The following is a 72089-nucleotide window of genomic DNA, read 5'->3' on the forward strand; positions in this document are numbered from 1 at the left end:
AATTTTCAGAAGAGAAGTCAAATACCTCAATTTCCTGAGTTTCTTCTGCTTCTCTTGCCATGAAGCAAGCAACCTCGTCTTCATCACTGTCGCTGGATGAAGAGTAAGAATCATTATAGTTCTATTTATTCTTCCCATCCCTTACCACAAGAGCCTTCAGCTCCTTTTCTTCATCCTTCTTCTTCTCATCACTCTTCGGCTTCCGACATTCTTATTGGTAATGACCTAGAATGCCACAGTTAAACACTTAACATTAGCTTTGGATTTCTTATTATCATTTGAATTTGAAGAGCTTGAGTTAGAGTTGCTCTTCTTCATGAAGTCTCTAAACTTCTTCACGAAGACAGATATATCATCGTTTTTGAGCCGCTGGGCAGCTGTCTTCACATTAAGAGCAGCCGGTGACTTTTCAGCAGTCACCAAAGCTTTGGAAATGATGATGGATGAGGGTTGATCTTCTTCAATCCTTGAGTTCAACTCGAAATCATAGGCCTTGAGATCAGAAAACAGATCGAAGAGCGAGATCTTGTTGAGGTATTTGGATTCACTCATAGCCATCATCTTTATGTCCCATTCCCTTGGCAAAACACGCATGACCATTATAGCAATCTCCTTGTTGCTATAGATCTTGCCAAGAATAGATAGAGTGGAGATAATTTTGCTGAACCTTATGTAAAACTCATTAATTGTTTCTCCAGGATGCATTTTGTAACTGTCAAACTATTGAGTAACAACCATGATTTTATTCTCCTTTGTTTGCTCATTGCCCTCACACAACTGGGTAAGTCTGTCACAGATTTCCTTGGCAGTATCACACTAGATGATGTAGTTGAACATACTATCATCAAGAGATTTGTACATAACGTCTAATGCCATGTTGTTGAGGTTGTTTCTCTTCTTGTATTCACTGGTCCATTCGAATTTCTGCTTTTCAATCTTGATGGGACCATCTGTGATAACACTCCACATGTCGTCATGAAGAGAACAAAGATGAGCACGAACTCTCTTCTTCCATACAGTATAGTTTTCTCTTGAGAATGTGGGGATTGCGGTAGCACTAACATCTTTGGTTATGGTATACATTCTTAGAGATAACTTGAGAATAGAAACAGGGATCTGATACCAATTGAAAGGATCGGTGACACCAATAGAGAAACGGGTCTAACTATTGATGACAACTTCTGGAAAACGGATTGATAGAAATCTTATTAAGGATTAATATCACTTTCTATTCTTCACAAACCTTTGCAAACTCTTGAAGCGATTCAAGTGTGGAAACGTATGCTTGGGTTTGAAGCTAAGAACGAATGAAAGAAGGAAGGACATAATGTAAAATACACGGAAAGTTGTTTATGGATGTTCGGAGCAAAACTCTCCTACGTCACCCTTCTTCCAACCATCAGAATGATTCACTATATTTTTCTTTGAATCAAATACAGTTTCAGTGCTAGCTAACTGTTGAACAGAACAAACGTTGTTCAACTTATAGAAGGTTTAGGAATATAACTCAGCTAGACAAGGTTTTGATTCTATCTCTCTCTTGATGTACAAACTCAGTAAGTAAACAAGTGAGCAATTCGTAAGATCAATTGTAAGTCCGATAGCTCATCCATTGTCCTTGAAGATCTTTAAATAGAGAACAGGTACCAACGGTCGAATCTTCTGCATTGACTCGTGGCAAGCACCCATTGGACAACCTCCATATTACATAGGTACAATAGACACTGTGCACAAAGATCGTGGCCGTACCAATCTGGTAGTGCGTCGAATATTCTTCTAGAAATATCCTTCAAAAACAAGTAGTAGGAAGAATATTTGCTTATGTGGCATTCATTCATTAGATGCAACTGGCTGTCGTACTGATCTACACGGATTAGTGGATTAGGAGTAGCGTACAGCTAGTTGATCGTGGGTAGACAGATACTAACTTTAAGCAACTGCTGAAGCGAGGCATTAGACGTTCTCCATTAGACTACCAAGTCTAATGAAGATATACACCCCCGTCTAATAGCAGGATCCATTAGACCACCAAGTCTAATGGAGTTAGACGACACGTATAACTACGTGTCTATTATACTACACGTCTAACTGCGTATCTGTTAGACTACACATCTAACTACGTCTGTTAAACAGCACATCTAACTACGTATCCCTTTAAACTAGTCTAAAGAAGTTAGACTCCCTGCGTCTAACTTTCATCTGTTAGATGTCACGTCTAACTACATGTCCCTTCAGACTTGTCTAAAGGAGTTAGACTCCATACGTCCAACTTTCATCTGTTAGACGTCACGTCTAACTACGTGTCCCTTCAGACTAGTCTAAAGGAGTTAGACTCCCGATGTCTTACTTTCATCTGTTAGACAACACGTCTAACTATGTTTGTTAGACTACACGTCTAACTACGTCTGTTAAACTGCACGTCTAACTACGTTTGTTAAACTGCACGTCTAATCACGTATCTATTAGACTATACGTCTAACTACATTTATTAAACTACACGTCTAACTATGTCTGTTAAAATGCACGTCTAATTACGTCTGTTAGACTGCACGTCAAACCACGTAACTGTTAGACTACACGTCTAACTACGTCTAATAACCAACATGTCTAATGATCCTGATTCAAGCTAAGTCTAACTTAGCACATTTTGTTGCACATGCACAAAAACAATTAGACGGCTTAGTTTTATTCTTATTTAAGTTTTACACAAGTTCATCATCAAAATACCATTAGTCAAAATAATTTGACTTTTAGTGAAAATAATTTGACCCAACGCGTAGTTAGACGAGGTAGTCTAACTCCTTTAAATGCAGTCTAAAGGGAAACGTAGTTAGACGAGATAGTATAACTCTTTTAGACCCGGTCAAAAGGGAAAAGTAGTTAGACGAGGTAGTCTAACTACTTTAGACGCGGTCTAAAGGGAAACGTAGTTAGACGAAGTAGTCTAACTCCTTTAGACGCGGTCTAAAGGGAAACATTGTTAGACGAGATCGTCTACCTCCTTTAGACACGGTCTAAAGGGATGCGTAGTTATACGAGGTCATCTAACTCCTTTAGATGCTGTCTAAAGTAATGCGTAGTTAGACGATGACATTTAACTCCTTTTAACGCGGTCTATAGAAGAATATTTGATGCCTCGCTTTAGCAGCTGTTTGAAGGAAGTATCCGTCTAACCACAATCATTTAGTTGTCTGCTCTACTTCTTTCAAAAAGCTGACAAGCCAGCTAATTCCATCAAATGAATGAATTCCACGTACGCGAATATCTCTCAACTACATTTCCAGTACAGGACAAGATCAGAGGATATTAGGCGCACTACCTATTTTGTACGGCCACGATCCAAATCCTCAGAGTCTAATGTACTCTCGTACTATAGGAGGCCGTCTAACGGTTACATGTCACGTATCCACAAAGAATATTCGACCGTTGGTGTAAATCAACCATATATATAGAAGCTCAAGGACAACGGTTGAACTGCTACTTCCCACATTCGATACAAACAAGTCTGAAATACTCTACTTAACATATACACTAAATCTCTTATTGTCTAGTGTGATTATATTGTAATTGCATACTGTCTTTTATGTGAGAAACCTCAGTGTTGTAAGTTGAACAGAGGTTGTTCTGTTCAACAGAGAGTTAGCTAGATCAATGAGCTGTATCTGATTCAAAGTCTTTAGTGAATACCTTCCGGTTGTGGAAGAAGGGGTGACGTAGGAGTTTTATCTCCAAACATTCATAAAACTCCTTGTGTTCTTTATTTTCTGCCATTTGCATTTAGTTGTGTAAAGCTTTAAATCCAACGAACAGTTCCGCACTTGAATCTGTTTCAAGAGTTTGGAGAATTTGTGAAGAATAAAAACAGATACTAATCCCTCACAGTATTACTATCAAAGAGTTTATCTTAAGTTGTTCACAATAGTAAGACCCTAGTCTTTATTAGTAATACAGATCCCATCAAGTGTTATCAGAATCTCGTTTTCTATTCTCAAGCACCAACAAAATTTGAATCATGTATATGGCCGCCACAAACAAGGTTCCCATGTTTTCAAAAGAAAACTATGTCGTGAGGAAGAAGAGAGTACAAGCTCATCTATCTTCCATATATGGTGACATGTGGCTTGTCATCACCGAAGGTCCGATAAAGATTGAGAAAGACATATCTGAGTGGACTAGTGAATACAAGAGGAATAACAACCTTGACAACTTGACCATGAATATTCTGTATAAAACTCTGTATGACAACATGTTCAACTACATTATATCAAGCAACTCTTCCAAAGAAATCTGGGATAGGTTGACTTAACTCTGTGAAGGAAACGAGAAAACCAAAGAGATCAAACTCACGGTTTCCACACAGTAGTTTGATAACATTAAGATGCGTCTTGGAGAAATGATGACTGAATTTGATGGATGGTTCATCAGTATTATCACCACTCATTCCACCTTGGGCAAGACTTATAGATACTAAGAGGTTGCAATAAAATTCATGCATGCTCGTCCCGGGGTGTGGAATATCAAGACGATGGCGTTGAGGGAGTCAAAAGATCTCAACAAGATGGAGCTCTTTGACTTGCTAGCCGATCTTAAGGCCTATGAATTTGAGATAAACTCTAGGAATGAAGAGGATCTTTCCACATCAGCTATTGCAACCAAGGCGTTGGTGATTTCTGAGGAGCCACCTACGGCCACTAATGTAAAGACTGCTACAAAGCAGATCAGCAGCGATGCCATGGCTCTCTTTGTGAAGAAATTTGGAAAATTCATGAAAAAAAGCAACTCTAACCCAAGCTCTTCAAATAATAACAATGATTATAAGAATAACTACAAAGCTAAATTAAAGTGTTTTAACTGTGATAAACTAGGACACTTCAAGTCAGAGTGCATCATGATGAGAAGAAAAAGGACAATCAAAAAGAGTTGAAGGCTCTCATGGCGGCTGACAGCAAAGCCAAGTGGGCCCTAAGCGACTCAGATGATTCATCATCCAGCGATAGTGATGATGAAGAGGTCACTTGCTTCATGGAAAAAGAAGAAAACCTATCTGAGGTATTTGACTTCTCCTCTGAAGAATTTAAAAAAGATGAATTAACTGTTGCACTCAATGACATGGTCATTAAGTACAAGAAGTTGTTAGACTCTTGTAATGAAATGAGAATGAAATATGAAGCTGATAAATCTTCTTCATATCAAACTTATGAATAAAAGGTTTTTGAAAACAAAGTGGTCGAGCTCTCATTTGAAGCATTGGTGAATGCTAAGAGGCACCAATAGCTCCTGATGTGAAGATAGCAGCTGAGCAGCTGAGCAGCGATGCCATGTCTCTCTTTGTGAAGAAGTTTCGCGACTTCATGAAGAAGAGAAACTCTAACTCAAACTCTTCAAATTCAAATTATAATAAGAAATCCAAAGCTAACGTTAAGTGTTATAAGTGTGACATTTTAGGTCATTACCAATCGGAATGCCGGAAGACAAAACGTGAAGATAAGAAGGAGGAAGGAAAAGAGCTGAAGGCTCTTATGGCGGGAGACGGGAAGAACCGACGAAACAACCGAGATTCCTACTTCTCATCTAGTTATAGTGATGAAGAAGAGGGGGCTTGCTTCATGGAAAGAGAAAATGAAGAAGAGACTCATGAAACTAAGGTATTTGACTTCTCTTTTAAAAAGTTTTAAAGGGAACAACTGGTAGTTGCACAAGATGACATGGTGATCGAGTACAGAAAGCCAACAGAATCTCTAAATGAAACAAAATCGTCACCGAAAGTACCTCAACCGATTTTATTTCAAACTGAAGAATTAAATGGTTTTGAAAAGAAGGTAGTAGAGATCTCATTCGAGAATGAGATACTCAAGGAACAAATCCAAACTCTTTCATCTGAAAACAAAAGGCTAAACTATGTTGTTAGTGCTTGGACAAGGTCTAGAGATGCTATCAAATATCAGATCAGCATGTTAAAACTTTTGGATCTAAATCCGGTCTAGGATTTGATGGCGATGACCCAAACCGGTCGTGCAAAAAGTCAAACTCAGCAACTAACAAGCTTAAGCCGATAAGCTTTGATAAAGGGAGTTTGACTGATATTGAATCTGATCCCATTCAAGAGGAAATAGCTTTTAAGAATAAAATAACTTATGTTCCGTCGATTATAAGTTGGCTGAATAATAAGTTAGAAGGAGCCAGCAAGTCTGGCAATCTAAAATTTGACTCAAGGTCAAGGAGTTTTAAAAGAAAATGTTCTTCAAAGGCTAAGAGATTAGTGGCTAGCAGGAAGGCGTCTGCTCAGTCAAAATCATACGCATTAATAACAACAAAAAATGGGAAATCCATCAGAATAACTCAAATATGGATTCCTAAGGGACTAATTGATCGAGGACCCAATTGAATGTGGGTACCAAAATTTCTGAATGTGGGTACCAAAATGAGTATAATGCCTAGAAGATCAACAATGGCCTTTGCCATTCCAGTGGATTAAATGTTTTTATGTGTTAAAAATATTTTTTGGTCATTAAGACCCTAAAACATTTGTTTATTCATTTTGTACATGCACAAAATGAGAGGGAAAACGTATTTTGGAAATAAAGATTCACTCATACGAAAGGCCTTAATCGATTTAGTAGACGAGGTCGTCTAAAAAGCATGTAATTAGACGTATTTTTGCTCACACTCTATGCATCTAAGTATGTGTCTGGGTGAATAACCTGTGCGGTTAGACGTACACGTCAATAAGATGTTAGACATTTTTATGTCTAAAGTAAGTGGATGCTCACGTCTAACCAAGCACACGTCTAATACGTGTTGTTCATGCGTAATTAGACGTCGACGTCTAATAGACGTTAGACGTATTTTTAGACACTAGATTAGATGCTTGCGTCTAATAGACCCTTGCATCTAATAGACGTTTAGTTTTCATAGCAGTGAGAGTAAGAAAAATGTCTAACTATGTGTGTATTAGACTGATCTAGGACAGCTGTCCCACGTGATGTGATATCTGATTTTCCCGCTCAAACATAAAAATAGTCATCTCCTAATAACATGAAGACATGTGTCTTTCAAATTAAGAGAGAATGACTAACATATCCTCAATATAATGATAACTCTTTGGAAAGGACGTCTAATATTAATTGATGGGACATACCCTTAGGAAAAACGACGGTTATCCTATATGAGTCTTGATAGTCTATATAAGGACATTTTTGCATGAGATTGAAAACTTTTTCTCACTCAAAATTTCTAAGAACCCTAGATTTCTTTGCTTTTCTCTCTAAAAAACCCTAGTTAATCCTGTGTCTGTTCATATTCTACTGAAAATGGGAGATAAGAGAATCACGATGGGTCATTGTACTTTGCAGGTTGATTTTCCGTCGGTCTATTCCTTCGATCAGCAAGAGGTGGTAGAGATGTTCAGAACCCTCGAATATTCCAGTCTCGAAAAAATATCTTGGTGTTCCGTTCATCTTCAATGAGAAGGAAGTACGGGAGTTCTTCAAAACGACGACAATGGTGCGCAATTCCATTGTAGCAACTTTAAACGGCACAAATTTCTCCTTCAACGAAGCTTCCTACGCGGAATTCTTTGAACTTCCGTCGGAGGGGCATACTTTCAACAGGAATCTGTCATCGGAGGTAACAGATGAAATGAGGAAGGTTTTCTCAGCCGATGGTTCGGTGATTCGACTGAACGGAAATAAGAAGGTTCTCAAACTGCAATTTATTCTACTAAATGATGCGGTGGCGAAAGCGCTTCAGGGGAAAGTTGGATCGTTCAATCTATATAGTCAAGATCAGTTTGACAATATGTGTGCTATTTGAAATGGGATCCAGGTCAACTAGTCCTCAACATTATTCCAGAACCTTTGCTTTTCTATCAACCAAGAGAATAAGGAGAGTATAAAGTTTGTTGCCCAATTAAGTCGTTTGTTGGAGAATTTGGGGGTACCAATGGAGGAACCTGAACCGATAACCTCGAACAAGGTGTATACTGTTTTCACAGTCGCCAACACCCTAGTCAAAATGAAGAACCTTAAAGAATCGCCCTCAGGTGCTTCTAGCCAACAGACAGGTGGGAGGTCTGTTACCCGATCAAGACAGCCAGCCGCTTCCATTCTGTCGACAGGAGCCAAGAGGTCGAAGACAGTCAATAAATCAGAGGCCAGTTGTACTTGCCTAAAGAGCTCTTCAAAGAAAGATTCTGGAACAGTCAATTCCAGAGTTAGGCAAGGTCCAGTCGAACTTGCATCCATCCCCATGACTCCTCTTTCTCCTCCGGCGAGTCATTTAAGAAAGTCCTCAAGATTCTCTGTTTCGAGAGGAGAGAAATCAAAGGTGCCCAGGGCGTCAAAATCGATGAAAGCATCATCAAAGGTAACCACTCCCCTATATCTGGTCAAAGTGCCTAAATTTAATGATCTAGAGATGGAACAAGAAAAACTTGATGATATTCCTGTTGAGGAATCTACTGTCGGGCCGCTTGTTGAGTTAGCTGGTCCAAATATTGAAAATTCTGACAAGGCTGCGTCTTCTGTTCGCCAATTTAATCTGGTAGCCGCTGGTGCTATAGAGTTCGTTCAACCAGAACAAGGTGCAAATCTTACCCTTGTTGCTGGTGGTGCTGCTGAAAAGGATATCTCTGTGTCTGTCAAAGAGCCTTCCGCTTCAAATCCTGTTCCAAAAGATTCCATCGTGACTGGTAAGCTTACTCCAGCCGAACCCACGGCTGGACTCTTTAAGAAACCCCTGTCTGCTCAAGAATTGATGTGTTCCACAAGACAATCCGGTGTAATTGTTTTTGGGGAACCAAGGCCCTTTCCAAAGCCTGTTAAGGTTATTGGAAAAGGGAAGGATGTTGTAACATTTGTTAATGAAGAAGTGTTTGAGGCAACATGTATTGTTGACCTCATGATGAATCAGGCCAAGACGATAGCTGCTGAAAAGATAGAGATCTTTGACTCTTGGATCCTGAAAAGATTATCAATCAAGTATGATGAGGTCATCACGGGTTCAGGAATAAGCAGTCAATGGCAGAAGCTTGTTGTAAATGAAAAAAGAGTCCTGAAATGGGCCAAAACTTCGGAAGTATCTGAAGCTCTGAAGAGAAAAGAGCTAGTGGAAGCTAATCTGAGAGGAATAGCTTTCTTTCTGATTCTTTAGGCTAGAAAAGCAAATTTTAATCCTCTTGAGAAGAGTGCAAAAGCTGAAGAAAAAGTCATGAAGAGGTTAGAAGAGGATATTTCTGATGACCCTACTGATACAGATGAGCAAGATGCTGCTCTTTTAATAGAACTTGGAAGTCTCTCTGCAGAAGAAAGACGTCTTTTGGCTCAACCTGTAATTGAGTAATATGTGGAACCTATTCAATCCATCCCATCCAGTGAAGAAGAAGATGCAGCTATTCAGGAGCAAGTTCAAGCTCGTGAAGAAGTCGCAGATAAAGAGCCCATTCAAGCTCTTGTCACTCAAGAAAGGGAAAATGTTGAAGAGCCCGTTCAACATCTTAACACTAATGAAGATGAAGTGGTAGAATCCCCTGTTCTCGGAGAAGAGGTATCTCCAGCAATGAAGGATGATGTTGTTCAGCCGAGTGTAGTTCATTTCGAGGGGAACCCTCAAAAGACAAAGAAGTTGAGGAGAGTTCCTCATCTGAGGGGGAACAAGATCAAAATGCACGAACGTCCAAGCCTCTACCATTCTCCAATATCAATGCTGCAAATATTCATGAGAATATTCTCAATCCTTATCACAACTCAGGAAATTTGCTCGAGATGTTTGAGAGGATAGAGAAAGAGTTAGAAGAAGAAGAACAAGACCAATCTGATGGTGAGTCTGAGAAGGATGAACCCGAGAAGTCCCTGCAGGTTCATACCCAATTTAGCTCCATTCAGACCGTTGCAGCAGATTCGCAAGAGAATTCATCTAATGAAGGATCTTCGGCTGACGGTACCAAGCTCATAAAGTCAATGACATGATTGTTAACAACGCTCCAGAAGAATGTATCAACCCTGGGATCGAATATAGTGAAGATCATGAAGACCCAGAAAGAGGACAGAAAGGATTTTGCTGAACATGTTAAAACTCTTAAAGAGTTGGAGCAAACGTTGAAGAAGAATACGTATGAGGTTCATATCTCCAATTTAATTTTTTCCAAATTTGAAAAGAATCTCTTCAATCGACAATCTGAGATAATGAATGTTGAAAGACAAATTATTATTGCTCTTAAAAGAGAAGTGATGGAGGGAATTGGTTTGGTGCTAAACCAGATGGTGGAAATTCAAGGCAGCATGAGAAGAAATGATGTTGAAAGATTAGAGAATGATGAGACTCTTTCAAGGAAGTTTCAAGCTAAAGATAATGCTAAGGCTACTATTGAGCAAGAGCAGAATCGCATCACTCAGTGTGAGGCTGTTAGAGAAAGAAGAGGTGACGATGTAGTAACCGGCACCAGATCTAAGCGAAGGCCAACCGATGATGTCAACCTAAGGGCAGCCAAAAGAGGTGTAGGTTGCAGCAGTGGTGATAATGGAGGCCGAAGCACTGGCGGTGATCATGGTGGGCAAAGTGGCGGAAGCGGTCGTGGTGGACGCGCTCTTCCTCCGTTCAAAAACCTTTTAACCGGTGAAGACCTCAGCTATGAAGGATCATGGTTTCCAATAGATCCTCGAGTGAAAAGGGAATACCAATAATCTCTCCTCCTTAAATCTATTCTCCGTAGATCTATTGGTTGTTTGGAAAAGTTTCTATATAAGATGGATGAACAAGTTTTACTATCAATTTTATATGATGGATGCTTAATTTGTTATCTATGCAGGGTTTTAATCTCATCATCAAAAGGGGGAAATTGTTGGGTCAAATTATTTTGACTAACTGTCAAAGTATTTTGACTTATAGGATTTTGATGATTTGATGAGTTAAAAACCTAATATAAGTCGTCTAATTGTTTTTGGTGCAGGTGTATCGAAAATAGGTTATATTAGACTAAGTCTATATGAGTTTCATTAGACGGATTGGTGAGTTAGACGTGCAGTCTAACTAGCGGAGTTAGACATGCAGTCTAACACACAGAGTTAGACATGTAGTCTAACTAGCGGAGTTAGACGTGCAGTCTAACTAGCGGAGTTAGATGGGCAGTCTAACTAGCGGAGCTAGACGTGCAGTCTAACTAGCGGAGTTAAACGTGCAATATAACACACGTAGTTAGATGTGTAGTCTAACTAGCAGAGTTAGACGTGTAGTCTAACTAGCAGAGTTAGACATACAGCCTAACACACGTAGTTAGACGTGCAGTCTAACTAGCGGAGATAGACGTGCAATCTAACACACGGAGTTAGACGTGCAGGCTAACACACAGAGTTAGACGTGCAATCTAAATAGCGGAGTTAGACGTGTAGTCTAACACACGGAGTTAGACGTGTAGTCTAATTAGCGGAGTTAGACGTGCAGTCTAACTAGATGAGAGTTAGACGTGCAGTCTAACTCTTTCAGATTAGTCAGAAGGGAAGTGTAATTAGACGTGAAGTCTAATGGAAAGAGAAAGTTAGACGTGCAATCTAACTCCTTCAGATTAGTCTGAAGGGAACCGTAATTAGATGCGTTGTCTAATCCCATTAGACCAGGTGATCTAATGGATCTTGTTATTAGACGGGGACGTCTAATTTCATTAGACGAGGTCGTCTAAGTGAAATACGTCTAATGCCATGTTTAAGCAGTTGTTTGAAGCTAGCACCTGCCTACCCACGATTACTAGATGTACGCTACTCCTGCTCTACTTTCCAGTGAAGATTAGTACGACAGCCAGTTGCAACCAATTAATCAATGCCACGTCAGCAAATAATCTTCCGACTACTTGTTTTCGCAGGTATATCCCTAAAGAATATTCGGCGCACTACCAGATCAGTACGACCACAATTCTTGTACTCAGAGTCTGCTATGTACTATGGAGGTGTTCCAATGGAAGTAAGCCACGTGTCATTATGAAGATTCGACCGTTGGTACATGATCCTTATTTAAAGCATCTCAAGGAAAATGGACGAACTACCAGACATTTTAGCCGAACAACCAGAAATCGAACTTTCAAACTTAAAAATTGTTAGTTTTTTTCTTGCTTTATTGTGTGTTAATCAAGAGAGAGTTAGAATCAAAGCATCGTTTTAGCTGAGTTATATTCTTCATCATATTGTATGTTTAACAGAGTCTATTCTGTTCAACCATGAGTTATTCGTGAAAAATGTATTTGATTCAAAGCATATTATAGTGAATCCTTCTGGTGGTTGGAAGAAGGGGTGACAGTGACGTATGAGAGTTTTCTCCGAACACCCATAAAAAAACTGTTGTGTCTTTTTCATTCTGTCATCTTCTCATTCTTGATCCTAAGCTTCAAACCTAAGTAAACATTTTCCGCACTTGATTTTGTTTCAAGTGTGTGTAAGGGTTTGCGCAAAATAGAAAGTGATTTAAGTCCTTAACAGGATTTCTATCAAATCATTTTTCTTAAGTCTTCATCAATAGCCTTACCCCCGTCTCTATTGATTAAGCCGATCCTTTCAGTTTGGAGATGTAGTCAGACATTAAATAAGTATGATGAGGCATGCCGGATGCAAATCCGGTTTAGGATTTTATAATGCCAGCCCAGACAAGTCTTGTGAAATATTAAACTCAACAACAAACAAGTTTAAGCCAATAAACTTTGTTAGAGAGAATTTAACTGATAAAGAGACAGATCCAAGCTGTGAAGACTTAACCTTAAAGGATTAAATTATTTATATCAAGTCAACTGAAAGCTGACTGAAACCTAGGAATAAAGCAGCCAACAAGTCTGGCAAAACAAAACCTGATAGGAAGTTAAGGAGTTTTAAAAAAAACATCCTCTAAGGTTAACATATAAGCTGCTAGTAGGAAGACGTATGCTAAGCCTAAATCATACGCACCAATCACCACACAACATGGGAAATCTATCAGAATAACTCAAATATGGATTCCTAAGGGACTGATTGACCAAGGACCCAAATGAATGTGGGTACCAAAAAGTTGTAAATATATATTTGTATAGGTACAACAGATAAGATGTTTGGAGGAATTAGTATGATATCTGGATAGTAGATGTTCTAGACACATGAGTGAGATAAACGACTTTTGACTGAAGTTACGAATTTCTCAAGGCCTAAGATCACGTTTGGTGACAACAACAAGGGTAAAACCATGGGTAAAGGTAAGATTATCCGTGGTAATTTAACCATGAACAACGTTTTACTTGTTGAAAACTTGGTGAATGTGAGTACCAAAAAGGTTTAAATATGTATTTGTGTAGGTACAACAGATAAGCTGCTTGGATGAATTAGTATGGTATTTGGATAGTGGATATTCCAAACACATGACTGGAGATAGACGACTTCTGACTGAAGTTACGAATTACTCAAGGCCTAAGATCACGTTTCGTAACAACAACAAGGGCAAGACCATGGGTAAGGGTAAGATTATTCATGATAATTTAACCATTAACAACGTGTTACTTGTTGAGAACATGTGTTACAAACTAATTAGTATAAGCCAATTATAGGATAATGGATTTACTGTTTATTTTCAAATGCATACATGTCTGGTTAAGGATCTGTAGGGTAATAATCTACTGACCGGAAGTAGAGTAGGAAACTCTTACAAAATGAACTAGAAAAATAAGATATCTAATCTCGTATGTATAATAGCCAAACATGATCAAAACTGGCTATGGAATAAGAGATTAAATCATCTTAATTTTAAACCATTAACAACATTTGTGTGCATGATTTAGTTTCTGGTTTACCAAATTTAAAGTTTTCAAAGGACAATGTATATTTTGCTTGACAGATAGGCAAGCACATCAAATCAACATTCAAAAATAAAGGGAAATCTCTGTCCAACTAATGCTTGAAACTTCTAAACATTGACCTATTCGGTCCAATTTTTATAAAGACCTTGGGAAGAATGAGATTTACCCTAGTCATTATTGATCATTTTTTCAAGATGTACGTGGGTTATTTTCTTACACTCTAAGGATCAGACGGATGATAATTTAATTAAGATCCTTAGGAGACTTCAAAACGAAAAATCTTTAAGCATTATCAAGATTAGAAGTGACCGGGGAACAGAGTTCACCAATAAATGCTTAACTTTTATCTCGAGGAGTCTGGTATTAAACACGAGCTGTTTAGTATCAGAACTCCACAACAAAATGGTATTACTGAGACAAGAGTCAGAACACTGAAGGAAGCAGCGAGGTCTATGCTTTCCGACTCAAGTCTTCTTTAGAAGTTTTGGGTAGAAGCCATAAACACATCATGCTACACACAAAATCGGTCAATAGTTAATAAATGCTTTGACAAAACACCTTATGAACTATTTTATGGAAGAATTCCTACAGTTTCATACTTTCGAACTTTCAGGTGTAAGTGTTTCATTCATAACAATGAGAAAAATTATTTGACAGCTTTTGATGCCAAAGCAGATACTTGAATCATGTTAAGCTACTCTCAGTTAGTAAAGCTCTTAGAATATATAATAATCGAACACAAACTGTTGAGGAATCCTATCATGTTGTTTTTGATGAATCTATTGAAAATAATTTAGACGATTTCATTGATATTGCTAACAGATTAGAAGCGTCAAGTCTTGAATCTGATAGTAATGATGAAGCTCCAGTCAATAGAACTCATTCGGTTGAGAGTTAACCAGACGTTCAAACTTCAAATCAGCTGACAGCTGATAGTTCGGATGTTGCAGGGCCTTCTAACCAGACATCTAATCCTCCTAGACCAAATTTCAAATGGAACAGAAATCATTCACCTGAATTGATAATTTGCAATCATAATGCTCCTCTTAGGACCAGACATCAATTATTGGATGAAATGGAAAACTCGGCCTTTATTTCTCAAATTGAGCCAAAGAAGATTAATGAATCATTGTTTTATCCAGATTGTATTAATGCAATGCAAGAGAAGTTGAATCAATTTGAAAGAAATAAAGTGTGGCATCTAACTCCAAGGTCGACTGATCAATTGGTTATTGGAACAAGATGGGTTTTTCAAAACAAGTTTAGTGAAGATGGCTTAGTTGTGAGAAACAAAGTTCGATTGGTAGCTCAAGGATATAGATAGGAGGAAGGAATTGACTTTGAGAAATCATTCGCACATGTGGCTAGACTTGAAGTAATCTGAATCTTCCTAGCTTATGCATCTTTTAAAAATTTTAAAGTTTTTCAAATGGATGTGAAAAGTGCATTTATAAATGGAATTTTAAATGAGGATGTATATGTTGAACAACCACCTTGATTTATAGATCATTCATTGCCAAATCAGGTTTTTAAACTTGACAAAACCTTATACGGTCTTAAACAAGCTCTTAGAGCTTGGTATAACACTTTAACTAAGTTTCTATTTGATCATGATTTTGTAATTGGCACCATAGACAAAACTCTGTTTTAATTTGTTAAAAACTCTAATATTTTGCTTGTTCAAGTCTATGTAGATGATATCATATTTGGGTCAACTAACCCCAAACTATTGGAGAAATTATTCAAGTTGATGCAGGAGAAATTCGAGATGAGTATGATGGGAGAATTAATTTTCTTCCTCGGTCTTCAAGTTCGTCAACTTGAGGAAGGTACATTCATCAACCAGACCAAATATATTAAGGAGTTGTTAAAGAAGTTTGGAATGAAAAATTGCTCGGCTGTAGCTATTCCAATGAGCTCCTCCACCAAGCTCGAAAATGATGAAGATTTTCAAAGTGTCGATATCACTATATATAGAGGAATCATCGGTTCTTTGCTCTATATTATTGCTAGCTGACTAGATATCATGTTTGTTGTCGGCGTTTTTGGAAAATTTCAGGCTAATCCTAAACAATCTCATTATGTTGCAGCCAAACAAATTTTGAAATATTTAAAGGTGACTCCAAATGTGGGAGTGTGGTATCCGAAGTATTCCAATTTTAATATAACTAGTTATTTAGATGTAGATTATGCAGGGTGCAAGATTGATCGGAAAATGATAGGATCGACTTTATTAGTAGAGACGGGGGTCTGGCTATGGATGAAGGCTTTTGAAAAACGGTTTGAAAGAAATCCTGTTAGGGATTTAATTCGCTTTCTATTCTACGCAAACACTTGTAAACACTTGAAACAGATTCAAGGCGGAATTGTTTACTTGGGTTTGAAGCTCAAGATGAAATATGAAAAGATGACTGAAATGAAAGAACACAACAGTTTGTTTATGGATGTTCGGAGAAACTCTCCTACGTCACCCCTTCTTCCAACCACTGGAAGGATTCACTATAATATGATTCGAATAAAATACAGTTTACACACACTTAGCTCACAATTAAACAGAACACTTTCTGTTCAATTACAAGATGAAGAATATCACTCATCTAAGGTGTTTTTGATTCTAGCTCTCTCTTGATTCACACACAGTACAATCAGAAAGCAGCTTCACAGTATGAATATTCAAAGGCTTGAATTCTCTGTAATTTCAGTAAGCAAGATGATCGAGAGATTGATAGTTCGTGAGATAGATTGTCTGTTGTCCTTGAAATTTGTTAAATACTGAGCATGACCTAACGGTCGAATCTTTTAGAATGATACCTTAAATTGGAAAGCCTCTATAGTACACAGCAGGTTCTGAGCACAAGGATCGTGGCCGTACATCACTGGTAGTGCGCCGAATATTCCATCAGAGATGTACATGCAAAACAAGTAATTTGAGGAAAATTCTCTTACGTGGCATTCATTGGTTGGTTGCATATAACTATTATACTGATCTTCACTAGAAAATTGAGCAGGAGTAGGGTCCAGCTGCTAGATCACCGGCGGCTACTAGATCAGTTTGAACAACAGGAGACACATTCCTATTAACATTTTCATCATTTGGACCAGCTGACTCAACAGTGGGCCCTTCAGTAGATTCTCTTAAGGGAGAAAAAATGGATTCATCTTGTTTCACAATAGGAACATCAAACATAGGCACAGCGGCCAAAGATTTAGAAGAGGTTACCTTTAATGATTTAGACGCGCGGGGCGCCTTCGTATTTTTTTCCTTTGAGACACTAGAACTCGAAGGCTTTCTCAAAATGTTGACGGAGTAGATAGAGAGGACATCGGAGTTGTAGCAAGTACGCTTGGACCTTGACTTAACCTTGAATCGACTGATTTAGAGTCCTTCTTATTTGAACTTTTCAGACTGGAAGAACTGGCCTCCGATTCATTCATTGTTTTTGATCTTTTTGCCCCTGTTAAAATGACAGAAGCAGAAGGTTGCTTGGATCGGGTAGAAGGCTTTCCACCTGTCTGATAACTAGTTGAACCAGAGGCACAATCTACGTTGTTTTTCATCATTATCAGTGTACTAGCGACTGTAAGGGCAGTGAATACTCTTGGAGAGTTGATCTGCTCTGGTTCTCCAACAAGAACCCCAAATGCTCCATCAGACGACTTAGTTGAGCCGCATACGTTATTATCTCCTTGTTTGATTGACAAATCGAAAAGCACAGGTTCTGGAAAAGGGTAGATGCCCAGTTTACCCGTATTCCCTTTGAAATAGCGCACATATAGTCAAAACGATCTTGACTATAGAGTTGGAAGGAGCCAGACTTCCCTGGAGGTTCTTTTGCCATCACGTCATTCAGCAGAATGAAATGAGGTTTAAGGGCCTTCTTGTTTCTATTGACATGGATCAACGAATCATTAACAAATAAAGTCTTCTTCATCTATTGCATGACTTCCAATGAAAGAATCAGATCGAAAGTGTGCCTTTCCGTTGGAAGTTCAAAGAACTCCGCATAAACAGTTTCATCGAAGGAGAACTCCACGTCGTTGACGGTTGCTACAATGGATTCACCCACCATAGTTGCAGATTTGAAGAACTCGTGAACTTCTTTCTCACAGAATATGAACGGACCACCGAGATACTTCCTCAACCTAGAATACTCTAGGGCTCTGAACATCTCCACCACATCCGGTTGATCGAAAGTGTATACCGATGGAAAGTGCACCTGCAAAGTACAATGACCCAAAGTGATTTTCTTGTTCACCATTTTCGAAAGAATATGAACTGACACAAGATTTCAGAGAGATTTAAAGAGAGAAATGCAAAGAAAACTAGGATTCTTATAGATTCCGAGAGATTAAAAACTTTAAAACTCATGCACTAATGTCCTTATATAGACAGAGAAGAGAGATACAGAATAACCGTCTTTTCTTAAAGGTATGGCCCATCAATAAATGTTAGACGTCCTTTTTCCAAGGAGTCATCATTAAAAATGAGGGTATATCAGTCATTTTCTCTAAACTTGAAAGACACGTGTCTTCATGTTGGTAAGAGATGACTGTTTTATATTTTGAGCGAGAAAAATAAATAGCTCTCAACATGGGACAGCTGTCCTTGATCAGTCTAATTAGCACGTAGTTAGACATTTTTCTTACTTCACAAATCCATATATCTAAACGTCTATTAGACGGATGGGTCTATTAGACGCATACGTCTAATTCCATGTTATGAAAATTCGTTTACTGTCTATTAGACGTGTACGTCTAATTCCGCATGAACACCACGTGTTAGACGTGTGTTTGGTTAGACGTGAGCATCCTCTTGCCCATGACGTGAAAACTTCTAACGTCTATTAGACGTGTCCGTCTAACCGCATAGGTTTAAACCTCAACAAATAGACTTAGATGTATAGATTGTGAGCAAAAATACGTCTAAGTACACACTGTTTCTTTTAGACACACTTGTCTAATTAGACCGATTAAGGATATTCATCTAGAGAGTGTCTTTATTTCCAAATATTTTTCCTTCTCATTTTGTATATGGACATAAAAGTGTAATAAGTAATTTTTGTGGTCCAAAGACCAAAAACATTTTTTAACAAATAAAAACATTTATTCTACTAGAATGGCAAAGGCCATTGTTGATCTTCTAGGCTGTGTACTCAAAAGAGTATTCTTCTTGTTTCCTTCCTGCAATCCTCCTGCATCACCTACAAAAGAAATTATTTACACATTTTGGTACCCATACTCAATTGGGTCCTCGATCAATTAGTCCCTTAGGAATCCATATTTGAGTTATTCTGATAGATTTCCCATTTTGTGTTGTGATTAATGCATAAGATTTTGACTTAGCAGATGACTTCTTGCTAGGCACTGATCCATTAACTTTTGAAGAAAATTTTCTTTTAAAACTCCTTGACTTAGAGTCAGGTTTTAAATTGCCAGATTTATTAGCTGCTTCTAGCTTATTCTTAACCAGCTAACAGTAGGCGGAACATAAACTATTTCATTTTTGAAAGCAACTTCTTCATGAATAGGATCAGATTCAATGTCAGTCATACTCTCTTTGACAAAACTTATTGGCTTAAGTTTGTCAGATGAGTTGAACTGTTTGCATGACAAGTTAGGGTCATTGCTATCAAACCCCAATCCGGATCTAGATCTAGAAGGTTTTAACATGCTTATCTGATATTTGACAGCATCTCCAGACCTTGTCCATGCACAGACAACATAGTTTAACCTTTTGTTTTCATATGAAAGGGTTTGAATCTGTTCTTTGAGCATCTCATTCTCAGATAAGATCTCTTCAATCTTCTTTTTAAAAGCATTTGACTCTTCAGCTTGAAACAGGTTTGGTTTGTTTACATCTGGTGAAGATTTAGTTTCATTTAGGGATTGTGCTAGCTTTCTATACACAGTGACCATGTCATCTAGTGCAGCTACCGGTTGTTCCTTTGAAAACCTTTCGGAAGAGAAATCAAATACCTCAGTCTGCTAAGTTATTTCTTCATCTTCTTTTGCCATGAAGTAGGCCACCTCTTCTTCATCACTTTCACTACATGAAAAATAGGAGCCACAACTGCTTCCTTTGTTCTTCTCGTCACCTACCATAAGAGCCTTCAGCTCTTTTCCATCATCCTTGGTATCTTCACGCTTTGGCTTCCAGCATTCCGATGCATAATGACCTTTAAAACCACAGTTAAAACAAGTAACATCAGCTTTAGATTTTTTATTGTCATTAGAATTTGAAGAGTTTGAGTTAGAGTTTCTCTTCTTCATTAAGTCGTCAAACTTCTTCATAAAGAGAGACATGGCATCGCTGCTCAGCTACTGAGCTGCCATCTTCACATCCGGAGCGGTTGGTGGCTCTTCAGCAGTCACCAGTGCCGTGGCAATAATAACAGATGTGGGTTGATCTTCTTCCATCCTACAGTTCAGCTTGAACTCATAGGCCTTGAGATCAGCAAAGAGATCAAAGAGAGAGATCTTGTTAAGATCATTGGATTCTCTCATCACCATTTTCTTTATGTCACATTCCCTTGGAAGAGCATGCATGACCTTGATAGCAAGCTCCCGGTTTCTATAGGTTTTGCCTATGATAGACATAGAGGAGACGATTTTGCTGAATCTGGTGTCGAAATCGTTCATTGTTTCACCAGGACGCATCTTGAAGCTGTCAAACTGTTGAGTGGCAACCATGATCTTGTTTTCCTTGGTTTGCTCGTTGCCCTCACACAGTTGGGTGAGTCTGTCCCAGACCTCTTTGGCAGTATCGCATTAGATAATGTAGTTGAACATGATGTCATCGAGAGATCTGTACAGAACATCAAGAGTCATGTTGTTGAGGTTGTTCTGCCTCTTTTCATCAGCGTTCCAGTCAGCCTTCTCCTCATCAATCTTGATAGGACCTTCTGTGACAACGCTCCACATGTCATCATGAAGAGAAGAGTGATGAGCAAGAACTCTTTTCTTCCAAACAATGTAGTTTTCTCGATAGAAAGTTGGAATGGATGTAGCACTGGCATCTTTAATTATGGTCGACATATTTCAGGAAATGCTTGAGAATAGAAATATGGCTCTAATACCAATTGATAGGATCGAATTTATCAATAGAGACGGGGGTCTTGCTATGGATGAAAGCTTTTGAAAAACGGTTTGAAAGAAATCCTGTTAGGGATTTAATTCGCTTTCTATTCTACACAAACACTTGTAAACACTTGAAACAGATTCAAGGAGGAATTGTTTACTTAGGTTTGAAGCTCAAGATGAAATATGAAAAGATGACAGAAATGAAAGAACACAGCAGTTTGTTCATGGATGTTCGGAGAAACTCTCCTACGTCACCCCTTCTTCCAACCACCGGAAGGATTCACTATAATATGATTCGAATCAAATACATTTCACACACACTTAGCTCACTATTGAACAGAACACTTTCTGTTCAATTACAAGATGAAGAATATCACTCAGCTAAGGAGTTTTTAATTCTAGCTCTCTCTTGATTCACACACAGTACAATTAGAAAGCCGCTTCACAGTATGAATATTTAAATTCTTGAATTCTCTGTAATTTCAGTAAGCAAGATGATCGAGAGATTGGTAGTTCGTGAGACAGATTGTCCGTTGTCCTTGAAATTTGTTAAATACTGAGCAGGAGCTAATGGTCGAATCTTTTAGAATGATACGTGGCATTCTTCCATTGGAAAGCCTCCATAGTACACAGCAGGTTCTTAGCACAAGGATCGTGGTCGTACATCACTAGTAGTGCGCCGAATATTCCATCAGAGATGTACCTGCAAAACAAGTAATATGAGGAAAATTCTCTTACGTGGCATTCATTGGTTGGTTGCATATAGCTGTTGTACTGATCTTCACTAGAAAGTGGAGCAGGAGTAGGGTCCAGCTATAGAACGTGGGTAGACGGGTGCTAGCTTCAAGCAAATTGCTTAAGCTGAGCATTAGACGTATTTCATTTAGACGGATTTTGATAATCAGTCTAATGAAATCAAACATCCCCTTCTAATAACAGAGTCTATTAGACGGCCTAGTCTAATAGAATTAGACTTACGTCTAATTACAATAACCATTGGACTGCACGTCTAATTCCGGTTTTACCTCAGACTTGTCTTAAGGAGTTAGACTTACGTCTAACTTTCACTTAATTAGACTGTACGTCTAATTATCCAATAACCATTAGACTGCACGTCTAATTCCGGTTCTACCTCAGACTTGTCTGAAGAAGTTAGACTTACGTCTAACTTTCACTTAATTAGACTACACGTCTAATTATCCAATAACCATTAGACTGCACATCTAACTCCACCGAGTTAGACTGCACGTCTAATTCCGGTTCTACCTCAGACTTGTCTGAAGGAGTTAGAATTACGTCTAACTTTCACTTAATTAGACTGCACGTCTAAATATCCAATAACCATTAGACTGCACGTCTAATTCCGGTTCTACCTCAGACTTGTCTGAAAGAGTTAGACTTATGTCTAACTTTCACTTAATTAGACTGTACGTCTAACTCCACTACACGTCTAATTCCGCACATATTAGACTATCTGTCTATTTGCAAATCTAATAGACTGCACGTCTAACTCCATTGAGTTAGACTGCTCGTCTAATTCCGTATACCTTAGACTTGTGTCTAATTGCAACTATATTAGACTGCGCGTCTAACTCCGTTGAGTTAGACTGCACGTCTAATTCCAAATATCTATTAGACCATAAGTCTAATTCAAGAATTCATTAGAATGCACGTCTAACTCCGTTGATTTAAACTGCACGTCTAATTCTATGCATTCATTAAACTGCACGTCTAACTCCGTTGAGTTAGACTGCACGTCTAATTTTATGCATCTAATGTCAAAATCGGTCTAATGACCCTCATTAGAGCCAAGTCTTATGAAATATGAATTCAATACACCTGCATCAAAACTCATAAGTCATTTCATCATCAAAATCTCAGTGGTTAAATTATTTCAACAATTAGTCAAAATAATTTGACCTAACAGAAAAGCACAAGTGGAACTTCTCAGTTCCTTGGTGATTGTCTGATCTCTTTGTTCAGCAAGAAGAAGACGTCTATCGTCACGTCTACAGTTGAAGCCGAGTACCTTGCTTCAAGTAGTTGCTGTTCTCAGCTCTTGTGGGTTCAACAATAGTTGAGGGACTATGGAATTGAGGCAAAAGAGTCACCAATTTTATGAGACACCACCAGTGCTATTACAATAACATACAATCCAGTGTTGCACTCTCGGACTAAGCATATTAAAATTAGACATCATTTCATCCGGGAGCATGTCAGTCAGAAGCATATTCGCCTCGAATATGTCCCAACATATCAGCAAGTTTTAGACGTTTTTATGAAGCCCCTCTCCGAGACTAAGTTTTCTCACTTTAGAAATATTTTAGAGCTTGTTGATCTCAATTAATTTTTTAACTGAACATGCATAAATTTATGGGTAATTTATTATTTAAAATGACCGGACAGACGTGTGTAGATGGAGGTCTCAATCAATCTAATAAGATCAGTCGTCTAAAGGAGCTATGTACTTAGACGAATTTTTGCTTAAGCAATTTGTGCCTTAAGATTAGTTATACGTCTATGTATATATATATATATATATAATATAATTATATAAATTATAAAATTATTAATACATAAAGACTTACACCTTTACTGGTATGCATTTACCATGAATAAAAACTAAATTAATATTATCTAAATATATTCATTATTTTTATCTACTATTCTGAAAACAGAAAATATCTAATCACTCACTACACTTACCCTCATTTTAAACATACGTAACAAACTCATCATTATTAGTCATTTTATCGGTCACATTATACCATCATTTTAGGCTTCTTCATCAATCATTTTCTTAATTCCTCAAACATAACTTGGTGCATTTCTAATTGAAATTATTTTATAATTATATATATATATTATGAAAAATGATTAGGAGAGAAAATTTAAGGGAGGGAATGATGTGGCTATTAGAAAAAAAATAACAAAATTTTTCTATTTTCTCTCTCTCCTCACCTTTTATCTTTTTCCAACCACCAGTGATGTATGTAGTGACACATGAATCCCTCTCTCAAATTCTCTCCCTCAAATTCCCTCATATATTAAAAGAAAGAATTTATTTTTATTTAAATATACCATAAATTAATTTTTAAATATGTTGTTGTATATATATTTAATATATAATTATATAGATTATAAAATAATTAATTCAAATTTATTTAAATATATCACATATTAATTTATATATATATATATATTTAATAAATAATTATATAGATTATAAAATAATTAATATATATAATTATTTTTTAAAAATAATTCATAAAAGGAGTTATTTTAGATATATAATTATAAAAATATATAACTTATACCCACTCATTAACTTACAGTTGAGTTTATGTTTAAATGAATAAATTCGATTCATTTTATCTAATATAAAGATCTAAATCACTAATATAGTTGTGTAATATAAATATCTAAATCACTCATATAGTTGTGTACCTGTATGCCCTCACTAATTCATTATTATCAATCACATTACCATCATTTTAGACATTTTGTAAGTTACATTTTAAATAACTATATATATTTATATAATATATAAAAAAAATATTCTTATACAAACAAATATAATAAAAATAATTATATCTCAAATCCTAATATTAAATAATAATAATAATATATATATAACTTTATTATTATATCCTAAATTTTTTCAATATATTATATTGACTTATTAAAAAAATATTTTTTTTCATATATATATCTTTTTAAATTAAATATATTTATCTTCTAATTTATTTTTTAATATATAAAAATTATATAATATTAAATATTTATTTATTAAATTTAATATATAAATATTTATATCATATTTTTTCTAATTATTTTTTTTTAAAAAGTTATTAAATAATATTTTTGTGTTTTATATATCTTTTTTTATTTTTTATTTATATGTATATAATATTTGATTTAATAGGTTAAACTTTTATTTGTATATAAATATAATAACATAAGATATCTATATATATATAATATGATCCTTAATTTTTAAAGTGTTCGGATTGCCGGGTCGAGATCTGTTTTTAATTTAATATATATGTGGAAGTAAATGAATATTTGGGTCGGATTTTGGGTTGACCCGCCATAAACTTAAAATGGTTAAAAATAAAATTAAAAATGCTATATGTATGTTTGGAACTTCCAACCTAACAAAACAAATACAACTTTTTAACTAGACTAATAACACTTTATATTTTGAATTCAACACCAAATTAGATAAATGGATGATATTTTAACAATATAAGTTCAACTTTTTAATTAACTATTATATATATATATATATATAATAATGCTTAATTTTTAAAGTGTAGAGTGAACGTGGTTATTCGATGGATAATTGGCTGGTATCAATTGAAAGTGGTCAAAATATATATGTGTACACAAAATTATAAAATTATTTCAACAATCGTAAGTGGTTTAGCGGTTAAAGTGTTAATTTAATTTATATGATTTTCGGTAGGTTTAAAAAATAACAAAATAATTTTAAATAAAACGATTGGATAAATGTAAGTTTTGTCATATTTTTTAATAATTGGATAAAAAAATATTGAATTAAATTATAAAGTCACATTTTTTACGTAATTGTTTTTCTTGGATTTTATATCATTACTCGTGCAAATGCACGAGTTACATGCTAGTTTATATAAAATCAATGATGATAGATATTATTAATAATGTTATATATATATATATTATATTGTTATAAATGTTCATGGTTCATTCAAATTTGTATAAAATTTAAAATATAAATTATTATTAGCTTAGTTGGTTAAAGAGTTTTTCTTAACAAAATTCAAAAAATACTTATAGCATTTTTTATTTTTTAAAATTTCAATTATATGGGTTGGTCAACCCACAATCTAATCAAAATATCCATTACTCTTACATGTATATCAAAGTTAACCACAACTCTCGACTTGACAAATTCAAATTAAGCATTATTAGACATATATAGATTATATTTTTATAATTGTAACGCGTTAATGAAATTTGGTGTAGAATTTAAAATTTAAAATTTAAAATCTTATTGAGCTTGACATTCTACGGAGGAGTTAAAGAGGAAACGAAAGCAAACATCTATAACATCATGGGCATCGCAGAATGAGGCTTCCCAATAAGATACTTAGGCATACCACTCACGGCAAAACATATCCAAATCTTGCACTGCAAACCATTAATCAAGAAAGTGAAGAACTCAATTCCTGGTTGGGTAGCAAAGGAACTTATATACACTGGAAGAATTGAGGTGGTCAAAAGCTTGTTAATGGGAATCATCGGTTACTGGAGAGATAATGAATAAGTGAAGAAGAGATATGAGATATATGAAGAGTCGAAGATGAGATAGATATATATATATATATAAAACTGGAAATTAAACCATCACAATAAATTCATTTATCAATCAAACGAAACGGTTGATAATTCATCCAATGGATTCCATTCCTAGACTCTTGACATTTCTAGACTCTTGACATTCGATCTTATCCATTGGCATTAAATTTCACAAAAATTCACATTTGAATTTGGAATGAATTTATATTTATTTGTATTAAATTACATTTAATTTATTTATCCAAATTCTCATTTACATTTAATTAATGGAATTAGTTTAAAATTCCAACAATCCCCCACATTAATGGAAATTGAAAGATAGACCCGATGAAAGGTTCAATAGTTGAATCCTACATAGGATAGGTAAGTATAATCCTTTGAACATTCCTTACGAAATTATATATAACTTTACTAGCCAATTAGTAGACTCGATGTCCTTGAACTATTTTATCATTTGTGTAAACGATTACACACTTTCATTTGGAATTCTTCTTGATACATGTCAAGCTCTCTTGGTTGTGTATGAATTTTCCATGGAACACGCGTTTGGTTCTGTGAAAGAGTTTAGAATTGAGCCGTACAATTATTTTATGCGGCCCCACTTTCCCTCACATAGTTGATCTCTTTGTTCACAGAGAATCATTAAAAGAAATATGCTTATCCTCATCAAAATATGTATTGTTTCGTTATAGGATTAATCATCAGCAATAAACTTCCAAGTCAGTACAATTAGGTTATCCATTGAACCTAGTTCTTCGGATCTCTAGTCTGCATAAGTTGTATTTTTCTTCCTTCCAACTTATAGTAGGCTCATATCTTAAAAGACTCTTAAACTAACTCTCTATTTAACAATTTGGTTAGTGGATCCACAATTTTATCTTTGATTAACATATTCAAATATGATAACTATATTAGAGTGTATTGTTTAATGACATTATGTCTAAGACATGTATGTCAAGACTTGTCATTGACTTTAAACTTGTATAATTTCAAATTATTTTCACAATAATTAAAAACTTTCTTTTAGACAATCTTGAAATATCTTCTAATAAGCATAGTCATTCATATATACTTATCATTTAAACATTCTTTTGTGAAAAATATTGTTTACTTGGCTAACTAGTAACAAAATATCTTTGTACTATTATGTCTTCGTGTAAACAATTACATATTAAAAAAATATATATTTTTTGACATATGTCAAAAATTTATGAATATAGAGTATATTATTTAATCTATCAATCATAATTTCGTTAGAAGATTTTCAGTTATATAGTTGCACATTCAAGTTTGAACATATTCTTGTAGACGCAAAGTCTTTCATGACACCTTGTTTAGTACAATTTACATCTTTAGTGGATTTAATTATTTTTATTACAATTTCCTACGATAAAAAATATTGTATAAAGACATATAATGAAATAACTATTTTCATTGTAGTTATTATATACACAATTGTCACATTTATTGATTTTTTTTATATAAACATTGTTATAATTAGTCCTACAAAATTTTACAATTCAAATTTTTTTTATTAATTTATTTCAGAAATCTATTTTGAAGATATTTATTCTTCAGATTATTAGGAAAATAATATTAAATAAAATGCATATCTTAATTTCAAACCCTAAAAAAATCAAATTGACTACCAACTAAGCAAATATAAATAAGACATTTTCTTGTTATGTTAAGTTGCGCAATTTTATCTTTTGTAGAGAACATATTTCTCTATTAATATATTATTCTTTTGTTTATTATAATATATACAACAATACTTTGTGTTATTATCGATAAAAACATTTGCCCCCACATTGGTGTTAGTACCTTTTAAAACACACATTTATATGAATTAAATTCAAAAAAATTTTAATCCAAAGATTGTCACACAAAATATGGCCTATAAGAAAAAAAAAGAAGAAAAAAAAGATCTATAAATATATGTAACTTAAAGTTTACTGACATTCTCGTATTTTTTCAATATGTATTTATCGAATTCTAAGGTTCATTACAGGATTGTCAAAATTTTGATTGTATTTATAGTTTTTCTTTAATTTGTTGTTAATTTTTATTTTATTTTATAATAGACTATTATTCAAACAAAATTTGAAGAAATTTATGTTTGTGTGATACTTATAATCTTCCATTTTTGAACATTAAATTATTTTATTTATTTATTGGAATATAATCAATTTGACACAAATTTTACAATATAATTTAGGCAATTTTTGGTTATTATAAGATTGCGTTTAATATTGACTAATAAAAAACTCAGAGATACAATTGTAAAATTTTAAAACTTTAGGATAAAATTATATATTTTATACTTATGATTTATATATAAAAAGGACACAGGCCCAAAGGTTAGCTTCACAGTCATTCTACCCTAATTATCTTTCTTTTTCCTCTGGTCGCCGCCTTTGCTTTCGCCTTCTTATAATAGTTTCCCATCTCAAATCAATGAACCAGCTCCGATCTCAAGTCGTCTTCTTCTTCTAATCATGCCGTCTTCCTCTCCTTGTCCTGTCGTAGTCTCTGATCTCTTAATTTTTTTAAGAACCAATTCCGATATCTAGCAGTCTTCTTCTCCTAATCATCGTAGTTTTAGATCTCTCAAAACTTTGAATGAACCAGTTCCTTTCTCTAGTTGCTTTTTTCTCCTAATCCTTCTGTAGTCTCCGATCTCTCATGATTTTCAATGACCCAGTTCCAATCTCTAGCCGTATTCTTCTCTATAAACATAGTTGTCGTAGTTTTCGATCTCCTAATATTTCTTAGCTGCTAAAGAAGTTTATGTCTACGATGGCATATATAGAACTTGAAAAGCCTCTTCTTCAAGTCGGAAAATGACTTGAAATTAAAAGAAATGATACGCTTGATAACAGAAGGCTAGATCTCTTTATATATAGTGAAAAGAACACTTCTTTGTGGGTGAGAGAGAAATAAAAAGTGTATAAAATTAGGGGTTTTATTGTTGTTATTTTGAACTTTAATAAAACGTCCTTGATCTGTAGTTTGTTTCTCTTTACTGAATGATACTGTACTTTTATTCATGCATAAGTTTTAAGTTAAATTTATCAACAGTAATAATAACATACTTAATAATAACATACTTAATAAGATTAAGTCAAATTTAATATTAAGTAAATAACATTTAAGAAAAATAAAAAAATGTAAATCAAAATTATTTATAACAATAATTAGATCAGAATATGAATTCACTAAGACCATCCACAAACTCGGGCCGAACACGAAAAAATCAGATTAGAGTCAGATATCTTTTTGTTCGGGTCAAAATTAGGTTGACCTGTTTAATCTAATTAATAAATATGTCAAAATCGGATCGACCTGACATGACCCAAAATAGACCCGATAACCCGTTTACAAGTTTCTTTTATTAAGTTTTGGGTTATTTTTTCTTACCAACTCACTCATTTTCTTTTGTAAAATTTTGTATTAGTGAATTTGTGATTTAACTTTATTTTTATTTTGTATTGATGTCATTTTAATTTGAAATAGTGAGATATGAATTGATTACATTTAGTTCGAGTTGGGTTAGGTAAATCGGGTCAAACAGGTAAAACGGGTCAGAGTTAGGTTAAACATAAATAAACATGTTATGTTTAGGTTAGAGATTTTTTACCCGAAATATTAAATATGTCAGATTTAGGTTAGAATCGTTGAATCCATTAACCTGTCAACCCAAACCCCGCCACAAGGTAACTTACATAAGTGATTAAAAATAATAGAGATGTTATTTAATATTTAAAACAAATTTAATATAAAGATGACACATTTAACAAAATTAATCTTTTATAAATTTATATATTTATTAATTAAATATTATTATCTTTCTCTCTCCTTATTTTTATTAAATAATTAATCAATTTCTCATTTTACTTTTTTTCTTTATTAATTAATTAATTTTATTATTTATCTACAAATTTATATATTTATTAATTAAATATTTTTTTTCTTTCCTTCTTTTTATTAAATAATTAATTAATTTTTCATTCTACTTTTTTCTTTATTAATTAATTAATTTATTTATATATTCTTCTACATTTTAGGTTCATATTTCAGTATTTAATATTTGATTATTTTAATTTTATATTTTTCTTATTATTTTTCTAAATTGCCATATCAACATGGAATATTTTAAAATTATTTATCTTTTTAAGGAGATAATACTTGAAAATTAGTCAAATTATAATGACTCATCCCCTTTAACAACAAAATATCATTTAATTTGAATTATAATGTATATTAATTTATCAAACATTATAGTAATAATCAAGATTATAAAAAAAATAATAACTCAATGTTTTTGTTTATTATTATTATAAACACGAATAAAATTTAAATAAAAAAGATTATTAATTTTATTTTTTTATATTAAAGAAAAAAGTAAAAAGAAAAATTTCACAAATATATTATGAATAAAAAGAGAAAATTTTCACAAAATATTATAAATAAAAAGAGAAAAATTTCATAAAAATATTATGAATAAAAAAGAGATAGAAAGAGATAAATAAATAAATAAAAAATAAGAGGAAGAAATTGATTAATTAATTAATAAAAAATGAATATATAATTAATAAATAAATTTTAAAAAAAATTAACTTTGTTTAGTAATATAGGCTAAATTAGTCAATAGTATATATATTTATATTTAAATGGATTTTTATTTGTTTATATGTCTAGTTGAGCTAATATTTGTATAAATAAGCTTTTTTGTTTTCTATACATATATACATAGAGCGTCTAGTTGAGCTAATATTTGTATAAATAAGCTTTTTTGTTTTCTATACATATATACATAGAGCGATAAATGTACATATTTCAAAACTCAATGTAATTATTCAAATGCTATAAATTTGAATCTCATTTTAACATAAATTAGTTAGAATTATTTTAAATATTAATGTATTACATATATACAAATTGTTAGTTTAAGTAATGAGATTATTATCACAATTTATATAAAAATCCATTCATTTTACGAGCTAGATGTGCAATTTCATATTTTTTTTTGTTAGGTATATAGACTCAAAGAATGATTGTGATTTAGTGGTCTATTGGCTATGTTTGTTATGTAATATTTAACTAATAACTATATTAAATTTGGTTAAATGCTTGGTTGAAATATTTTATATAAATATTATTTAAAATTTATATATATTTTAGGTACAAATTTGTAATTAGAAACCGTTACAAACTAGTATAAAAATAATACTTTTATATGTACCCTTTTATTTTTATTAAGTTTTTTATTCACTAATATTTTTTTTAGAAAGTTCATTCATTTTTTCGTCTATATAGTAATTCCTTATTTTTTCTTTTCATCTCTTTTCATCTAAAATCTTTTTCTTCATGGTTTTCATTTTCTTGAACTATTTTTCATCTAAACTCGTTTATATAAACATGGATTTGGGGATATTCAGATAAGATTAAGGAAACTCATTACTACGAACATAAATTTGAGGAGATTCAAAGAATAAAGGAAACTCATTTCTACAAGCATAGATTTGGAAAGAATCAGAGAAAATTCAAGAAACTTATTTCTACAAGCAAAGATATAGGGAAATTCGGAAAAGATTCAGGAAACACATTTCTAAAAGCATATATTTGGGGAGATACGAAGAAAACTTGTATAAGATGATAACCTAGGAAGTTGAGGACGAACCCATAGTTTGAAGACGAGACTAAGAATACAAGATTTAAATAGATATGTCTTTTAACATACACAATAATTTTTTTTGGAAAAGTTAATTTTCTATCTTTTGATTAAATGACTGATTTATCTACTAGTTTAGAAAAACTATATAATGAAATAGAAAATATATCATTTTAGTCTTATAATTGTTTTTCGATCTTTCTCTAACTTTTAAGAGAGAATCAAACCAATACTCGTTACAGGTTCATTTGTAAATACTATTGTTTCCTTGAATACTTATTTGAGTGATTTTGCTCTTTTTCTTAACTGATAGTTGAATCGGTTACATAGTAATAAGATTCCTTATTCTGAATGAATATATAATAATAATAATAATAATTGATTTTAATCATCTGCTACTCTATGAAAAATGAAGAGAAAATAGAAAAGATAAACAAAACTAATTGAAGTAAAATAAAATTACATTAATTAGAAGGGATGATTTTAATCAATCTGTTCTAACTATGAATTTGATTAATCCATTATGTACAATATAATTTTTAAACAATAATAACATTGATTGAGATGACATTTTTCTATAATATCATATTAAAAATAAAAAACATTTACCGTAAGTAAATATAAAAAACTAATAATGATATCATCTAACATAACATATTGATATAACCAAATATAAACTCTCACTTTTGAGTCATATTGTTTTTTTAGTCTTGAGTTTGTCTTAATCCAAATTTGTTAAATTACTTTATTATTAAGTCTTCAAGTGTGCTTGTTCCCCCTTCTTCCATACCATGAAAAGTCTTTCTAATGAAAAGAAAAAAGAAGGCGTTAAGAGACCCTCTTGGCCCTGCCCTAGACACTCTAAGATCATTTTTCAAACTTGCTCCCATTGATCAATTAAAGAGAGATTCAACAACTAAAAGAAAGATCGATTATTCGGGATCCTTCATTTCTTCAAACGGAATGAACAAAGATAGAAATATAATCAGACTTATTCCCGATCTGAACCAAGAGTTCTCTTTCCTCTTCAACAATCAAATTACTATTCACGATTCAGGATTCTATTTTATCATCAATCCAATACCCATTCACGTTTTTTCATTTTTGTATCATCAAATATACCTCTTTACTTGTATGACTTAGATGTGTCATTTTTCTCGAAAAAGTTATTCGATTAATGGGATTTTCTATGATACTTATGAAATCGATAAGAATGATATTTAATTTTTTTAGAGTAAATTGATTTGACCCCATAAACGAGACCACCACCCAATAACTCATATTGCTTTATTAGTCTTGAGTTTTGTTTGAGATGTGACTGATGTATGCTTAGATTAATACATCTTCTTACTAATAATATTAGATTTTTATTATCACTATAAATAGATTGATGCTACTGATGATGAATATTATAGTGGCGAAGTGGATAATTATGAAGATCATAATACAATTTGTATGTTTTTGAAATGATATAAAATGAACTCTAATTTATTTTTTTTGCAAAGAATGGTCATGCTACTTGCTTATGAGCGATGTTTATCAACTTTTTAATCTATTTATCAATCTATCAATACCGCACAACTCAAAACATACACTATAAATAGGATGAGAAAACCCAATGATAAAGGATAGAAGGGTTTTCCTTCGTTTATGCAATTTGATGAAGGTGTTAAGGTTATCTCACTCCAAAAGTGTATCTTTTAAGAAAAGATAGATATATTACTCTATATTCTAGCTCATCATATTAAGATAAAAAGTTCTTCATTTGCGTTTCATCCTTCCAGATGGACAATTAGTAAATATGTGCATAAAGTGTTAAAAATCGTTATAAATCTTCAAGTTGAACTACTAAAAAAGTGAAAGACTCTCTAAAATTCTCATACAAATGAAATATGGAAATGGTTTGAAGTAAATAATAAATGTATTGTTTCTATATACTAATAAAATACATGTTTTTTATTTTTTTTTATATATGAATAAAATTATTTAGGAGCTATAGATGGAACATATATTCTACGGGAGAAGATATAAAAGAAACATATATAAATCGAAAATAACAAATTACAACAGACATGCTAGGGGTTTGCTCTCATGATATGATGTTCATTTATATATTACATGGTTGGGAAGGTTCTGTTGTTGATAGTAAATTTTATGAGATGCAATTAGTAGAAACAATGGTTAAAAGTTCCTCGAGATAAGGAATATATAACTATTTATTCATATAAAAAATTAGACATTAACCTATGTTATTGTTACTTAGTAAAAATGTTAATAAATAATTACATTACTACATGTTACTATTACTTAGTAGAAGGTGGATACACAAATGAAGAAGGATTTTTAAAGGACACAAGTAGCATTTAGGATCTTAGGATGTTGCACGAACACCTTCTAACTGCGAAGAATTTTTCAACATGAAACATGCTGCTGCAAGAAATGTTATTGAAATGAAATTTAGTTTGTTCTAACTTAGACAGGATATAATGAGAAGGCCTATGTTCTATCCAATTAAGACGCAATGTCGTTTAATTAACATCATTTTATGCCATCCCAAACGATAAAAAAATTTGTATTGGAAGAGGTTTAAGATTTGGTAAAAATAAAAAAAGTATTTTCAATGTATCACGTTCAAGTTTAAGTTATATAATTTTATCTTTGCAAAAGAAAATACATTTTAATAATAAATTGTTTTTGGAGTTTTTGTTCCTAAAGAGATTTTATACAAATATAATTTCTAAGTTAGTTTCACATTATATTTGATGATTTATTTAAGATATATATTCTCTTTCTTTCCAAATGAGGTAAGTGTTGTATGAAAGTGTTGTGTAAGGGGTTGTATATATCATTACTCTTATTTAAAATCTCTAAATTTTATTCATCAAATTATATATATATATATCAAAATTCATTATTGATATATCATTACACTTAACGACAACATTCGATTTATAATGGGTTTCACAACAATACATAATATCGATATTACAAAAATTAAAGTAATTTGGCGATTAACATGGATTAATGTAAAAATTATTGCACTCTAATACAAGGAATTTCTATGCAATATTTGAAAAATATTTAACAAATATACCATTCGATCCGTCATAGGTTTCTCAACAATACATATTATTGATATTGCAAATATTACAGCAATTTAGTGATATATTGTAGTTGAAAGTTGAAAATTATTTACTAAACAAGACATCAACAACATTATTCGTAATAATTTCCAAAGATAAAATAGCTAAAAAAATTGCAATTGTTATAAAACTGAAGGTATAATTAAATTTTATAAAACCAAAACTATGAATAAATATTACAACAAAATGTTGTAAGCCAAAAACATAAGACAACAATATATTAAAACATAACCATAAAATGTTTAAAAATAACAACTATATAAACAAGACATAAATATTCTAAAACTTCAAAAACATTAATCAAAAGAATTTAAATATCAGTCATTTTTCTTACTTTTCTTGTTTACATTTGAGCATTCTGGTTTATCCATGCTCATTTCAATTATTTTCACTATCAAGTCACCCACCACATAATAAATCAAGCTATTCTCAATCAAAATCACATATTTTATCTATCAAATTAGTAAGCAACAACAAAATATTCATCAAAACTCAAACATGGTAACATATATATAAATGTACAGTAGTTCATATTATGCATAAAGAATCAAAAGTTCTACAAATGAAATGAAATATTTTCGTCGTCTTCTCTTGGATGATGCAGATAGTTGTATGATTGATTGTATATCCTCTAGGAGAATATGCATTTCATTAAAGGAAGTGGGATTTTCGATGACTACAGGAGAATTAGTACTCATCGCCTCCATCTAAGCATGTAGATTTTCTATTTGGATCTAGCTGCAGATAACTCCACATTCATCGTTTCCATTTTCATTGGTGTTTCATTGTTTTTGGACATATGTCCACCTCCATTGTTGTTTTAATCTTTTTAGATTGGTCCTCAATATAGGAGGTTTAGTCATAGCATGTGACTTCCTTGCTAGTTAAAATCAACTAAGGCGTGGACGTTCTATGAGTGATTGAAGAAAGTAACAATTAAGTGTAGAACGAGTAGAAACAATTATGAAGATTTGATAAAAAATCTAGAAATTTGAAGAGAGTGTTTGAAGTACTTGAAGAAATAAAAATTCTTGAAGAGTGTGACTAGGAATCAAATGATATAAAGAGACAAATATCGTGAGGTTACAGGGGTGGTTGACCAAAATAATGTTGAAACAAGATTTGAGGCGAATGAATTTAATATGAACCACAACTAACTTTGTATTGAAGGTTTATTGATATTTGTAAAACCAGTATTTATGTATAAATTAATATAGTTTAATGCAAATTTTAATGCGAAAAGATTATATATTATTGTTAATGCAAAACTTATTTGCTAATAGATTACTAATATATCGAACGATGTTTTCAAAACAATTAAATATTATTGTAATGTAGTTAGCAATAATATGATATCATACTAGAACTAATTGCGAATAGATTATCTAAAATGTTTAATGCAAAACGTAATGCTAATTTATTATAAATATTTCAAATGATGTTTACAAAACTATTAAATATTACTATAATATAGTTTGCAATAATAAGATATCATACAATTACAGAATTAATTTTGAAGAGATTATCTATAAGGTTTAATGTATAACGTAATGATAATATATTTCGAATATTTCGAACAATATTTTCAAATCTATTAAGTATAATTGTAATTAAGTTTGCATTAATAACTTATCATATTATTGCAGAACCAATTGCGAAAAGATTATTTATTAGTGTTAATGTAATATATATATATTATATATTTCATTATCAAAATTAGCACAGTTACTTTAATATTTATTTTGTAACAATCATAGACTTATTTCTATTATATATTTTACAATAGTTAATTGAAATATATTTTGGTGCAAAAATATTTGCAAGCATTGATGTCAATATATCTTAGTGATATTATCAACATCATTCTTTGGCTTTTTTGGCAACAATATATTTATATAATTTAGAATCTTTTATTTACATTTTTCTATTTTCAATGATATATGTTGTAATATATATTTTCCAAATTATATTTCTTGTAAAAATACATTTTGGTTAAAAATATAGTTGGAAGATTTGTAATATTTCATTTTTTATTACAATGTAAATTTCAATTCTTAAAAAGTTGTATTAATTTTTTTTTGTTGCACCATATGTCAATTCAACAATTTTTTGTAACGTAACCTAGCAACTCAACTAAAACAAATCTTAGAAGAGTTATAAATGTAAGATCATAAAGTTAAAAGATAACATAAATGACAAATTTCTATGCGAAAATAAAAACTAATTCTTCTTTTTTAATTAAATAGTTCTATTTTGTGTTATATTAAATAAATATAATAAGTTTGTATTATTTTTAATAAAAATAACATAATTTATTTTTTTTAGAAACTTTGTTAACACATAGTGACTTGTGGATGAAATCTTGTTGGGTTCTCTTATCTCAAAAAAGTTCGAGGTTCGGAAAATTTTAACATCGGTTTGTGTGTTTAAAAAACTTTTAATAAAGAATTTATACAAAAAATATATTTTTGATTTTTAATAATCTTTTAGATTTAAAAATAATGAAACTACAATTTGATTAAATACAATCTTTATTTCTAATTAATTAGAAATAATTAATTTAAAATGATTATTCATTTGAATGAAGAGTCACCAATTATTTTTTAATTTAAAATCAATAAAAATATTTGTATATGTACATAAACATATATTTGATTAGAGATTCTTTTGAGTTCAATGTTTGGTGATACCTGAAAAAGAGTTTTCGCGCTATATCCTTTGTCCTTATCAAAAAATGGTCTATAATTCATAACATTTGACTATTTATTTGAATGTTTTGTTTTATCACGGTTTTCCAAGTTTTTGATATGTATGTGTTTTCCTTGCATTTAAAATTAACAAATAATATTTAAATGCATGTAGATGCAATTGATGTCGATGATTGTTGAGAGAAACACCTAAAAAATATTAGTTTAAGCACTAGAATTTAAAAAAAAAAACTGAAACATGCCTTTATATAAATACTTTTTAAGATAATATTCCAAAAATATTTTGAAATCGTTATATATATATATATATATATATTTGAAAATTTTAAAAATAATTAAAGGCTTCTAATTGTAAAAAACCAATTATAAATTAAAACACAAACAAATAATCCCTTATCTAGGTGTTCGGGTCGCGAATCGGGTCGGTTAAGCGGATCTAGAGAGAATTATGCCCGGGGTTAATGAGTTTGAGTACACAATCAACGTAGAGAAAAGATTATTGGTCGCACATACTGATCCTCGGTTGGACTTGGAATTCTTCGGTTGAGGTCGAGATTTCTTAGTCGGATACGACATATCTCGGTCGGGTGTAGAGGAAGGCTGGTTTATTAGTTGAAAGCTAGACCTAGGAAAAATCCTCGATCGGATGTCAAGAACAACGATAAAAGGTTTTTTGGAATTTTAATTGGATCTTCCATTATCCGATCTGAAGGTAATGGAAGCTTCATCTAATCATAATGATTATTTTTAACATCGTCACGATGTATCGATCGATCAGGAAGACGTTCCATTTGATCTGAGCAGTTTTTGGGCATAAAACGAGATTTTGGGTTTTAAGATTCAATTGGGTATAAGGAGCTTACCAATAGCTTCTTTATACATATTAAGATCAAATAAATTTTGGGTATTTTTTGATATAACTTGATTTGTTCAAATTTAATTTAGAAGAAAGCTTTGAAATGATCTTAAGATTGAATTCGAATCAAGAAAATAAATAATAAGTAGTATTGAAGACTGGTCTAACTAAAATGTAAAAACTTAAATTTGAATCTTTAATTCGAATTACAATGCGAATTAAAGCTTATTATGAGTTGAAGAACACTCATAAACTCTTTATGATACTTTAAGATTATCAAAAAACGAACCTTAGAGCCCTACATTAAATTTTTGAAAATTTCAATTGCTTGAGAAATTTTAATTGCGAATTTTGTGAAGTTTGATTGGAAGCTTGAGATTGTGATCATTGGTTTTGTTTTTCCTAAGAAGGGATATTTATAGTAATCCAAAGTCGATTTGATGATCAAGTGGATCAAATTCGAGACAAAAGGTCATTGCGCCTATGATCGTAGTAGATATGATCACAATGTTAGACTATCATTTGAATCATCGAATTTGATCGAGTATAGATATTCCACTTTTGAAAAATCAAAAGTTTCGTCCGATGTTCATCATGTTTGTCCCGAGGAAGAAGACAAGGTGAGGCTTAAAAAGTCGTTGTTTCATGCTAAAGCGTGAACGCGCGTATGGGCACAACGTTACGTCTTCGTCCGTTGACATTGAGTGTTCTGTCTATGTCTAGGCTAACGACGTTGAGGCACGCCTTATTTGATCTAATTTTGTGCGGAAGCGCTCAACTTTTGTTGTAATGGGCGACGCGGTCTTCTATGTTCCGTTAGATGAAGCTTGGTGCTCATCCAATGGTCGCATGGTCTGCTACAACCGATTCTTTTATTTTCAATTGTACTAGATCACAACCATTTTGAGCCTTGAAGCTTGTTTTAAATTATTTTTTCTTCACTCATTTTGACTATTTTCAAAGTACAAAATACACAAAATATTTAAATAAATATAAATATTTATTTTGTCTTTTTTGTTATATATTTTAGTGTTTATAAATAATTAACCTGAGATTTAAATGAATACGACCTTCATCTCAATTTATTTATTTTATTCATTTGAGTCCTTAAAATTAATTTTAGATAAAATAAATACCATGTTTATCCAAATTATTTTATTTTATTTTTCTTAGTTTTTTCTTTAATTAATTGAAATTTAATTAATATAAAAATTAATTCAATTAATTATTTAATTTTGGTTTACCTTTGGTTTTAATTAATTCAAATTTATTTATTAAAAAACAATTATTTTAATATTTATAAATTTTATATGTAAAATTCTAGTGCTTATCGCTAATAGTTTTTATTATTATGTTTAAATATAGTATTTATCTCATTGAAATTGATAATAATTTAAAATATACATTTTTAACCACAATTGAATCAATATTATTTTTATAATATAATTAATTATTTTTAAATTATTGGTCAATTTATTTAAATTTATTAAATAATTATAATAGATTAATTTTAAATATTTTAATAAATTTTTTTATATCTTGATATTTTTTTAAATATTTGAAGGTAATATGATAATTTAAAAAATAGAGTGAATAATAATCAACTAGTCTTTTACCTGCATCCAAAATTTTAAATTGACAAAATTTTAAATTAAAATTAATAATATAATTTTATATTTATAACTCATTAACCTCACTTACTATTCTTTTGTTTAAATCATTTTACAGCTTTTATTTATTTTTTTTAATTTGATTGCAAATTCTCTAATGTGCCATATGAATTGACAAACATTTTAAATACATAAAATATTAATTTTTTTTAAAAAAGTTATGTTTATATAGATATAATATTTATATATTTTAGTTGATCATTTGGATTAAAATGAGTTGTAATAAGTTCAGCTATCACAGTTGATATATGCATTTATAAAATTATTATGACCATAGAGAATGTATACTTAAAAAAAATTGTTGGAGATAGTTAGTGTACTAAAATGACATTGTTTGACATTTAACAAAGTCAAACTAATACTTGTTCATTAATTTTTAAACAAATCTAGTTACTCTTAAACTCATTTTATTTATTTATTTATTTATGTTTAAAAAATTAAAACTCATTATTAAATATATATATATATATATAACTTTTTTTTATCAAAATAATCAAATTATTATTTTTATAAATTTGATTATTTATATTTGATTTATATTTTTAAATTAATTTTTATAAATTTAATTATTTATATTTTAATATATATATATATATATTTATATATTCTGGTTATTATTTTATATAATTTATTACTTTTTAAAAAAAATATGTTCATTGAATATTATATAAATAATAATCGTTTAAATATAATAAAAAAATATGAGTGTCCAAAGTTTGTCAAACACACAACCAGATTAAACAAAAAAAAAAGTTAAAAAAATATTCATCCATAAACAACCATAAAAAAATTTAACATTAACGATTTCGAGTAAAATTAGCATATGTGTGAATGAAATATGATAACCTTGTTTCTAATGAAAATTTGAGAAAAAAGAATAATCAACAAGGTAAAAACTAGATGGATAACTTGTAAGAACCATAATTTATGAGAGAGGTATTGAACTATGTATTAAACATATTTATTATATTATATAAAAATAATTATATATATATATATATTGGGAAAATAGTTTATCGCGATTTTATTAAAACTCAAAAGTGGTAAAAATTGTAAAAATCAAAGCTAGACAATTCATAGTTTTTTATTAAAGGATGACAAATAACGACCCTAAAATATCTGATTGAAAACAAACAAATGAATACAATACCTACAGTTTTAAAATTCTAATTATATTGTGAGCTTTCTCTTTTACTACTCTTACACTACTTTAGAATCACAATCTGTAATCCTCAAAACCCAATCTGCATTCCTCGAATTCCAGTAATTATATTCATGTTGCATCCTCACATGTTTGACTCTAGGATTTTCTATTGGTGATTGAACAGTTGCATGTAATGATATTTGTTTGTGAGATGTTCTTACATCCTTCCCTTGGGGTTAGATTTATTTTAGTTGAGACAACACTTATCTGATAAAATGAGATATTTTTCCAGTATTTCATAAACTTTACAACTACTCAACTTCGCCTGATTTGTTTCAATCTACTTTCATAGCCTCCTCTTCACTTTCCTCTACTATTTTACTACCACTTCCATCTTCTAATTTTCCATTGCTTTCATCCCTTGATTCTTCCTCTTTTTCTTCCTCTAATTCTTCCTCATTTTCAACCTCTAATTCTTCATCTTCTCCTTCCTCAGATTTTTCATACTCTCCCTCCTCTGAGTAGTTGCCTCTTTCATATATCCCAAACTTTCAATAATTTATCATCTATTTCTCCATCTTTAGTTTCCTCTAGATGCCTTCCAGTTCATGATTCTTCAGCTTTATTTTCTTGGGCTATCTCATTCTACTCCTAAACTTTCAGTATTTTCTATTGTTCAATTTTTTTTTGCACATTCATTACTAACATGTTCAAAATTATTGCAGAACGCACATCTGTTTTCCTCCATTCATAAAAAATATCTATGACTGTGGGTTTACCTCTTCTATCAATCACTATCATTTACTGGTAGAGTACTTCTAGGATGCACTTGAATTCCAATCCTAACATATATGATGTGTTCGCTTTCTTTCGTGATTGGGTTCATATACATTGATTTTCTTATGAGACTAGAAAATGACTAAGTTCTTTCGCATTGTACATATGAGCTAGGATGTTCCTTAGTTTGAACCAAATTTAAGTCGTTTCTTTTGGTTTTCTAAATAGGTTCATTCTTTTAGACAATCTTTCTAGTTTCATCCAGTTTAACCCAACATAAGTATTCCCAAACTTCAATATATTTCTCTAGATTTGTTCCCTACTTGAACTTCAGGAAATAAAGATCATTGCTATTTGTAGATACCTTTTCAAATCCAATGTGTTGGGTCAAATTATTTTTACTAACGTTATTTTAATGATGTATTAGTAAAAATTTGATTAAGAATGAAGTTAAGCCGTATAATTGTTTTTCTACAGGTACATCAAAAATATGCTAAGTTAGACTTAGGTTGAAACAGACTAATTAGACGTGTTGCCAGTTAGACGTGTAGTCTAACTGATACGCAATTAGACGTGCAGTTTAACAAATACGCAGTTGTAGACACTAATTGTTTTCCCCAAATTTTATTATTCTAAAAAGGTTAATAGCACTGGAATTAGAAATTATTTTTAGGAACAATGCCGTATCAATTGGATTCTAAAATAATTAATTGAGAAATTATTTTAAAATACGAGTGTTACAAACAAATAATTAAGGTGAATGATAGATTAAATGAATAATTATCATTATTTATTAAGTAATTAAGTTTGAAAATATTAATCTATTAGTATCTATATTATTTTGTAAATATATTGGATGTTAAAATATAAAATAAAATACAAAATAATAAATGGTAAGTTGATTAATAATAATTTATACTTATTAATATTATTTTTATTTTATTTAGAGATATTTTGAAAATGCATAAATAAGATGTAATAAATATATATGATTGATATTAATTTTATTATTTTTATTTTGCAGGCCCATTCATTTATAAAGGAATGAATAAATAAAAAGACCAAATCCAAAAAAAACATGAGAGGCACATGAACAATGAAATCCAAACAAATAATATATATATTGATATTTATGATTATTTTCTCTTATTTTTGCGGAAAGAAAAAAAGACAAACCCCCAACAAAGCAAGCCTAGTTAGAGCAGCACAATCCGGAAAGGTCCAACGATGAAATAACCTAGCTAAAGATAATTAAAAAAAGATTTTTTTTATTCCCTCATTCTCGCATGCCGCTTCCAAAGAGAGAGCGATGTTCTCAAGCCAAAACTCTGTCTCCCTCCACCTCAGTTGGCCGAAGAAACGAGACGACGATGTAGCAGCGAAAAGTGAGGATGCGGCGACTTCCCTCTCAAGCCAATGATCGGTAGATCTGTTATTCGGATAGATCCGACAACTTCCTCAAGCCACGTCTGCATTAGATCTGGTCTCCCAATGCCGCCGATAAGACCGCATCGTCCTATGATCTATTCTCCCAGTCCAGAAGACTGCATCATCCTCTGATCTAGTCTCCCAGCCGAGAAGATCATGTTGAAACTAACACCAGATGCCTATAAAAGGAGATCGAGCAGACGAAGAGAAAGGGAGGAAAAGGAAAAAGGGGAGCCCGAACCAACAAAATAATTTTCTGGCGAAGGTTTCACCATTTCTTTCTATAGTGAAACTATCCGAAGTTCTTAGTTTTGAGTGACTGTTAGATTTGTGAACCAGTACTAGCTTAGATTTTCCTTTGTAGTAGTTGAAATCTATATGGAAACTCATTGTAAGATCTGCTTTCTTATACAATATCAGTTTTCAAGTTAATTTTTTTTGTCTTCCTTTGAAATTATATTCACTACTTATCGATCTTGAAATCTGAATCGTTATTATCATTGTTTTTGTTTGAAAGTTTGTTATTGGATTGAATTTGGTTGTTCTGTTATTATCTGAATTACAGCTTATTGAGTTAGGGTTATTGATAACTATTTTATTTTATGGTTTATCACTGTCTGTGTGAAATTGTAACATGGGTAAGCTTTTATTGAGCTCTGCTGAAGAATGGAGAACCCGAAGAATGAATTCTATGATATAATGATTATTATTGGTTTATGTGTGCCTATTTAGATTCAAAATATATTAGACATAATGATCATTATAGTTGGTTGATGCCTGTTTGATTTCAAATTATATTAGACAAAAGGAGGTCTATGTGTGCGTTCACATTGTTTATGTGTTTTCTAATAATGCTTTCATGGTTAGACTATATTAATGAGAATCGTAATAGCCACAACAAAAATTCATTATTTAAAAGACTAGTTTTGTCATGATTTATTTTTACATTTAATTATTTAACTTTTGTTTTAGGGCTCTAAAAATCCTAAAACTAATTTTATTTATATAATGTAAATTACTTACTTGATTATAAATTAATATTGGATACATGTCTATTATATATTAGTGTTTGGCATGATTAGAAAAATATTTAGGCTTATGATTTAAGTATTATTTTATAAACTCTACTATATTTATATAATCTTTATGTTTCGTTTTGTAATTAATGCTTTGAATAAATTGAAATGATTAATAAGATATATCCTTAGCATCAAGATTTAGTATGGTAAGATCCAAAATGTCTAAAATGTAAAGTGTAATAATATTTTTTGAAAGGCCAAAATTGTTGAAGTAGAGACTATTTTTTAATTGTATGTGAGACATAGCGCCAAAAGCCCTTTTTCACGTGTAACCAAACACAGAACCTTTAAAAAATTTCTTTTCAAAGGCGTTATTGTTTTACATGCCAAATAATTTATTTTTCCTAATTTTATAAAAATTTAGGTGACGACTCTTTAGTCAAAAACTGGTTTTTAAACAATACCCCAATTTGACTTAATTTTATTTCAATTTTTTTAAAGAGATTTTTATATTTTATATTTATTTCTTAAAAGTCAAAAAAGTCATTTTTTGGGGCAAACGTTTTTTAAACGCGTATAGTTTTCTGGCGACTCTACTGGGGACTTTTTGATGCTTAACTTGAAAAAATAATTTTGGCCAATTTAGAAAATATATTTTACATTTTAATGTTATTCCCTAGGAAAAAATAGTTTGTTTTCTTAACGTGCATGAGCTCTAGGGCTCCGATGTGAAGATAGTATAAGGTATACGTCGTTGGACAAAGCCTATAGATCTATTGATTATGTGCTAGGATTGTCAATGAGGAATGACGATCTCAACTCGCCAAGAAGACTCTGTGTGATTTGAGAGTTGAGAAGAATACTAGGAAAAAACTCGGATTAACCCTCTCTTCTTTTCAAATATCCCCTACTGTTGAAAATGAGGGATTTTGAAATATAGGTGAGGGGGGTGTCCAATTGAGAGCTCCCCTTACATCGAGAGATCCCTTTTGGGATTGTAACCTTGTCGGTGGAACAACTCTCTCTTAAGCCATTTCCAACTTTAGAACAAAAAGCCAAAACGACATTTCTACCAATCCGTTGACTTGTCGTGCCCAAGCAACAAAACCATGTCAAAGAGCCTATTATGTGCCAACTATATATATTACATACATGTATGCATATAGATGAGATAGGCGTACTAAAGTACATTTTTAAAATCCGTTTGAAAATAAAAGAGAAAATTAAAATTCATAATATAACGAGTTGTTGTCTTTTAGTCTTTATTACACATATATAAGATCGTTAACCGCAAAGACTAGAGATTAAGGTGTTATTTGCGAGGAAATCAAGAAGGCTAACAATATGGGAATTTTATGAAGAAAATAACACAATAGTAGGCATAGCTAGAAATGGAGGAGCAAACGAACAATGAAGGACTTAAACTAAATTGTTTCTTATGTTATTTTCCCTTTTGAGTTATCAAAGTTTTATCTAACATCTAAATACAACACGTTTTTAAATGAATCAGAAATTGGACAGGTCAACCCACAATCCGACTCAAATATCCATTTACTCTCACATATATATATCCAAATTAACCACGACTCTCGATCCGGCAATCCAGACACTTTAAAAATTAAGCATCATTATATATATAGATTATATCCTAATTTTAATGGTGAAAAATTAAAATTTGAACAGGAAACATACCTTAATTTTAATCATGAATCTTCTCTTTCTAAATTCTTTAGAATGAAAATATTTTTTAATCTTCTATTTCCTTAGACTTTTCTTTAGATTGAATGGTTCTTCTAATTTGATGAGTACGTCAATTATTTTCTATCTTGATGGGACGCAAAATAGAAATTGTCCGTACTACAAATGGAACTATTACCATTACAAATAACCAACATTATGTTAGTTATTATAGTTTGGTCATTTATAATTAACCACTTCACAAAAATTAAAAATATCACTTATGTATCCTTATTTTATATTTATGACAAATATACCTATAATTCATCAATATAATTTCACAATAGATCACATTATTTTGACTTATATTAAATATAATATTTATACAATTATTTATTATATTAATGACTTTATAAATTTCATTTCAATTGAAATTTAACCGAGAAGAAATCCGATGAAATATATGGAGGAAGATAGAAGAAGAGGGAAGCATATGGGTTTGATGTTAAAGAAAAATATATTTATAGACTTTGACTGACAAGATAAGTATTAATTAAAAAATAAAATTAATGTAAGTCATTTAAAAACAAATGGATTAAATGTCCTTTTGAAAAAAAAACACCAAATGACAAATATTTCTCAAATGCCTCGACTAAACGTTCTAGCCCTATTGGATAAAAATGCATCAAGTTTCGCAAACCGGATCTTCTGCTACCGATTACCGTGTTCCCTTGTTGTGGACCAATCAGATTGCAAGATGATTATTATATTATTAAATCAAGCTGGGTTGAAGAGGGTGGAGAGAGAATCCGAAACCCGAGTTTCATTCTGGGTTCACCCCAAACGCCATTGACGGAATGTCAAGATAACGTTCGGAGCGAAGCTCCCTTCCCCAGCTTCCATGTCAAAAGGAATCAAGATATGTTGTTACCAGCGAAGCAAACTTCTCTCCAGACGCCATGTAAGAAGGAATGGAGAGAAGCGGTAAGGAGCAAAGCTTACGCCGCCCAGGAGCCCCGTACGACGGAATGAAGATAGGCTTTTAGATCGACGGATACTTTGCTTCAAAGATTTTTAATACCCTGACGTTCATGTAAAACCCCCAACACACCCATGAAAAGACCGGTTACCTATCATGTAAATACACTTACTCATGTATGTAAATACAAAAATTAATAAAAATAAAATATTTTTAAATTAAAAATGAAATAAATTGACGAATTGACGCTTCTTAATGAAGCATTCTTCGCTTCAACTACTTATTTTTAATTTAAAAATATTTTATGGAAATTTTATTTACGAGGAGACGCTTTACAGCGAAGAATACTTCGCTTTAATTACTTATTTTTATATTAAAAAAATTCTGAAAATTTTATTTACGAGGAGACTCTTTATAGCAAAGAATACTTCGCTTCAATTATTTTAATACACCGATGTACCTTGACGTTCATGTAAAACCCCTAACACACCCATGAGAAGACCGTTTACCTATCATGTAAATACACTTACTCGTGTATGTAAATACCAAAATGAACAAAAATAAAATAATTTTAAATTAGAAATTAATAAATTGACGAATAGACGCTTCTCAGTGAAGCATTCTTCGCTTCAACTACTTATTTTTAATTTAAAAATATTTTATGTAAATTTTATTTACGAGGAGACGTTTTCCAACGAAGAATACTTCGCTTCAACTATGTTATATGTCTAGAGAATCTAGCGAAGAATACTGTGCCCAAGCGTCATGTAACGAATAGAATATTTTCGAGCGAAGACACCTTCGCCCAGGTCCCATGTAAAATGGAATGAATAGACGCTTTTCGAGAGAAGACTTCTTCGCCCAGCCCAGGTTCCATGTAGATTGGAATGAATAGACGCTTTTCGAGAGAAGACTTCTTCGCCCAGCCTAGGTGCCATTTAAAATGAAATGAATAGACGCTTTTCGAAAAAAGACTTCTTTGCCCAGCCCAGGTGCCATGGAGAGACGCTTTTCAATGAAGCATACTTTGCTTTAAGAGTTAATTAGCGATGCATACTCACTTTGATTAACAACTTTAATATATATAAACCCTAATATGATTATTTTATAAACATTTTCGCCCGATTCATCTCTCTCTCTTCAAGATTCTGCCTCCTTTCACGGCGAATCGCATCCGGCTCCACGTCGACTAGACTAGAAGCAAGATCTTCACGTGTCGACAATGGTACATACACCAAAATAGTAAACTTTTTTATATTTAGGATTATGAAACCACTAAACCCTAGATTATGTTATGTGAGGTCGTTATCTTGTTCATATTTAGGAAACCCTACTCCGAAAATGTCACGTTCAATGAAAATCCTTCGTTTTTAGGAAAACGTACATAAGGTTAGGATTGTGTATATTATTTCCACGAAACTCTAGAATTTATTAACAAAGACTGTTTTTTTCATGTGCAGACAACCAACAACGCAATAGTCCAAAACACTTTTGGCAAAGACTAAATTTTATGCCCAAATCAATTAACAAGTGAAGATATAGTACTATTCTTTACCTATATCCATTTGGTTCATATTGTGTAAGTTTTCATTGTCATGTTTGTCTGAGATAATATTATTGTTCTTACACAGCACTTGATGGTTCAATACGCTAACACCTGTGGTGCCACAGTGATAATGAGGTGGCGAGACGATGTAACCCACGTCATAACTTCCACCGATGCTAATAGTGGATGTTGTCAAACTATCAAAGTATTGAAGACAATATTGAACGGGAGATGAGTCCTTACAATTGATTGTGAGACTCTGTTAGTCTTAACTCTTAACGCAATATTTATTTTCACATATATATGAAACTAAATACCAATTGTTTTTGTACAGGGATAAAATCGTCAATGAGATCAAAATGTTACGTTGATGAGGAACCGTACGAGGTGCAGCAAGATAATCATGGGGCTATGGGCGGTCCAAGAGCTGACAGAATGCGGTATTTGAACAATTTAAGTTTGGTCTGATTCCTCCTCTATATCTTTATTCTCCATGATAACTAAAAATGTTTTGTATTTTTTTTCATCTGCTAAAACTGTTCGACAATTACACTTTTATTTTTCCAGGGGATTTCATCCCAGCTTACAAACATGATCTGATAGGGTTTGTAATTGCTAGAGGAGGTACGACTAAAGAAATGGAGAATCCATTTGTTGAGCCCGAGGATGACAAAACTATAGTAGTATACGATGAGACAAGGCACGATGTTAATGAAGTCATTTGGATATTTGAGGTAGTGGATCCTTTGTCATCATATTTGGATGAATATGGTGTTCCTCACACAAGCTTGCTTGAATCTATTGCTGCTTGTGATTTGTAGCATTTATTTACAAAGACTCGTGTCATTGACATTACTGAATATTTGCATTCCTAATGGAATTTGTTTTCTATATTCGTGATTTCAGATTTCATTTTTTGGTTCTTAGTATTGTAGTTTTTTTAAACAATATTCATTTAATATATGAACAAGAGTTTTTAATATGATAAAAATTACCCAAAATGAAATCTTTGAACATGAATATTTCATTTCGTGTATTACTTTAAGTAAAATATAAATTTGTATTAAATACATAGCAATCTATGCAGCAAGCGCGCCTTAAGTAATTTACAAATCTCAATTAAATGTGATTTTATACATGTTTTTCAATTGTCAAATATTGTGAAGCAATCTTCGCTATCTAATCAAGCGCTTGACATTGATTAATATTAATTTATAATAATGTTATTCATTTAATTATTAAAATTAAAAATTATTTTTATCAACTCACTTCACCCCACCTAACACCTATTTTCATTTAATGATGTCATGCAGCCATGCCGGCTAGTCGACCTTTTCTTCGCCGGAGTTATACTTCATGGTAGTCGACCTTTTTCTTCGCCGGAGTTATACTTCATGATAATCAATCCATTTTCCTAAATTAAAAGCTAGGAGTGACAATGGTACGTTTTTGAATGTCATCTTCTTCTCATGTTTTCTTCATAACATTTTGTTAGTTTTTTTAATACTTTACTCGAAATGTTATGTTCTTGTTAATTATCAGGAAGGAATCCACATGAACGAGAATGATAATCATGATTTAAGGTATATTTTTGTGTTTCTCTAATACTATAAGATGTTTTCATTCATATTGAAGTGAAGCTCTCTTCACTTATAGGATTGTTGTGAATACTAGTGAAGTGAAGCGCTCTTCACTTATAGGATTGCTGTGAATACTAGTGAAGTGAAGCGCTCTTCACTTATAAGATTGTTGTGAATACTAGTGAAGTGAAGAGTTCTTCACTTATAGGATTGATGTGAATACTAGTAAAGTGAAACGCTTTTTACTTATAGGATTGCTGTGAATACTAGTGAAGTGAAGCGCTCTTCACTTGTAGGATTGCTGTGAATACTAGTGAAGTGAAGCACTCTTCACTTATATTTCATTGATTTTACAAGCATATTTTTGTTTTGTTGAGACCAATATTTATTTTCTCCTTGTTATATAATTTACTAGCGAATCTCCTAGTTGTCGGCGTCAATTGAATTTCGATGAAAACAGTCAACCTTTGGAGGACATTGCAGCTAACTTGATTCCACATTTAGGTCGGGAATTTGAGAGTGAAGAAGATGGCTACGAATTCTATTTAGCATACGCTAAACTAATAGGGTTTGGTATAAGGTGCAGTTTAAAACATGTTGATAAAGATGGTAACATACATGATAGAGTTTTTTGTTGTAGTGTACAGGTTGAACGGGGAAAAGACAAACTGGATGTTTATGTGAAACGTTCCCGTTCTTTGACGAGGTTCGGTTGTGAAGCGGAATTGAGGATAAAAAGGGTAGAGAATGAAAAGTTTGAATTGGTAAATTTTATTAGTGAGCATTGTCATCCTCTTGCAAGTCCAAAGAAAACACACTTGTATAGATGCTATAGGAATATTTCTACAGCTGCAGGCTTACATATCGAGATTTCCACTCATGTGGGAATACCTCCAAAGGCATCCCATGCTCTAATGTCAAAACAAATCGGTGGCAGGGAAAATCTTGGTTTTCTTTCTAAGGATTATAAAAATTACTTGCGAACGAAAAGAACCAGAGACTGTAATTTTGGGGATAAAGGGGGTGTATTAGAGTATTTGCAGAAAAAACAATCGAATGATCCAGGTTTTTATAATGCAATTCAACTTGATGTGGACGATTTGATAACGAATATTTTTTGGTGTGATTCGAACATGCGATCTGATTATTCATACTTTGGAGACGTTGTTAGTTTTGACACGACCTACAAGAAGAATAAGGAAGGTCGTCCAGTTGCGCTTTTTGTAGGTGTTAATCATCACAAACAATCTATTACTTTTGGTGTATCTCTATTATACGATGAAACTGCTATGACTTTTGAATGGTTGTTTGAGACTTTCACCATAGCTATGCGTGGGAAAAAACCTAAAACCATTCTTACAGATCATGACGCGGCCATGGCTAAGGCCTTAGCGTCTACATGGCCCGAAACAAATCATCGTCTATGTATTTGGCACATATTTCAAAATGCAGCCATACATCTAAGCTCTGTGTTTCATAATTTCAGAGAATTTTCGAAGGATTTTTCTTCATGTATATATGATTTTGAAGAAGAGATTGAGTTTCTTGAAGCTTGGAATCAAATATTGACAAACTACGGGCTTGAAAACAACGACTGGTTGAAACGTATATTTTGCATTAGGCGAAAGTGGGCATTAGTGTATGGACGACATATATTTTGTGCTATATGACGACAACACTGAGAAGTGAGAGCATGAATAGTGTGTTGAAAATGTATTGCTCCTACAAACACAAGTTCATAGAATTCTTCAAACACTTTGAAAGACTAATCGACGAAAGAAGATATGATGTGTTGAAGGCTGATTTCAAATCAATTACCAGCCAACCAAGTCTGAACTATCCAGTTTTGATCTTAAAGGATGTATACAATGTTTACACTCTAGAGGTATTTTAAGTGCTTTGAACAACAATGGTTTATGTCGCATGATTGTGGTGTAGAAATGTTAGAGGATGTTGACACACACAGAAAATATAATGTAACCCCCCACACTAAGAGATTCTCTCATATAGTTACAGTTCATAAGAATGATGATAATATCGAGTGTAGCTGCTGTAAATTTGAATTTGGCGGGATTTTGTGTGCTAACATTCTAAAGATTTTCACGACGATTGACGTGTTGAAGATTCCTCATGCGTTGATATTAAAGAGGTGGACAAGAATAAGAAAAGATGGATTATTTGAAACTGATCCATTGGTGGACAATAGTAATGTTGATCCAAGTGAGCTTCAAAACATAAGATACCGAGATTTGTGTGGCTTGTCCATGCATTTATTTACAAAGGCAGCAGAAAGAGATGACACATATGGGCACGTGAAAGAAATTATGCTTAGCCAGTATAAGTCTGTGGATAAAAAATTACAAGAGGATATAAATACGCAAACTCCACCAGTTGTATCATGTTCTTCCGAGGGTTCCCATGTTTGAGAGAAATGAATCAAAACTAAGAAGACAACAAAGTATGGTAAGAGAAGGAAATGTGGACTAGAAAAGAATTCAAGAAAAAGAAAACTATCAAGAAAAACAAGCGAATCACAAAATCCGGTATGAATTTGCTAACTTAACTACTTTAATAATAATTGGGTTATTACTCTTCATTTATTAACAACCTTTACATTGTTATACCGTTCCAGCCATCAAATGCAATGCCAACAACAACTACTCAATTCTCAACTCCTCAACAATGGGACGAAAGTTTCAGCATGGACGCCGATACTCCGTTCACTATTCTTTTGTCATCTCAACTATCGAATTCCAGTTTCATGTGAAATCTGAAATGTATTTGTATGTAAATTTGATTTGAAACCATGAAGAAGGTATAATGTATGCATGGGAGGTTTATGTAAATAATGACCAAATGAATAAAAACATATTGAGCAGTTCATGTCAACCAGAAATGAAGAATTAATTTTTACATCTACGTTTTACTATGTAAAGCCATAAACACTCTTAACGGAAAGTAGATATAATTTATGGGGCGAAACATTCTTCGTCGAGGTACAATGTAAAAATTATGAAAATACTGTTTTCAGTGAAGCATGCTTCGCTTCTGAATGGAGCGAAACATTCTTCGGCCATGTGCAATGTAAAATATATGGAATACAGTTTTAAGTGAAGCATGCTTCGCTTCTGTGTGGAGCGAAACATTCTTCGTCCAGGTGCAATGTAAAAGTTTTAAATTTTTTTAAATATAAAAATAAGTAATTGAAGCGAATAATTCTTTGCTATAAAGCGTCTCCTCGTAAATAAAATTTTAAATTTTTTATAAATATAAAAATAGGTAATTGAAGCGAAGTATTCTTCTCTCCAAAGCGTCTCCTCGTAAATAAAATTTTTAATTTTTTTTAATATAAAAAGAAGTAATTCAAATGAAGTATTCTTCGCTGAATGTTATTTTTCATAAATTTATTTAGTTTTAATATAGAAATATTTTATTTTTATTAATTTTGGTATTTACATACATGAGTAAGTATATTTACATGATAGGTAAACGGTCTTTTCATGGGTGTGTTGGGGGTTTACATGAACTTCACGGTATTAAAAACAGGGTGCCTGGGCGCCGTATGGTTCGCTCATTTCCGCTTCTCTCTATTCCTTCTTACATGGCGCCCGGAGAAAAGTGAGGTTCGCTGGTAACAACATATCTTGATTCCTTTTGACCTAGAATCTGGGGAAGGGAGCTTCCTCCGTAATTTAACTAGACAGTTTATGGAAATACAGTTTTAAGTGAAGTATGCTTCGCTTCTGTATGGAGTGAAACATTCTTCGTCCAGGTGCAATGTAATAAGGAAGCGAGAGATACGGTATCGAGCGAAGATTCTTTTGCTTCAATTATTTTTGTTATACCTACATGTTCATGTAACACATCCAACACATTCCTATGAAAACATTTTAAATGAATGTTACAGTCTTGAAAAAAAAATAATTTATAAAAAACAAATTTCTTTTAAAACAATCTGTATATATTTTCATTAATGTAAAAATGTCAAATAAAATTATATGAAAACTTTAATTACACAATCAGTATACATTTTCAAATTCATCGACTGAGCCATTTATTCCAATCCTCGTAGACCTTGTTCCTGATTTTGTTGAGCTCCGAGCCAATGATACGCCAACTATATATCATCCTCAAGGTCTTTATTCGTGTGCGCACTTTTTGTTTAACGCCGAAGTCACTTCTCCAACCCTTGATTTGACCTTCATATGACTCCATGTGTATCATGCAAAAAATGCTGCAATTAGTGTAATTCCTGGCATCCTACCATGACAATTTCAAACATTTCTTTTCCAAATTACCATACTTTATACTAAGAACAGGGTCTACGTCGTTCATATATTGTTTAGTATAGTCATCCTAGTACATAATGAACAACATGATATAATGCAAATAAGAGCAAAACGTAATTGCGATTGAAGTAGTTGAAAATCGAATTTTAGTGTATTACCAAAATTAGGACATTCTTATATCTTGTCTCGAAGGATGATTGCATAGGTGCCTCCATGTTGTCAATTACTTGAATTTCCTTTTCTATGAAGTTATAGAAAACCAAGTAAAAATGGGAGTCATCAATGATTGGGAAAAACATCTGCGAATAGAATTAAAACAAATAAGATTGTATAGAAGTGTACATGTTATTAAATGATATCACAATGAGAGATTTACTTAAAAGATCCACATTCAAGAGGTCCAATTTCGAAATGTTGAAATGCCGACCTTCACGACAGAACCTCAAATCGAATTGCTCTTTTGTAGTAATCCAATTTGCACGAAAATGTTGTTTACAACATACTCTATATTATAACACGAATAACATAATTGATAAACAATAGTGTTAGTACAACTTACAATGAGCACGATTGTAAAGAACATCTTATTGTGTGTACGTTTTAATTTTCTCCTACAAATGTCGTTCAATATATACGACCAAATATTAATAATCATACTGTCTACCCAGGTTTGATCAGCCATTGAAAGCATGTCCGCGCGCGTCAAGTGGAGAGTTAGTTTATCAGTAAAAAATAACATATCACTACATAAGACCAGAAAAATATGTTTCAGAATTAGGTACAAAGTACATTTTTTCAGAATAATTAAGAATGTAGAAGAAACACTACCTTTTTTCAAGTCTTTTATCAAATATGAACCCCACAAATATCTTATTAATGTTTGATATTTCCTTGACATCCCTAAACATTTTATCGAAAAATGGGGTATTCAATACTGGGGGTAATTTTAATCCTTCAAGCCATTCCTTAATTCTTCCATCATTATTTGGTAGACGAGACAATATAGGTTTAAGTGGCGGTGTAGAATAGAGATGCATTGTTTTTCAGTTTTACTATCGAAAATGAAGGAGAGTTGTTGTTGGTTTCAGTGTTAATAACCTCGGTTAACCAATCGGTTTTCAAATTTTGGGGGACTTTTATGCAGAAATTTAAGGCCTTCGATGGTCCAACTTCTGTTTGTTGATAAATTTTGGTAGAAAGCAAGTCTTGGATTTTAGGGATAATGGTGTTCTTGTTGTCTTGGTTTGTGGTAGTAATGGTGATCTTGGTTGCTTCTGTTGTGGGAGTAATGGTGTTCTTGATGGCTTCTATTGTGGGAGTAATGGTGATCTTGTTGGCTTCTATTGTTGGAGTAATGATGTTCTTGTTGGCTTCTATTGTGGGAGTATAGGTTGTGTTGTTGTCTTGGGTTGTGGGAGTAATGATGTTCTTGTTGGCTTATGTTGTGGGAGTATAGGTTTTGTTGTTGTCTTGGGTTGTCGGAGTAATGATGTTCTTATTGGATTCTGTTGTGGGAGTATTGGTTTTGTTGTTGGCTTGGGTTGTGGGAGGAATGATGTTCTTGTTGGATTCGGTTTTGGGAGTAATGGTATTCTTGTTGGCTTGGGTTATGGCAGGATGGTCTTGTTCACTTGGTTGCTGATGTTTTGTCTTGTCCAAGCTCCTTTTTAAGCCTTCCCTCAGGATTGAATGAGAGTTAGGACAGTGGAAAATGGCTCAAAAGCAGATTGTACAAGTTCAATTGCGTTAATTTGGTGCATCGCATTTAGATATTTAGCCCTTGTGCCAATTCTTCTAAAGCGACCGCAACCTTCCTCAAACATGATGCAAGATTTTGTTGAATCGGTGCCTTCTCAGTAAGATTGGATTTATTGTCATCCCCAGCTTGTTCTAGGGGAGGCTCCAAAGTTTGTTGAATCGGTGACTACTCATTCGGAATAGCTATGCGAGCAACTACCCTACCATGTCCAAACCCCCCTTGGGCAGCCTCATAAACAACCATGTCGTACATCTTCTACTCGTCCCAGCATCCTAAAATAGGGAAAGTCCTTGAGATCTGACTGTTTACCTTGTACTCAATGACCTGGTCCAAGTAGCTCAACTGATACATTAACATAAACAAATATATTACGTTAAACTAAATGAAAAATTATGAAGCTAGAACCTACAACAAATAAATTTCTACACTCACCAAAAGAAACGTAAGTGGTCCATGGAAATATGATGTCTTTTTTTCTTCCCACTTATAAACACTTTCAACAAGTCCGTCTAAAGTAAACTTGCACCAGTTGTAGTCTTTAATTTTAGATACATTCTATAGAAACTACAAAATCAGTTACTACAAAATCTTCATACCTGAAGTAGAAACTATCGACCAAATGAAGATCATACATGTCCACCGCCGGTGGGAAGAGCCAACTGTATGAGATTCCCTGGGGTGGAAAACATCTGAAGAGATATCTCAATATGTGTGATACCACAACTATAGATGAGAGATCCTCTGTGGTCGCTTCAATGGAGATGTAGATGAATATTGTTATAATGTACAACTGTGTTTATTAAACGTTGTAATGCAGATGAATATTGTTATAATGTAGAATTGTTTATGAAACGTTGTAATGAGATGTAGTTCATCGAATTATAAAAAATAATTGTTACATATATTTTAATTCAGATTTAATTATGTCAATTATAAAATAACGAATAAATAGGAAGGAATATATATATTATATATTTATTTACCATTCTTGCTAAGTATACAGAATATAACTTTTTGGCGCTTCTTCAATCATATAACTTGATTCAATATTGCATATTAACCATTGATGAGATTTATTATACATGCGATCCATGCTTCATTCTATGGAGATTGTTCTCTTTAATAAACAAACTATGAAGCGAAGAAAACTTCGTTCCCTATAAGCGTTGTAAACTATTATTAACAAGCGAATCGGACTTCGTTCTCTAGCACTGGGTTCGTTTAATAAACTAACTAACAAGCGAAGCAAGCTTCGTTCCCTAAAATCATTAAGGGTTTTATATTTGTGTATTTAGGGTTTTACACGAGTGCGTTTTGAGTTTTACATGAACGTGTTACGAATACAAATTAATTTAAATAAAATATAATTAACAAGTGAATTATGCTTCGTTCTCAAGCACTGACTCACTGTAATAAACTAAGAAACAAACGAAGCTATCTTCGTTCGCTTGAATCATTATAAACGGTGCTATCAAGCGAAGCAAGCTTCGTTCTATGTTTTCACAAGAATGCATAAGGGGTTTTACAAGAATGCATTAGGGGTTTTACATTATAGTTTTAAATGAAAATGACATCCATATTGCAATCAATCATAACGACAATGATTCGAATTATATAACTTCACAACAATTGATTTTCATTTGAGTACTAAAAAACACAAAAATAATTAATAATCTATTTACATAATTACTATACAGATTAAGCAACCAAATAGCAGTTTACAAAAATAAATTAAGCCCTAATCTGATTCATCAAAGGATGATTCGTCATTCGGTCCTGTCATCGATACGACTTCTTATTCGACAACGGGTGGAATGTATAGCTGACATGCTTCGTTCACAACATTGATCCATCGATTGGGGAATGAAACTATAAGAAAAGGCTCCATTATTGATGCATACTGGAGGTAAAGATAAGGAGAAACAGGTATCAAGTTTTACGGAGGATTGAGTGCATTCGAAGGTAGGGGATTCCGTAGGCCAAATTGTCGATATATGATAGCTCTGCAGTAGGAGGTAGATCCCTCTAGGCCCAACACAATGATGAATGGAGAACCCATCATCTCGTACATCATTTGACTAAAGAGATACCACAGAACAATGAACCGAATTGGGTGAATATCATAAATATAATTCTCAATCCCGAATATAGTTATCCTTTGCAATTGTAGATTTGCAAAGGGAGGGTAAGGAATTGAAGGACGGGGCAATAAATGCAATTTGTCTAAAAACCAGAGGTATAGAACCAAAGGTGATCCACGACGATAAAGTTATTTGGGTCTGGAACAAAGTCATTGAGACCAAGGAGTGTCTCAGCGAGTACAAGGCTAGTCAAACATGGGGCATTTCCCATAAGGGCAGGAACTACCTCCAGGAGCCTATCCGAAGGTCATAGTTCTTCAGCCGGACACAAAAAACATTGAGCAAGAACGACAAGCATGACTAATTTTCTTTGTGTGTGGATGATGGTCCTTTTAGCTCCTTGGACATGGCAAATGTAATCGTCTATGTGTGTCATATTGAGAAATCCATATTGGAGGGTAAATAAAACAACTTCAAACAATGTACAACCATAGAAGTTATGCCAAGTTTTGAATGCAAAATAAGGTTCATGATTGATAGACAAAACAATGAGTTCAAGACTCCCACACCTAAGGATTGAAGCGAAGTCCTCAATCGTCGGACATATGTGCATGTCCCCAATGACAAAAGAACGAGTGTCTATATTCCATCTGCTTTGCATGCGATCCATCATTCTGTCGTGAATGTTTATTCGGATAAGAGGTAGAATCTCATCTACATGATAGACACCAAAAGGGATAGGGTCATCGTTGATCAGACTTAAGTATTGCTCCAGCTGTTGCTGCGATAAAACCGACATCATTGGATACAGATTTGGGAAGGAGAGAGTCAAAACAGAAAGAGAGAGTGAGAGTGAGAGACTAAATAGATGATGACAATAACTACTGTTGAAGTAATAAATGATTTTTCATTCATGAATTCACATCCTTAGATAACTCCGGTAGGGGCATTACATCTTGTGAAGATAGCTTCGTTTATGAATTTAAAAACAGTACTTGTGAAGCTAGATTCGTTTATGAATTTAAAAACTGAACTTGTGAAGCTAGCTTTGTTTATAAAATTCATAACTTAACATTGTGAAGCTGGCTTCGTTAATGTTATAATTTCTGTGAAGTTATAATCGCTTCATAACTTGTGAAGCTACCTTCGTTTATGAATTTAAAACTGAACTTGTGAAGATAACTTCGTTCATTAATTTAAAACAGTACTTGTCAAGCTACCTTTGTATATGATTTCAAAAACTTAACTTGTGAAGCTAGCTTCATTTTTGAAATTCAAAACTTAACATTGTGAAGTTGGCTTCGTTAATATTATAATTTCTGTGAAGTTAAAATCGCTTCATGAAAGAATAAATATTTTCACATTCATGAAGAGATGTTTTTCAATATCATTGTCCGGTAGTAACGATTAAAAATATGGGTACGAGAAGTGCAGAATGTGAAATATAATCATTGAAATTTATAAACATCAATAAATTATAAGTGCATAAGTACACTAATTAAAATTCTGTATAATACATACAAGTCTCTATAATCTTTATATGATTGCCTTCTTTAAGTTAATCTTATTGACATTGTGGTCAGACATAAGAATTTTGTATAAATATTTGATCCTTAGTGTACTCAAAGCTTCTTCGACTTTCAAAAGAACAAGAGAAAGTATATGAACATATTTAAAAAAAATGTCATAGACTAACATATGTTTAACACTTACATTATTGCTAGTGATGTCAATATCAAACTTCTTCGTACATCCTCTATATGTTTCCATATGTCTTAGTAAATATATACCACAGTCAGTTTTGTTTGTACAGTCTTGCCAATCCAGCTTTGGCGCCGTTCTCCTGTATGATCTAATTTTTTTACCTAGTTGTGCTAGGCCTTGCATTTCCAAGAATGTCCCAAAACTCTCAATGTGTTTAATCAAATTGGTATACTTGTCCAGAAGTTTCATTTTATGTAGACGTCCGGAGTTGTCTAGTATTTCGATTCTGGAAACAGAAATATTAACACATACAAGAAAATAATGATGGGAATGGACGACCGATAGGAATATCTGTAAAAAGAATACAAATATGAATTATTTGATTTCACGCTCGTTACTTGTAATTGAGGGATATGTACATACCAGGTCAGTGTTTTTTAGGTCTTCTTTTGTTATTTTGAGGTTTTTTATGTCTTCTTCAAGGCAAACGCAAAATGAGGTGCAATCAAACAGTAGACTAATTTGCAAATAACTCTAGAGTATAAAAGTCATGAACATTGAATAATGCATAGCACAAAAACAAGAGAATCACTTACATATGATATTGTTGAAAAACAAATTATTCGTTTTTCATGCCTTGCAAACCTACTGAATTTGAAGTGCAAATGTATGGCCCAAGCGTCAACAACTTCGCTCGCAATTTCTTCTTTATCTTTCATTGTTCGCAATATTTTACCGGTCATATTACCCGTTGGCCCTTCGTACAGTATATCCCTGCAAAATAGATTCATTTAGAACATAACTACTTTACTATTTCAAATTTAGAAAAGCATGTTTAACTTACTTTTCATCTAGGTCTTCACAAAACACAAAATCGGTCAATCTCTGTTCCTTGTTGGTTATTTTTTGGTCCAACTTCTTCGCAATGTCTTTCATGTAAGGGGATTGAAGGTGCGCTGGAATTTTTGTGATCTTCCTCTTAGGATAGTCTCTAATGTTGACGCGTCCCCCATCATCTTCATCTTTATCTTTAGAAGATTTATCAACTTTAGAAGCTTCGAAAGCTTTGGTTTTCTCGCCCTCTTCCTTCCGTTCACTCTTATCATTTAGTTTAATAAGGGTGATTGGTTATCTTCATTGTGCTCAACTACATCCTCACAATCGTTCGGTTCAACAGGGGGTCATGGATTATCTTCATTGTCCTCAACTACATCCTCAAAGGGGTATTCAACCAGGGGACTATTAATTTTCAAGTCTGCACTCTCTAAAGTGTCCTCAAGTGCCTCATTCGGAGGATCTTCCCTACTTACACAAACCTCAGCATTATTCACCTTCAAGTGTTTCATGAACCCTTCAAACTCTCTTAGGTTCAGGAAACCAACCTAAAAAAAGGCTTCAGATCGATGTTGCGTTTCTCTAAATCCCTTGATAGTTAATTAAGTTGTTGCGATGTATCCTTAAAAGTTTGCAAGATTTTGGATGTTAACATCTGTAGATTATTAAAAATATATTTTATTAGTCTCAAAAAGAAGAAAGTATAGACAAATGTGAGTCAATTTATTCTTTCAACATACTTGATCATCATCTTCAGTTAATTCCAATAAATTAACTGGAATCTCAGGTTCTTTATCTATTAGGTGTGCCCTTGCCCTACCCAGCCCAAAACCACATGCACGAGCTTCTAACGTTGTAATCTCTAACAATGTGATATCATCCCAGCAAGAGATGATTGGAAAAGACCTTTCATAAGGCTGACGTACACTTTTCACAAAAACACAGTCTAGGTAGCAAATCTGAAGTAAAAGAATGGGAAACATGTTAGTAAATATTTCATAACTATAAATCATATACAAGAGAGTAATTATTTACCAATAAAAGGGTTAGAGGTCCATCAAAATATGGATTTTTATCTTTTTTTTTTCTTTCCAACTTCTTACACTTTCAACTAATCGTTGTAGTGTGAAGTGGCACAAGTTGAGCTCCTTTATGTTATCAACATTCATTAAGGATTTGAAAATTTTGAACCTGAATTAACAGAATACATGTGTAAGTTATCACAAATGCAATTAGATATATAATAGATTTGAATACATGTTTACCTGACTCGTGAATTTTGAACTGGACATAAAAAACTTGTGACAACAAAGATAACAAAGTCGATTTTGAAATCGTTGTCTGCACTTGTATTACTTAATATCTTGGATATCATAAAAAGTGTTTCAGGAGCTGAAGTTGATTCTTTCACACTCCATCTCGTCTTCCAATCCCTCAAGAAGTTAAAAAATTAGGGTCCTTAGTCTTGTCCCCCCAGCGGACTCAACTACATTCATTGGCCCTCTCGGAAGGTTCAACACGAGTTAGACGAGATCTTCATTGATAAGGATCTCCTTGCCATTGGCCAATACTAGAGAACTCTTATCCGGGTCGAAACATCTGATTACGTGTTTCGAAAAATGACCCGGACAATTGGAGACACCCAATGTAAGAAGAGAACCAAACCCGATTTGCTTCACGGCTTCCTTCTTTTCTACGCTCAATTTAGGAATCATGTGAAAAAAGCCATGAGGGGATGATCTTGTTAGAAATGTCACATTCCTTTTTTTGATGGTTTTGGTTTATGGGGGAGAGGGTGGTAACTCTTCTTCGACAGGTTTAGTAGCTATAGCAATATTAGTGGTTTTGGGAGGAGGTGGTGGTAAATCTTCATCGACAGGTGAGTAGATGTAGCAATATCAGTGGTTTTTTAGGGAGGTGGTGGTAAATCTTCATCGACATGTGTAGTAGCTGTAGCAATATCATGCTAAAAAATAGCTTAATTGGAATAATCCAGAAAACATCAATTACTTCATTTAACATTTTATTCATTAAATTAATTAATTTATTAACTAAAATATTAAAATATATATTTTTTAAAATTATTAATTTTATTATATATATAAATCAAATACATTTTAACTTTTTTATACTAACAAAATATCTCTATTTACTCAAAATTATCATAAATTATTATTTTTTTTTCACTAACCTAATTAATTTTTTTTTGGGTTTTTTTGGATCATCCTCATTTCTCTCTATATTTTTATTTAATAAAAGAATTTAATATTTATTAATAAATAAAGAAAATTAAAATTATGATAAATAAAAACATTAATCAGCTCTCAAACAATTCCTTGACATGGCAGTAACCTGGATTTGTGATTATTACTTATTTTTTTCTTCTGTATATAGGTCTGATGGACCTATAGGTATATAGGTTTGATGGACCATGTTTGATGGACCAGTCTTGTTTATTATTATAACTTTTTACTGAATTCATGTTTAGGATGAGAAAGTTGCTGAGATAATTAGTTTTTATTTAGTTATTTTAATAAAATTTTGAGTTTTAAGTTATTTTTGTGAAAAGATTTAAGAGTATTAATATTTAATAATAAAAAAATTATATTTATATATCAGATGTCTGTAAAATATTTTTTATTTAAATTATATATTTTTTTAAGTTTTGAAATGATTTAATATAGACATATTTTTATATATTTTAAAAATTAAATATCTTTAATTTTGAATTTTTTTATTTTATGATTTGATAGTATATCTTAATATTAATTTAGTTGATTTTTTTTTATTGAGTTTCATAAAATTCAATATTATAGTTTTTAATTATTTCTTTTACATCTTAAAAGAGCCGAGATCAAACAAGTTCTTTGGCTGTTGTATACGGACAAGATTTAAAATAAAGCATAGACGACTGAAAGAATTTGACTGATAAGATAGTTTGAAAAATAAGTCTGTGCTTCTGTTTGAAGTCTAAACCATCCTCTCTCTTTTCTTTTCATCCCTTCCTTCCGTCCAATCCCATTTCTCTCTTCTTTCCTTTCCTTTGTTTTTCTTTCCATCATCTTTTCTCTCTTTTCCTTCATTTCTTATTTAATCCTTCTTCGGTATTTCAGTTAAACCATATTTCTAATTATTTCAGATTCGAAATTGAATTTGGCTTTAAGATTCATGAACAGACAGAGACAAGCGGTCCTTTTGCGATTTTGAAGATCGAATATCAGATTTGAAAGAATAATTAACAGAAGTATCGCTCTCCAATAAGTAAGTTTCTTTCGATAGAAGGTTGAGGTGAAATTTAGTTATATAAAACATTTTTATTTGATTCTCTTCTTTTATTTGTTAGGATTGACTGAACTCTGCCTTTATACTCTTAGTCGGCATCTTCATCGGCAGTGTTAAAGTAAGTTTATCAAATATGTTTTCTCTTATATCCACTTTAAATTCAATTAACACATTTAAAACTCTGTCTTAGGTTTTTAAAGTTGATCCTTGATCTTGTTGATTGTTATTATTCCGTCTCATTATTTCTTATCAATTTTATTTATTTAAATCTTTTATCTCTTTATAATATCAATTCATTTATATTAATAGAATGCCAAGGATTACTAATTTTAATCCCGGAGTTCCCATTACTCTGGTGGATTGGGAATCCAGTAAAGAAAGGACCGAAATGTTTCTGGGGCTTTGTGATCTGGAAAAAAAAAAAAAAAAAAATTAAGGGTAAAAATCATACGCCCCTGGGTTATAAAAACGTAAGTGAGGGTCTATGGACTCACTTGTCTGTCTATCACGATATCAAAATCTTGAGAAATAAGTGGAATTCAGAAAAGAATTTGTGGAAAGTTTGGATTTTTAAAAAAAATAGTAGTAAACTTAGCGGCGTTGGTTGGGATCATCAGCGTAATACTATTAAAGCTCCAAACTTTTGGTGGAAAGAAAAGAGCAAGGTAAACACTGTTTTTTTTTTCACTTTCATAAAAATTAGTTAGGTTAAAATTATTAATATTGAATTTTGTTTATTATTTTTTTGTTGAATAGGATCATGACCAACTAAATAAATTTAAGTCAGGTGGTTATCAAAATGAATATATTTATGAAAAATTATTTGGTTAAAGTTTAACTACTGGTTTGACTATGACTGTGTACACTGTTGGGGTCTGATAGGGTCGATACATATGCTAATGTTCAGGTGATTCTGAGGATAGGACTTTCACTCCAGATGATGTTGATCTTCCGATGCGTTCAGAAAATCCCGGAAGTTATAGTGAGAGCAAGCGTAATTGTATAAGTAAAAATGAGAATACGAGATTAAAACGCAAATTAGTCAAAGAACATATTATATATCATCACACCGATAATTTGAGTCGAACATCGAACCCAACAACTGAAGACTCTTTAAAAAATTTTGTTGCAAAGGTTCAAAAATATATGGGATATCCACTTGGATCAAATGAATCGTTGCATGCCGTGTATGCTACGAGTAGACCACACTCACACGCTAGAGAAGCATTGGCGATGTATTAGTAACTTGTTTAACAACAATTTATTTGATGTTTTTATTTTTTTTTTATCTACAATCAATTAATATAAAAAATGTTACAATATTTCCACTATTTAGATTTTATGTTATAATTTAAGTTACATGTTCTTAAAAAAATGTATTAGTTATATTTAAGTTGCATAAATAAGTTATTAATGGACCATTTTTGGACCATTTTTTTGTAGTGAATAGTCCAACTTAATTTTTTATTTTAAACGTATTTTAAAATTATGGAACGGTTATAAAGTATCACTAATTATTCAATTATTCACAAATGTAAAACTTATTGAAAAATAGTTTCAAAATTAATTAAGAATTAATTAATTTGATAATAAATTTTATTTTCATTTATAATTCTATAAAAACTTTAAAAAATATTATATATATTTCTTCCAATCTAATAAGTTGTTCTATTATCTAGTTAAAATTAAGATTACGAAATAAGTTAGAAGATTATATTCAATTATATGTAATGCAAGATAAATAACAAAATTAGTTTAGAAATAATTCAAAATATATTTAAAAGTAGTTTAATTTACTTTTTACTTTAAACTTGCGAAAAAAAATTTGTAAAGTAAAACAATTTTTTTTTTATTAATGCAAAACATATTGAATTTTATTTAACATATAATTAATAAATTTTAAAATTAATTAAGAATGAAAGCATCTTAATAAAATAAATAATAAATCAAATTATATTGTCTTATATTTGTAACTTCATTTGGCAACATATAATTATAGTTTTGTTGCGAAACAAGTTACATATTAGTGTTAATAATATTTACTACAAACTTAGTTGCACAATAAGATAAGATAGAGTTTCTAACTTTTATAGTCACTTATTATTTATCTTTTATTAGAATAAAACATTATAATTATAAAAGTGGATGAAAACGTTGGAATATTTATATATATGGTAGTTAAAATATTAACAATATTATTTGTATTATCTCTATATTAATGTGGCTTTAAAAGTTGTAATGATTACTTGTTATAAAAAATTGCACCATTTTAATTAATAAAACATTATTCCCTCTTTAGTGACTTGTTTAACAACAATTTTTTGATGCTTTTAATTTTTTTTTATCAACAATCAATTAATGTAAAAAATGTTACAATATTTCCACTATTTAGAATTTATGTTATAATTTAAGTTACATGTTCTAAAAAAATGTATTAATTATATTTAAGTTGCAAAAATAAGTTACTAATGTACCATTATTTTGTAGTGATATATGTATATGATCCTAATTATATCTAGTGGGTCCCTAAACAATATATAATAATTTAATATAACCTCTAAGTACACTAAGAAAACTATCAGTGATGTTTTTATGTACAGATTGTACATATCATGTTTAATAAATTGATGAAAAACACAAGTAATATACCACAACAATTACTTGTCAACCTCTAGCCAGAAAAAAAAGATTTTAAAGTATTAAATACACAACCCTAGGAAATCAATTATTATCCGACTTAAAAATCTCTACTATAAATATAAATATGAAAAATCTGGAGAGAGTGAAGAACTTAAATGAATGAAGTCAGCACAAAATGCATCATCCTCTTGCCTCACAATATTCATTGTGCTTTTGAAACAAGTAAATGAAGATTAGGGGGAAATGACTATAGATATTCATATTTGAACTAAACATCTATCATAAAAATGATGGATGATTCAAAGAATAATAGTGACAGGCTAATAAACTATCCATAAAAGAATGGACTATGTAACTCCAATGATTGAAATCAACAAGCATATTAGAGACTTATTTAGTGATTTAGAGTGACTCCAATATATATATTTTTTTCTTTTGACGGTTTTGAGGTAAAGTCAACTCCATTACAAATCCATATCAAAGACACATAAATACTGGAGTAATGAATAATCGCTAGATATTTACCTGCACAAGGCGCACCTCAATGACAGGTCCAGTAATAGTTATATAACATCAACTGCATAACTATAGAAAGTAGCACACATAATGTAATATATTGTTGGAATTTTTAAACTAGTTTTATAAATTTCATTAATGAATGGAAATTAGAATGTGGGTAATAAAATCAAATCAAATTTACATGAAATTCAAACGTGAATTAAAGGATGAAATTTGATCCAAATGTATAATTTAAATTAATTGATTTAAAATGCCTTGATGACCGATTAACAAAATGTTGATAACTTGTAGTGTAACTTACATGAGTTTGTTATTATTATTATTTAATATAATATATTTATATTATATTATAATAATAATATAATATATTATAATAGAGAAAAAAATGATGAAGAATAGTGTAATAGAAATATGCAAACAATAATTTAAAAAAAAATATTTTATAAATTTATTAATTAATTTAAAAAAATTAAATTATTGATTTCTGGTTAAACCCGGTTAACCGGCCAGAACCGACCAAAACCGGTAGAACTAGAACCGGTAAAACCGATACCATTAACGGCCGGTTAACCGATTTGTAAAATAAAAGCAAAAACCGGTATTAACCGGAAACGTTTAACCAGTTAACCGGCCGGTTGAACACCCCTACATGTAGTTTTAACAAAAAAAAATATTATAAATTTATTTAAAAACTTTTTTCTCTTTTAATATCTAATTTAAATAGAATAATGTATAAAAATAAGCATTCATTATATTATTTTACAAATTTAATAACAATTTGCTAACCAATAACAAATTTAACTCTACCTACCTTCATATTTCATATGTTTATAAACAACCAGATAAAATAAAATACAATATTTAATTATTATATTTTATAATATACCTTTTTAACTATGAAAGATTTATGAACTTACTAAATCACTAGATGACTTTGGTTTCATTTAAAAAAAAACTTAAATCATGAACATTGAATGACTCTAAATCAAGTAATTTGATATATCTGCAACAATCAACTTCAATTGTATAAAATATATATTATTTGTCATCCCTACCTGCATCTATGGAATGTATAAATCATATTCAATTATAAATCAAACTTAATTATAAATAAAGTGCCAAAACTACCCAAGAAATATCACATGTTCAAGAAATATCACATGTTCTGTCAACCCAAAATCCTTTAAGATTCAGCAAAACAATGTGAGTCACTATTATCAAACACCATTACAAAACTTAAAACTAATCCATAAATTACACTGAAACCAACATATAATCATTTACCCCATCTTCCCTTGATCTTCAACTTCTAGGTTTAAATCAATATCAAAGACAATCTTTGACTTCTCTGCATAAACATGAAATTATACGCATATGCTAGTTAGAATACAGAACAATAAGAAATTCACAAGTGTGCGCAAAAGTAAGAAGAGAAAGAACCTGGCTTGGGTGTTAAGGACTTTTGTATCTTCGTTGTATTATGAAAGAATAACAATGTTTTCAAGTGCCTTATATCTTCTTCTAACGAGCTTTCAATCTTTTTAAAGCGATGGTGTCGAATCCAATGACTAGCCATTTCTTTTGAGAATGAAACTACTAAGCTTTCAATTTGAAGATGACGAAGAGCCTATTGATGAGATATTATGAATAAGTTTCATATGATTATTATTGAAAATTAAGCAAAAAAACATATAACTCACCCATTCGATTCAAAACATTAATCTTTTGCACATCCCTCTATTACAGTATTTTTCACATGTTGTAATGAATGGGATCTCAGCGAGCTTTGTACCATGAACTCTGCAGAAAATAAAAAACCTTAGATATTAACTCTTATATTCAATTATGCATAAAATGTCCAAATAGGGTTACCTTAAACATGCCATTGAAAAAATCTCATCATCCTTCTCCAAAACAGCAATATAAGATCCCTTAAAATTGGCTCTACACAAAGAACAACTCATAAGTGGTCATAAGGTTGAATGTATTGTTGATAACATAATAACATAACATAATCACAGTGAGAGTGCTTACTGATAATTAAAAATAATGTGATCGATCCCGCTGATTTTTGCGTGGCCACCAGAAATAGAATGGATGCACTCCTCCATCATGTTTCTTGAAATTGCGAGCTTAGAATGGTATACAGAGATCTCATACTCATCATCCAAGAATGCATCAAACTCTTGATTAATTGGGCCCAACAAAGTCCATGAAATCCATTGTTAAGCTCAGTCTTAGCTCCAAGTGTTTTTCTTAATTCTTTGTATACCTTTTGGCCATATGGATAATAGTGTAGTTTAATGTATAAGTAGAATAGTTATGAGCAACTATCATTTTGAAAGATATTTAAGATAAACTTCTATCATTTTGAGTAGTCGTGATCTAAAATAAAAACATTTTAAGTGGGGTTTTATAACACAACGTATCACTTAATCTAAATGATTAAGTACTTAGAGAGAAATCACTATTATGATTAGTATATAACACATAACACTTCGAAATAAAAAACAATTTTCAGGAAACATCTAAGAAGAGGGGTAGAGAAATGACCTTATTACAGCTATGATAACAAAATGCTGCCCATTGATAGTTAAGATCTATAAATGTAACATTCTTTTTAGCATAGCAATTCCAGTGATCTTCAAAGAACATATAATAATGTTATATTTTTCATATGCCAAAATGTCTTTCATCAGCTAATTATCATGAAACTTGAAAACTTTATTACTTACAATATTTGTCACAATGGTTACATGTGATCAATGAATCTTCATCCGCACAAGCCTTCCCACAAAATTTGCAAATGCAATTAAGGCATAACCAAGTTACTTCAGACGCATCCTGCTTAACATTCACCAGAAATTCAATCTAAACAAAATTCTTTACCAAAAAAGAATATTAAGGGAATATAAATTTCATTTTTATCTTTTTTCCATTACAATGTAAATTATACATAAAACCACATTTAGAACAACAAAAAATCCCCTTCATTTGTGAATTTGACACGAGCATCGTCGGGCATAAGATGAGTACTTGTCTTTTTTGTTTGTTTCCAAGATTTAACCATTATGTCCAATAATGGAATCCCGGGCTCAACAAAAATATTGGAGTATGGTCTTGGTCCATTATAATAGTCGGCATGCATTTGGAATTCCTTTACTCTAAGTAATTTAGAACAACAATGACATACAATGCCAGGACTCTTGATTGTGCCCTCTAGTACAACACGATCAAATTTCGGGTTCATATACCGAACAATTGTGTTCTCCAAAAATGTTGTGTAGATTATCCATGAAAATATTGTAGTAGCAGGTCCATATGTTTGGCCCCTGGCACGCATTGCTTTTTGAACGCCCGCAATGTCTTCTGATTCTTTATTTTTTCGCTCTCTAGCCAAGTGAACAACTCTTCCCATTTTGAAGTTCTGTTTTTAAACCATGGAGAAAAAAGTATTTGAGTATATCAATTTTTTATGTCTAATCTTTGCCAACCATTTTATATTTATAATTGACCATAGTTATTAGCCAAATATTTAGTGTTTCTTAAATAAGAAATCAAGAAATTTCTTAAGATCAATTTGACACAGTAATCATAACAACAAATGCGATCAAGAAATTGTCTTGGAATCAATTTGGTATAATAATCACAACAGCAAGTGCAGATGCAATCAAATAGTTATCGTGATAAATTGTTTGTATATATCCCTCATTGTTGTTCCCCTTAGATGAACATAATAAGACATGGAAAAACATACCAATAAATCATTTGCATGTATTGCTACCAATTATAAAGCATAGAGACACACATAACACTTTTTTCCTATATATATTATCTGAAAAAAACTTCACATAATCTTTCTATAACAATTAGAGCGTGTTTGATATTGGGATATTTGGTAGTTCAAATAATATCTTATCACATCACATATATTTGAACAATGTAATCATTCATTCCATTAATTAAAATACTCCTACTTCATCTTTTATATAAATTTAAATTTTAAATATAAAAGAATATTTTAGTATTATAACCTAAATAATCTAATTTTTCATTGTTTTGAAAAAGAAGAAGAGCAAGTTGAAATGCAACGCTAAAACCAACTCTTATCTTAATGTGCTAAGGCTTGGTAACTCTTTAGAGATTTGGTTTATTGTGTTTTGTTTTGTTTCCTTTCTTACTTATATTTCTGCAAAATAATACATAATCATATAGACCTAAGACCACGTCTATTAGACAGAGACAAAAAAATTTTTTAGATTAAAAGATGATTTCTTCCTATTGGAGTTCTCACCGTAATATAGCGAAAGCCGTTTTAAAAGAGGAACAATTCTCTCTCTATTCACCTATGTTTTCTTGCAAATAAGTGAATCCTTTTGTATTAAATAAAATTTCATAATTAACCATTAATTATATATTATTTTATTTTACAAATAAATAATATTTCTTATTATTAATAATATCTAATATGTATTAATTATATATTATTTTATTTCACAAATAAATAATATTTCTTATTATTAATAATATCTAATATGTATTAATAATTAACCATCTTTCTC

The 72089-nt window shown here is 31.8% G+C and overlaps 1 protein-coding gene across 1 annotated transcript; it reads right to left on the reverse strand.

The window, feature by feature from the left end:
• Positions 1-17089: 17089 nt before the first annotated feature.
• On the reverse strand, positions 17090-49001 carry LOC124934957 (histone H3.v1-like). The gene is made up of 4 exons (XM_047475439.1): positions 48943-49001; positions 41758-41944; positions 17907-18015; positions 17090-17553 (listed from the first exon to the last, which is right to left on the reverse strand). Exons 1-4 carry the CDS (start codon positions 48999-49001, stop codon positions 17090-17092), a joined length of 819 nt encoding a protein of 272 aa, XP_047331395.1.
• Between the last annotated feature and the right edge of the window lie 23088 nt (positions 49002-72089).

This window comes from Impatiens glandulifera, chromosome 4 (genome assembly GCF_907164915.1).
Source record: "Impatiens glandulifera chromosome 4, dImpGla2.1, whole genome shotgun sequence".
Classification (NCBI taxonomy): domain Eukaryota; kingdom Viridiplantae; phylum Streptophyta; class Magnoliopsida; order Ericales; family Balsaminaceae; genus Impatiens; species Impatiens glandulifera.

Excerpts from the sequence above, each read along its gene's own strand:
- LOC124934957 (XM_047475439.1), bottom strand. The coding sequence starts at position 49,001 with ATGACGTGGGTTACATCGTCTCGCCACCTCATTATCACTGTGGCACCA. Across the intron at positions 18,016-41,757 it reads GTGAAGAGGAGGCTATGAAA|GTGCACTTTCCATCGGTATA; the intron begins GTAGATTGAAAC and ends TGTACTTTGCAG. Across the intron at positions 17,554-17,906 it reads CGGTGGTCCGTTCATATTCT|GGAATACGGGTAAACTGGGC; the intron begins GTGAGAAAGAAG and ends GCTATTTCAAAG.